Source organism: Ceratotherium simum, chromosome 2, assembly GCF_057802395.1.
Source record: "Ceratotherium simum simum isolate JZ-2026a chromosome 2, ASM5780239v1, whole genome shotgun sequence".
In the NCBI taxonomy this organism is placed as follows: domain Eukaryota; kingdom Metazoa; phylum Chordata; class Mammalia; order Perissodactyla; family Rhinocerotidae; genus Ceratotherium; species Ceratotherium simum.
Window position 1 is genome coordinate 74,414,211 of NC_141901.1, and position 72,089 is coordinate 74,486,299.

General features: G+C 37.8%; 1 protein-coding gene across 2 annotated transcripts; it reads left to right on the top strand.

The window, feature by feature from the left end:
• The first annotated feature begins 20,752 nt into the window (after positions 1-20,752).
• LOC101392488 (guanylate-binding protein 6-like) lies at positions 20,753-48,972 on the top strand. 2 transcript variants are annotated; one of them, XM_087447919.1, is made up of 11 exons: positions 20,753-21,011; positions 34,380-34,593; positions 35,400-35,527; positions 38,068-38,177; positions 38,378-38,574; positions 42,113-42,358; positions 43,058-43,338; positions 44,048-44,260; positions 45,264-45,366; positions 45,690-45,883; positions 46,866-48,972. In XM_087447919.1, the coding sequence occupies exons 2-11, from the start codon at positions 34,404-34,406 to the stop codon at positions 47,091-47,093; spliced, it is 1,890 nt and encodes a 629-aa protein (XP_087304045.1). In that variant the 5' UTR covers positions 20,753-21,011; positions 34,380-34,403; the 3' UTR covers positions 47,094-48,972. The 2 variants fall into 2 exon arrangements, with proteins under 2 accessions (XP_087304045.1, XP_087304039.1); XM_087447913.1 differs by lacking the exon at positions 20,753-21,011 and adding an exon at positions 29,481-29,803.
• Positions 48,973-72,089: the final 23,117 nt, after the last annotated feature.

Here is a 72,089-nt window from a genome sequence, read left to right on the forward strand (position 1 = left end):
GAAATGAAAAAAACACTGAGGGAATCAATAGCAGATTAGATGACGCAGAAGAACAGACCAGTGATCTTGAAGACAGGGTAACGGAAATCACCTATTTGGAACAGCAAAAAGAAAAAAAGAATAAAGAAAATGAGGATATTTTAAGTAATCTCTGGGACAACATCAAGCATACTAACATTCGCCTTATAGGGGTCCAAGAGGGAGAAGAGAGAAAGGGACAGAAAACCTATTTGCAGAAATAATGGCTGAGAACTTCCCTAACCTGACAAAGAAAACAGAAATCCAAGTTCAGGAAACAGAAATCCAAGTTCAGAAATCAAAACAAGATGAGCCCAAAGAGACCCACACTGAGACACATTATAATTAAAATGTCAAAAGTTAAAGAGAGAATCTTAAAAGTAGTAAAAGAGAAACAACTAGTTATGGCAGCCCCCATAAGACTGTCAACTGACTTTTCAGCAGAAACTTTACATGCCGGAAGGGAGTGGCATGACATATTCAAAGTGCTGAAAGGCAAAAAAAAAAAACTTACAACCAATACTCTATCTGGCAAGTTTATCACTCAGCATTGAAGGAGAGATAAACAGTTTCCCGGACAAGCAAAAGCTAAAGGAGTTCATCAACACTAACTGACCTTACAAGAAATGTTAAAGGGGGCGGGCCCTGTGGCATAGTGGTTAAGTGTGCATGGTCCACTGCTGGCAGCCTGGGTTCGGATCCCGTGTGCGCACTGATGCACTGCTTGTCAGGCCATGCTGTGGCTGCATCCCGTATAATGTAGAGGAAGATGAGCACGGATGTTAGCCCAGGGCCAGTCTTCCTCATGGAAAAAAAGAGGAGGATTGGCGTGGATGTTAGCTCAGAGCTGATCTTCCTGACCAAAAAAAAAAAAAAAAAAAAAGAAATGTTAAAGGGACTTCTTTAAACTGAAAAGGCCATAAATAGAAATTATTACAAAAACAACCAGAAAACAATTAACGAAATGGCAATAAGTACATGCTTATTGATAATTATATGTAAATGGAATAAATGTTCCAATCAAAAGACGTAGGGTGGCTGAATGGATAAAAACAAGAACCATACATCTGCTGCCTATAAGAGATTCAGTTCATATCTAAAGACACACACAGACTGAAAGTAAAGGGATGGAAAAAGATATTATTCCATGCAAATGGAAACAAAGAGAAAGCTGGGGAGGCAATACTTATATCAGACAAAATAAACTTTAAAACAAAGACTGTAACAAGAGGTAAAGAAAGGCATTACATATTAATAAAGGTATTGATCCAACTAGAGGATACAACACTTGTAAATATATATGCACCCAACATAGGAGCACCTAAATACATAAAGCAAATATTAACAGACATAGAGGGAGAAATTGACAGTAATAAAATTGTAGTAGGGAACTTGAACACTCCATTTACATCAATGGATAGAATACCCAGACAGAATATCAATAAGGAAACATTGGCCTTAAAAGACACATTAGACCAGATGGACTTAATAGGTATATACAGGGCATCCCATACAAATACAGCAGAATGCACACTTTTTTTCAAGTGCATATGGAACATTCTCCAGGATAGATCACATGTTAGGCCACAAAACATGTCTCAACAATTTAAGAAGATCGAAATCATGTCAAGCATCTTTTCTGACCACAGTGGTATGAGACTAGAAATCAACTACAAGATAAAATGGGAAAACACAAACATGTAGAGTCTAAACAACATGCTACTAAACAACCAGTGGATCATTGAAAATATCAAAGAGGAAATAAAAAAAATGCCTTGAGACAAATGAAAATGAAAACACAACAAAAGTCTACGGGACATGGCAAAAGCAATTCTTAGAGGGAAGTTTACAGTGATACAGGCCTACCTCAGGAAACAAGAAAAAAATCTCAAACAATCTAAACTTATGCCAAAAGGAACTAGAAAAAGAAGAACAAAGAAAACCCAGAATTAGCAGAAGGAAGGAAATAAAAAGTCCAGAGAGGAAATAGATGAAACAGAGACTGGAAAAAAAAAAAACACAATAGAAAAGATCAATGAAACTAGGTGTTGATTCTTTGAAAAGATAGACAAAATTGATAAACCTTTAGCTAGACTCATCAAGAAAAAAAGAGAGAAGGCACAAATAAATAAAATTGGAAACAAAAGAGAAGAAGTTACAATTGACACCACAGAAATGCGAAAGATCATAAGAGATTACTATAAACAATTGTATGCTAACAAGTTGGACAATCCAGAAGAAATGGATAAATTCCTAGAAACATACAACTTCCAAGACTGGATCAGCAAGAAAGAAAATCTGAATAGATCAATTACTAGTATTGAAATTGAATCAGTAATCAAAAAACTCCCCAAAAATATAAGTCCAGGACCAGACAGTTTCACAGGTAAATTCTACCAAATATTTAAAGAAAAGTTATTACTTATCCTTCTCAAACTACTCCAAAAAATTGAAGAGGAAGGAACATTTCCAAACTCATTCTATGCAGCCAGTATTATCAAAACCAAACAACAAAAGAAAATTACAGGCCAATACCCCTGATGAACATGGATGCAAAAATCCTTAACAAAATATTAGCAAACTGAATTTAACAATACAATTCAAAGGATCATACACCATGATCAAGTGGGATTTATCCCAGAGATGCAAGGATGTTTCAATATCTGCAAATCAATCAACATGATACATCACATGAACAAAATAAAGGATAAAAATCATATGATCATCTCAATAGATGCAGAAAAAGCTTTGGCAAAATTCAACATCTGTTTTTTGATAAGAACTCTCAACAAAGTGGGTAGAGAGGAAATATACCTCAACATAATAAAGGCCATATATGACAAACCCACAGCTAACATAGTCAATGGTGAAAAGCTGAAAACATTTCCTCTAAGATCAGGGACAAGGCAAGGATGCCCTGTCCCCTCACTTTTAATGGACATAGTATTGGAAGTCCTAGCCACAGCAATTAGACAAGAAAAAGAAATAAAAGGCATAGAAATTGGAAAGGAGGAAGTCAAACTGTCATTGTTTGCAGATGACATGATACTCTATATAGAAAACACTCAAGACTCCACCAAAAAACCATTAGGACTAATAAACGAATACAGTAAGGATTGCAGGATACAAAATTAATATACAAAAATCTGTTGCATTTCTCTGCACTAATAACAATCTATCAGAAAGACAAATTAAGAAAACAATCCCATTTACAATTACATCAGAAAGAATAAGATATCTAGGAATAAATTTAACCAAGGAGGTGAAAGACCTATACTTTGGAAACTGTAAGACGTTGATGAAAGAAATTGAAGATGACACAAATAAATAGAAAGCAAAACTATGCTCATGGACTGGAAGAATTAATATTGTTAAAATGTCCATAGTACCCAAAGCAATCTACAGATTCAATGCCATCCCTATCAAAATATGAATGGCATTTTTCACAGAACTAGAACAAATAATCCTAAAATTTGTATGGAACCACAAAAAACCCTGAATAGAAAAAGCAATCTTGAGAAAAAAGAACAAAGCTGGAGGTATCATGCTCCCTGATTTCAAGCTATACTACAAAGCTATAGCAATCAAAATAGTGTAGTACTAGCACAAAAACAGACACACAGATCAATGCAATAGAATAGAGAGTCCAGAAATAAATTCAGGCTTATATGGTCAATTATTTTACAACAATGAAGGCAAGAGTATACAATGGGTAAAAACAATGTCTTCAATAAATGGTGTTGGGAAAACTGGACAGTTACATGCAAAAGAATGAAACTGGACCACTTTCTTACACTATATACAAAAATAAACTCAAAATGGATTAAAGACTTAAATGTAAGGCCTGAAACTATAAACCTAGAAGAAAACACAGGCAGTAAACTCTTTGACATTGGTCTTAGCAATATTTTTTTTGGATCTGTTTCCTCAGGCAAGGGCAACAAAAGCAAAAATAAACAAGTGGGACTACATCAAACTAAAAAGCTTTTGCACAGGGAAGCAAACCATCAACAAAATGAAAAGGCAACCTACTGAAGGGGAGAAGATATTTGCAAATGATATATCTGATAAAGAGTTAATATCCAAAATATATAAAAAACTTATACAACTCAATAGCAAAAAACCAAACAACCCATTTAAAAAATGGGCAGAAGATCTGAATAGACATTTTCCCAAAGAAAAGAAACAGAGGGCCAACAGATACATGAAAAAATGCTCAGCATTACTAATCATCAGGAAATGCAAATCAGACCCACAATGAGATATCACCTCACATCCGTCAGAATGGCTAACATCAAAAAGACAACAAATAACAGGTGTTGGTGAGGATGTGGAGAAAAGGGAACCCTTATGCACTCTGTGGGAAAGGAAATTGGTGCAGCCACTATGGAGAATGATATGGAGGTTCCTCAGAAAATTAAAAATAGAACTGCCATAAGAGCCAGCAATTCCACTTTTGAGTATTTACCTGAAGAAAAGAAAAATATTAATTTGAAAAGATAGATGCACCCCTATGTTCATTGCAGTATTATTTGCAATAGCTAAAATATGAAAGCATTGTGTCCATTGATAGATGAATGGGTAAAAAAGATGTGGTATGTATATACAATAGAATATTACTCAGCCATAAAAAAGAATGAAATCTTACTATTTGTGACAACATGGATAGACCTAGAGGGTATTAAGCTAAGTGAAATTAGACAGAGAAAGACAAATACCATATTATTTCTCTTATATGTAGAATCTCAAAAACAAAACAAACAAAATAAAACAAAAACAGACTCATAGTTATAGAGAATAAGCTGCTGGTTGCCAGAGGGGATGGGGGTGAGAGGTTGGGTGAAATAGGTGAGAGGATTCAGAGCTACAAACTTCCAGTTAGAAGATAAATAAATTCTGGGGATTCACCATAGGGAATATACTCAATAATATTGTAACAACTTTGTATACTGACAGAGGATCACTAGACTTATCATGGTGATCATTTCATAATGTATATAACATAATGTATATAACAAGGTAATGTATATAACCTGAAAATAACATAATATTGTATGTCAACTATACTTGAATTAAAAAAACTGATGGTATATTCCATCATTTGGCAAATGCTAACAGGAAAGAGAAGCTTCAATGCTCCAACTAACTCTTTAGCTTCCCCCTTTCCCTTGGAATTTGGCCTAGTAATATCACTCATTACTAGTTTGCCAAAATTTTTTAATTTTTTTAATTGATGTTTTAATAGTTTTTAACATTGTGAAATTTTGGGTTGTACATATTTGTTTGTCCATCACCATATATATGTCTCTCTTCACCCCTCGTGCCCACCCCCCACCCCCATTGCCCCTGGTAACCACAATACAGTTTTCTCTGTCCATGTGTTGGTTTATATTTCACATATGAGTGAGATCACACAGTGTTTGTCTTTCTCTTTCTGGCTTACTTCACCTAACATGATACCCTCCAGGCCCATCCATGTTGTTGCAAATGGGACGATTTTGTCTTTTTTTATGGCTGAGTAGTATTCCATTGTATATATATATACCACATTTTCTTGATCCAATCGTCAGTCGAGGGACACTTAGGTTGCTTCCACTTCTTGGCTATAGTGAATAATGCTGCAATGAACACAGGGGTGCATAAGCCTCTTTGGATTGTTGATTTCAGGTGCATTGGATAGATTCCCAGTAGTGGGATAGCTGGATCATAGGGCATCTCTATTTTTAATTCTTTAGGGAATCTCCATACCGTTTTCTGTAGAGGCTGCACCAGTTTGCATTCCCACCAGCTGTGTATGAGGGTTCCTGTTTCTCCACATCCTCTCCAACATTTGTTGTTTTTTGTCTTGGTGATTATAGCCATTCTAGCAGGCGTGAGGTGGTATCTTAGTGTTGTTTTGATTTGCATTTCCCTGATGATTAGTGATGTTGAACATCCTTTCATGTGCCTATTGGCCATCTGTATATCTTCTTTGGAGAAGTGTCTGTTCATTTCCTCTGCCCATTTTTTGATCAGATTGTTTGTTTTTCTGTTGTTCAGTTGTGTGAGTTCTTTATATATTATGGAGATCAACCCCTTGTCAGATGTATGTTTTGCAAATATTCTCTTCCAGCTGGTGGGTTGTCTGTTCATCTTGATTCTGGTTTCATTTATATTGTAGAAGCTCTTTAATCTGATAAAGTCCCACTTGTTTATTTTTTCTTTAGTTTCCCTAGTCTGGGTAGGCATGTCATCCGAAAAGATTCCTTTATGACCAATGTCAAATAGTATGTTGCCTATATTTTCTTCTATGAGTTTTATAGTTTCAGGTCTCACCTTCAGGTCTTTGATACATTTTGAGTTAATTTTTGTGAATGGTGATAGCAGATAGTCCACTTTCATTCTTTTGCATGTGGCTGTCCAGTTTTCCCAGCACCATTTATTGAAGAGACATTCCTTTCTCCATTGTATGTTCTTAGCTCCTTTGTCGAAAATTAGCTGTCCATATATGTGTGATTTTATTTCTGGGCTTTCAATTCTGTTCCATTGATCTGTGTGTCTGTTTTTGTACCAGTACCATGCTGTTTTGATTACTTTTGCTTTGTAGTATGTTTTTTTTTTGATTTTATTTGTTTATTTATTTTCCCCCCAAAGCCCCAGTAGATAGTTGTATGTCATAGCTGCACGTCCTTCTAGTTGCTGTATGTGGGACGCGGCCTCAGCATGGTCGGAGAAGTGGTGTGTCGGTGCGCACCCAGGATCCGAACCCGGGCCGCCAGCAGCGGAGCGCACGCACTTAACTGCTAAGCCACTGGGCCGGCCCTGTAGTATGTTTTGAAGTCAGGGATTGTGATGCCTCCTGCTTTGTTCTTTTTTCTTAGGATTGCTTTAGCTATTCGGGGTCTTTTGTTGCCCCATATGAGTTTTAGTATTCTTTTTTCTATTTCCGTGAAGAATGTCATTGGGATTCTGATTGGGATTGCATTGAATCTGTAGATTGCTTTAGGTAATATAGACGTTTTGACTATGTTTATTCTTCCAATCCATGTTCATGGGATATCTTTCCATTTCTTTATGTCATCATCGATTTCTTTCAATAATGTCTCGTAGTTTTCATTATATAGGTCTTACACCTCCTTGCTAAGATTTATTCCTAGATATTTTATTCTTTTTAATTCAAGTGTAAATGGTATTATCTTTTTGAGCTCTCTTTCTGTTAGTTTGCTATTAGCATACAGAAATGCAACTGATTTTTGTAGATTGATTTTGTACCCTGAGACTTTGCTGTAGTTGTTGATTATTTCTAATAGTTTTCCAATGGATTCTTTAGGGTTTTCTATATATAAAATCATGTCATCTGCAAATAGTGAGAGTTTCACATCTTTGTTACCTATTTGGATTCCTTTTATTCCTTTTTCTTGCCTAATTGCTCTGGCCAAAACCTCCAGTACTGTGTTGAATAGGAGTGGTGAGAGTGGGCAGCCCTGCATTGTTCCTGTTCTCAGAGGAATGGCTTTCAGTCTTTCCCCGTTGAGTATGATGTTGGCTGTGGGTTTGTCATAAATAGCCTTTATTATGTTGATGTACTTTCCTTCTATTCCCATTTTGTTGAGAGTTTTTATCATAAATGGATGTTGTATCTTGTCAAATGCCTTCTCTGTGTCTATTGAGAAGACCATGTGGTTTTTAGTCTTTGTTTTGTTGATGTGGTGTATCATGTTGATTGATTTGCGGATGTTGAACCATCCCTGTGTCCCTGGTATAAATCCCACTTGATCATGGTGTATGATCTTTCTAATAATGTTTTGTGTATTGTTGAGGCTTTTGCATCTACGTTCATCAGCGATATTGGCCTGTAATTTTCCTTCTTTGTATTGTCTTTGTCTGGCTTTGGTATCAGGGTGATGTTGGCCTTGTGGAATGATTTAGGGAGTGTTCCATCTTCCTCTATTTTTTGGAATAGTTTGAGAAGGATGGGTATTAAATCTTCTTTGAATGTTTGGTAAAATTCACTGGAGAAGCCATCTGGTCCTGGACTTTTATTTTTGGGGAGGTTTTTGATTACTATTTCAATCTCTTTACTTGTGAATGGTCTATTCAGATTCTCTATTTCTTCTTGGTTCAATTTTGGGAGGTTGTATGAGTCTAAGAATTTATCCATTTCTTCTAGATTGTCCAATTTGTTGGCATATAATTTCTCATAGTATTCTCTTATAATCCTCTGTATTTCCGTGGTATCAGTTGTAATTTCTCCTCTTTCATTTCTAATTTTATTTACTTGAGGCTTTTCTCTTTTTTTCTTAGTAAGCCTGGTTAAGGGTTTGTCAATTTTGTTTATCTTCTCAAAGAACAAACTCTTTGTTTCATTAATCCTTTCTACTGTTTTTTTGGTCTCAATTTCATCTATTTCTGCTCTGATTTTTATTATTTCTCTCCTTCTGCTGACTTTGGGCTTTGTTTGTTCTTTTTTTGTCTAGTTCTGTTAGGTGTAATTTGAGGTTGCTTATTTGGGCTTTTTCTTGTTTCTTAAGGTGGGCTTGTGTCGCTATGAGTTTCTCTCTCAGGACTGCTTTTGCTGCATCCCATATGGTTTGGTATGGCATATTTTCATTGTCGTTTGTTTCTATATAGTTTTTGATTTCTCCTTTAATTTCATCAATGATCCATTGGTTGTTCAGTAGCATGTTGTTTAATCTCCACATTTTTGTCACTTTCCCAGTTTTTTTTCATGGTTGATTTCCAGTTTCATAGCATTATGGTCTGAAAAGATGCTTGTTATGATTTCAATCTTCTTAAATTTATTGAGGCTTGCTTTGTTTCCCAACATATGGTCTATCCTTGAGAATGTTCCATGTGTGCTTGAGAAGAATGTGTAGTCAGCTGTTTTTGGATGGAGTGCTCTGTATATGTCTACTAGGTCCATCTCGTCCAGTGTTTCATTTAAGTCTACTATTTCTTTATTGATCTTTTGTCTGGATGATCTATCCATTGATGTAAGTGGGGTATTAAGATTCCCTACTATTATTGTATTGTTGTTAATGTCTCCTTTTAGGTTTGTTCATAGTTGCTTTATGTACATTGGTGCTCCTATGTTGGGTGCATATATATTTATAAGTGATGTCTTCTCGGTGGAGTGTCCCTTTTATCATTATATATTTCCCTTCTTTGTCTCTCTTGACCTGTTTTATCTTGAGGTCTACTTTGTCTGATATGAGTATGGCAACACCTGCTTTCTTTTGTTTGCCATTAGCTTGGAGTACTGTCTTCCGTCCTTTCACTCTGAGCCTGTGCTTGTCTTTAGAGTTGAGATGTGTTTCCTGGAGGCAGCATATTGTTGGGTCTTGCTTTTTAATCCATCCTGCCACTCTGTATCTTTTGATTGGAGAGTTCAATCCCTTTACATTTAGGGTAATTATTGATATATGAGGGCTTAATGTTGCTGTTTTATCACTTATTTTCTGGTTCTTTTGCATTTCCTTTGTTTCTTGTCCCATTTGTTTCGGACTGCCAGTTCAGTTTGGTTGTTCTATCTTATGACTCTTCTAGTTTTCTCTTTGTTTATCATATGTGATTTTGTTTTGATTATTTGTTTAGTGTTTATCTTGAGGTTTGTGTAAAAAATCCTGTGTATGAGATAGTCCAATATCTGATGGCCTCCTATTTCCTTATACTAAGTCAATTCAATCACTTTCCTCTTCCCCTTCTAAGTTGTTCTTGTTATACCTTATTCTATTTTGTGTTGTTGGTGTGTATTTACAGTGATGAAGTTAAATTTATTTTTGGTGAATTCCTTCCTTTGATCTTCGATTTTGGTATTTAAGTGGTTGCTAACCTATTCTGGTAAAGATCTACTATTTTTCTGAGTTTGTCTACCTATTTTTCTCCTTGCTCCAAGCTTTGTATTCCCTTTCTCTTCTTTTTATCAGGCCTGAGGGCCTTCTTGAGTATTTCTTGTAGTGGGGTCTCATGGCCATGAACTTCCTTAGATTTTGTTTATCTGGGAAAGTTACTATTTCTCCATCATATTTGAAGGATAATTTTGCTGGATAGAGTATTCTTGGATGAAAGTTTTTGTCTTTCAGTATTTTGAATATATCATTCCAGTCTCACCTAGTTTGTAAAGTTTCTGTTGAGAAATCTGCTGAGAGCCCAATGGGAGTTCCTTTGTATGTTATTTTTTGTTTTTGTCTAGCTGCCCTTAATATTGTTTCTTTGTCATTGACCTTGGCCAGCCTTACCACTAGATGTCGTGGAGTGGGCCTTTGCCTGTTGATGTATTTGGGTGATCTATTGGCTTCGCTTGCTGGTATTTCCTGCTCCTTCCCCAGATTTGGGAAGTTCTCAGCTATTATTTCCTTGAATAGGCTCTCTGTTCCTCTTTCCCTCTCTTCTCCCTCAGGAATACCTATAATTCTTATGTTACATTTCCGAATAGAGTCAGATATTTCTCGGAGACTTTCTTTACTTCTTTTTAGTTTTAATTCTCTCTCCTCTTCCATCTGGAGCATATCCGTATTCCTATCCTCTATAGTGCTAATTCTTTCCTCCATATTGTCAGCTCTGTTCTTTAAAGATTCCAGATTCTCCTTTATCTCCTCCATTGTGTTCTTCATCTCCATAAGCACTGCTTGGTTTTTCTTTATGATTTCAATCTCTTTTGTGAAGAAACTCCTAATCTCATTGAATTGTTTGTCTGTGTTGTCTCCTATTTCATTGAGTTTTTTTATGATAGCTATTTTGAAATCTCTGTCATTTAGGTTATGGATTTCTGTGTCTTGAGGGTTGGTTTCTGGGTGCTTGTCATTTTCCTTCTGGTCTGGTGATTTCATGTACCTTTGCATTGTGGTTCCTGTATCGGCTTTGTTTTTCCTCATCCTGGAAATATCTGGTTGCAATTTCCAGCCGCCGCCACTGTGTGGGGGTAAAGGGCTGTTTAATTTGAGCCCCCTGCACTCTGCCCCGGCTGTTGGCTGCGATCTGCCGGTCACTTGGTCTGGTCTGGTCAGCTGAGCTGCAGGGTCTGGCTTGCGGGGGGGGGGTCTCTCTTTTGCCCACTGGGTCCCTGGTGTGAGGGGCTTCTCGTTTGCCCCTCATTATCCACTCTCCTGGGGTGCTCAGATGTTGATGGTACCCAGTAGCAGTTCTGAGTTCTCTGTGTGGGAGTTTCCCACTGGCTGAGAGAGCCCAAAGAGCTACAGTTTCCCTGCAGAGGGCCGCCCCCCACCGGGAGCCGCGCGGCTGGGGATTGCTGATCTGATGGGGAGGGAGAGGAGTTCTCCTTATCTCTCCTCACTTCCTCCGGGGGCCCAGCAGGTTCCCCTCTCAGATGTGCGGCAGTGTGGATCTTTCCGATCTTGCTTTTCGCTGTCTAGGATTCTGTTGTTGGTCTGTGATTGTTCTTTTTGTTGTATCTTATCAGGAAAAGAGTTTACAGGAAAGCTCACTCCGCCATGACGCTGACGTCTGCCAAAATTTTTATTGCTTTTATAAAGACTAATATTTTTCTTTTTTTAAAAAATTAGTTTATTGAGGTCATATTGGCTTATAACATTGTGTAATTTCCAGTGTCCCTTATTATTTTTCAGTTTCTGTGTAGACTACATCGTGCTCACTACCAATAGTTTGGTTCTTATCCATTACCATACATATACGCCCCTTTACCCCTTTCATCCTCCCCCACCACTTCCCCTCTGGTAACCACTAATCTGTTCTTATCCATATGTTTTATTTGTTTATTTATTTATTTATTTTTAAAATTTTTATTTATTTCTTTATTTGTGAGGAAGATCAGCCCTGAGCTAACATCCATGCCAATCCTCCTCTTTTTGCTGAGGAAGACCAGCCCTGGGCTAACATCTATTGCCAATCCTCCTCCTTTTTCTCCCCAAAGCCCCAGTAGATAGTTGTATGTCTTAGTTGCACATCCTTCTAGTTGCTGTATGTGGGATGCCACCTCAGCATGGCCGGAGAATTGGTGCATTAGTGCGCGCCTGGGATCTGAACCCAGGCCACCAGTAGCAGAGCGCATGCACCTAACCTGTAAGCCACGGGGCTGGCCCCCATATGTTTGTTTATCTCCCACATATGAGTAAAATCATGCAGTATTTGTTTCTCTCTCTCTGGCTTATTTCATTTAACATCATACCCTCAAGGTCCAGCCATGTTGTTGCAAATGGTACAATTTTGTCTTTATTTACGGCTGAGTAGTATTCCATTGTATATATATACCTCTTCTTTATCCATCCCTCAGTTGATGGGCACATGGGTTGCTTCCACATTTTGACTATTGTGAATAATGCTGCAATGAAATAGGGGTGCATAAATGTCTCTGAATTGTTGATTTCAAGTTCTTTGGATAAACACCCAGTAGCAGGATAGCTGGATCGTATGGTATTTCTATTTTTAATTTTTTGAGAAATATCCATACTGTTTTCCATAGTGACTTTACCAGTTTGCATTCCCACCAACAGTGTATGAGGGTTCCCTTTTCTCCACATCCTTTCCATCATTTGTTGTTTGTTGTCTTGGTAATTATAGCCATTCTGACTTGTGTAAGGTGATATCTCATTTTAGTTTTGATTTGCATTTCCCTAATAATTATTGATGTTGAACTTCTTTTCATGTGTCTGTTGACCATCCATATATCTTCTTGGAAAAACGTCTGTTCATATCCTCTGCCCATTTTTTGATTGGGTTGTCTTTTTTGTTGTTGTTGAGTTGTGTGTGTTCTTTATATTAACCCCTTGTCAGATATACAATGTGCAAATATTTTCTCCCAGTTGGTGAGTTGTCTTTTCATTTTGTTCCTTGTTTCCTTTGCCTTGCAGAAGCTCTTTAATCTGATGTAGTCGCATTTGTTTATTTTTTCTTTTGTTTCCCTTGCCTTAGTAGACATGGTATTTGAAAAGCTGCTGCAAAGACCAATATCAAAGAGTGTACTGCCTATATTTTCTTCTAGGACTTTTATGGTTTCAGGTCTTACAGTCAAGTCTTTAATCCATTTTTTTTTTTTTTTACACAGAATAAATAATTGTTTATTTATTTATTCCAGATCATCACTTTTAATGATTCAATAAATATCCTTTCAGTCATTTATCTACACATATGCAAACTAACACATGGAATATGTATATGAATTTTTTTTTTTTTTTTATTGCAGTAACATTGGTTTATAACATTGCAAAAATTTCAGGTGTACATCATTGTACTTCTATTTCTGCATGGACTTTGAGTTAATTTTTGTGTATGGTGAAAGATAATGGTCTACTTTCATTCTTTTACATTTGGCTGTCCAGTTTTCCCAACACCACTTATTAAAGAGACTTTCCTTTCTCCATTGTACGTTCTTGGCTCCTTTGTTGAAGATTAGCTGACCATAGCTGTGTGGTTTTATTTCTGGGCTTTCAATTCTGTACCCTTGAGCTGTGTGTGTGTTTTTGTGCCACTACATGCTGTTTTGATTACTATAGCTTTGTAGTATATTTTGAAGTCAGGGATTTTGATTCCTCCAGCTTTGTTCTTTTTTCTCAGGGTTGCTTTGGCTATTTGGGGTCTTTTCTTGTTTCATATAAATTTTAGGATTCTTTGTTCTATTTCCATGAAGAATGTCTTTGGGATTCTGATTGGAATTGCACTGAATCTGTAGATTGCTTTAGGTAACATGGACATTTTAACTATGTTTTTTCTTCCAATCCACGAGCATGGAATATCTTTCCATTTCTTTATGTCTTCTTCAATTTCTTTCTTTCCTTCTTTGTGTCATCCTTGTCTGGTTTTGGTATCAGGATAATGTTGGCCTCATAGAATGAGTTAGGAAGCAATCCATCTTCTTCAATTTTTTTGAATAATTTGAGAAGGATAGGTATTAAATCTTCTTTGAAAGTTTGGTAGAATTCTCCAGACAAGCCATCTGGTCCTGAACTTTTTTTGGGGGGAGGTTGCTGATTACTTTTTCAATCTTTTTACTTGTGATTGGTCTACTCAGATTCTTTATTTCTTCTTAATTCAGTTTTGAGAGGTTGTATGAGTCTAAGAATTTATCCATTTCTTCCAGGTTATCCAATTCATGGGTATACAGTTTTTCATAGTGTTCTCATATAATTCTTTGTATTTCTGTGGTATCTGTTGTAAGTTCTCCTCTTTCATTTCTTTTATTTTTTATTGCAGTAATATTGGTTTATAACATTATACAAATTTCAGGTGTACATCATTATATTTTGATTTCTATGTAGATTACATCATGTTCACCACCCAAAGACTAATTACAATCCGTCACCACCCACATGTGCCTAACCTTCTCTTTACCCCCACTCCCTCCCCCCTTCCCCTCTGGTAACCACCAGTCCAATCTCTGTCTCTATGTGATTGTTTGTTGTTTTTATCTTCTACTTCTAAGTGAGATCATATGGTGTTTGACTTTCTTCATCTGACTTATTTTGCTTAGCATAATACCCTCAAATGTCTGGATTTCATTGTTTCTTATGGCTGAATATTATTCTATTGTGTATATATACTACATGTTCTTTATCCATTCGTCCCATGATGGGCACCTAGGTTGCCTCCAAGTCTTGGTTATTGTGAATAACCTGCTGGTGGGAGTGCAAACTGGTGCAGCCACTATGGAAAGCAGTATGGAGATTCCTCAAAAAATTAAGGATAGAACTACCATATGATCCAGCTATTCCACTGCTGGGTATTTATCCAAAGAACTTGAAAACATCAATGCGTAAAGATACATGCACCCCTGTGTTCATTGCAGCATTATTCACAATAGCCAAGACTTGGAAGCAACCTAAGTGCCCATCAAGGGACGAATGGATAAAGAAGATGTGGTATATATACACAATGGAATACTACTCAGCCATAAGAAACGATGAAATCCAGCCATTTGTGACAACATGGGTGGACATTGAGGGTAATACGCAAAGTGAAATGTCAGAGGGAGAAGGTCAAATACTGTATGATTTCCCTCATTAAGTAGTAGATAATAACAACAACAAACAAACACATAGAGATAGAGATCGGATTGCTGGTTACCAGGGGGGAAGGGGGAGGGGGGAGGGCGAAGGGGATAGTTCGGCACAGGTGTGTGGTGATGGGTTGTGATTAGAATTTGGGTGGTGAACATGATGTAATCTATGCAGAAATAGAAGTATAATGATATACAACTGAAATTTATACAATGTTATAAACCAATGTTACTGCAATAAACTAACAATTAAAAAAAAGAAAATACGTTGCTAAGACTGATGTCAAAAAGTGTACTTATGTTTTCTTTTAGAATTTTCATGGTTTCACGTCTTAGAGTCAAGTCTTTAATACATTTTGAGTTACTTTTGTTTATGGTGTAAGATAATGGTCTACTTTGATTCTTTTGCATGTGGCTGTCCAGTTTTCCCAGCACCATTTATTGAAGACACTTTCCTTTATCCATTGTATGCTCTTGTCTCCCTTGTCAAAAATTAACTGTCCATAGATGTGTGGGTTTATTTCTGGGCAGTGATTCTGTTCCATTGGTCTGTGTGTCTGTTTTTGTGCCAGTACTATGCTGTTTTCCTTACTATAGCTTAGTAATATATTTTGAAATCAGGGAGTGTGATACCTCCAGCTTTGTTCTTTTTTCTCAGGATTCCTTTGGCTATTTGGGTCTTTCCTGGTTCCATACAAATTTTAGGGTTTTTTGTTCTATTTCTGTGAAAAATGTTGTTGGAACTTTGATAGGGATTGCATTAAATCTATAGATTGCTTTAGGAAGTATGGACATTTTCACTATCTTAATTACTCCAATCTAAGAGCACAGAATATCTTTCCATTTCTTTGTGTCTTCTTCAATTTCTTTCAACTCTGTTTCACAGTTTTCAGTGTACAGATTTTTCACCTCTTTTGTTAAGTTTATTCCTAGGTATTTTATTCTGCTTGTTACAATAGTAGATAGGATTGTATTCTTAATTTCTCTTTCTGCTACTTCTCTGTTATTGTATAGAAACACAACTGATTTTTGTATGTAGGTCTTGTATCTCACAACTTTGCCATGTGCATTTATTATTTCTAAAAGTTTTTTTGTGGATTCTTTAGGGTTTTCTACATACAAAATCATGTCATCTGCAATAGTGACAGTTCACTTCTTCCTTTCCAATTGGGATCACTTTTGTTTCTTTTTCTTGCCTGATTGCTCCAGCTAGGACTTCCAATACTGTGTTAAACAAGAGTGGTGAAAGTGGCCATCATTGTCTGCTTCCTGTTCTTAGAGGGATAGCTTTCAGTTTTTCACCATTGAGAATGATATTAGCTATGGGCTTGTCATATATGGCTTTTATTGTGTTGAGGTACTTTCCTTCTATGCCCATTTTATACAGAGCTTTTATCATAAATGGATGCTGTATCTTGTCAAATGCCTTCTCTGCATCTTCTGAGATAATAATGTGATTTTTCTTCTTCATCTTATTAATGTGGTGTATCACCTTGATTGATTTGCAGATGTTAGACCATCCCTGCATCCCTGGAATAAATCTGACTTGATCATATTGTATGATCCTTTTAATGTATTGTTGTATTCGATTTGCTAGTATGTGGTTGAGGATTTTTGCATCAATGTTCATCGGTGATATTGGCCTGTAATTTTCCTTTTAGTGTTGTCCTTGTCTGGTTTTGGTATCAGGATAATGTTAGCTTTGTAGAATGAGTTAGAAAGCTTCCCCTTGTCTTCAAATTTTTGGAAGAGTTTGAGAAAGATAGGTATTAAGTCTTCTTTGAATGTTTGGTAGAATTCACGAGGGAAGCCATCTGGTCCTGGACTTTTATTTTTTGGGAGGTTTTTGATTACTATTTTGATCTCCTTACTGGTGATTGGTCTATTCAGATTCTCTATTTCTTCTTGATTCAGTTTTGGAAGATTGCATGATTCTAAGAATCTATCCATTTCTTCTAGATCATCCAATTTGTTGGTGCATAGCTTTTCATAGTGTTCTCTTATAATCTTTTGTATTTCTGAGGTGTCCGTTGTAATTTCTCCTCTTTCATTTCTGATTTGATTTATTTGAGCCTTCTCTCTTTTTTCCTGGTGAGTCTAGCTAAAGCTTCATCAATTTTGTTTTTCTTTTCAAAGAACTAGCTCTTGGTTTCATTGATTTTTTCTACTGTTTTTTTTTTAGTCTCTATCATTTATTTCTGCTCTGATTTTTATTATTTCCCTCCTTCTACTGATTTTGGGCTTTATTGTTTTTTCCTTTTCCTGTTCTTTTAGGTACACTGTTAGATTGTTTATTTGAGATTTTTCTTGTTTGTTGAGGTAGACCTTTATTGTTATAAACTTCTCTCTTAGAACTGCCTTAGCTGTATCCCATAAATTCTGGCATGTCATATTTTCATTTTCCTTTGTCTCTAGGTATGTTTTTTATTTCTCCTTTGATTTCTTCATTGATTCAGTCATTGTTCAGTAGCATTTTGATTAATCTCCACATATGTGTGGCTTTTCTGATTTTCTTCCTATAGTTGATTTCTAGTTTCATATCATTGTGGTCAGAAAAGATGCTTGGTATTATTTCAATCTTCTTATATTTTTGGAGACTTGTTTTGTGGCCTAATATGTGATCAATCCTGGAGAATGTTGCATATGCATTTGAAAAGATTGTGTATTCTTCATTTTTTAGAGGGAACTTCTGTACATATAGACTAAGTTCATCTGGTCTAGTGTGTCATTTAAGGCCAACGTTTCCTTATTGATCTTCTGTTTGGATGATCTATCGATTGGTGTAAGTGGAGTGTTAACGTCCCCTACTATTATTGTGTTACTGTCTTTTTCTCCTTTTATGTCTGTTAAATATTGATTTCTATATTGAGGTGCTCCTCTGTTGGGTGCACAGATATTTACGAGTGTTATATCCTCTTGTTGGATTATTCCCTTCATCATTACTTAGTGCCCCTCTTAGTCTCTTGTTACAGTTTTTGTTTTGAAGTCTATTTTGTCTGACATAAGTATTGCTACCCTAGCTTCTTTTCATTGCCATTTGCATGGAGTATCGTTTTCCATCCTTCACTTTCAGTTTGTGAGAGTCTTTAGGTCTGAAATATCTCTTGTATACAGCATATATATGGGTCTTGTTTTGTTATCCAATCAGCCACTCTATGCCTTTTGATTGGAGCATTTGGTCCATTGACATTTAAAATAGCTATTGATAAGTGTGTACTCATTGCCATTTGTTACTTTTTTTTCTCAGTGTTTTAGTAGATCTTCTCTGTTCCTTTCTTCTTCTCTTGCTCTCTTCCCTTGTAGTTTGATGACTTTCTTTAATATTATGTTTGGGTTTCTTTCTCTTAGTTTTTTGTGTATTTATTATAGGTTTCTGGTTTGTGATTACCATGAGGTTCATATATAATAACCTACATATATAGCAATCTAAATTAAGTTGACGGTCTTTTTAGTTTGACCTCTTTCTAAAAGCTCTACTCTGGGGCCAGCCCCGTGGCATAATGGTTAAGTGCTAGCACTCTGCTGCTGGCAGCCCAGGTTCGGATTCTGGGTGTGCACCGACACACCACTTGTCAGGCCATGCTGTGGCGGCGTCCCATATAAAGTGGAGGAAGATTGGCACGAATGTTAGCTCAGGGTCAGTCTTCCTCAGCAAAAGGAGGAGGATTGGCATGGACGTTAGCTCAGGGCGGATCTTCCTCACACACACACAAAATAAATAAAAAAACAAAATCTCTACTCTTTTACTCCCCTCCTCCCACATTTTATGTTTTTGATATCCTATCTAACCTCATTTTTTTGTTTGTGTATCCATTACCCTCTCATCTGGAAATAGCTAATTTTTTCCTATTTGTGGTCTTTTTCCCCCTTCAATAAGTTCATTTAACATTTCTTGTAGGATTAGTTTCTTGGTGATATACTCCTTTAATTTTTGCTTATCTGGGAATCCATTCTGAATGGTAACCTTGCTGGGTAGAATATTCCTGGTTGCTGTAGGTTTTTTTCCTTTAGCACTTTAAATATATTGTGCTGCTCTCTTCTAGCCCATAGGTTTCTGCTGAAAAGTCAGCTAATAGCCTTATAGGGTTACCTTTGTATGTATCCTCTTTCATTTCTAATTTTATTTATTTGAGCCTTCTCTCTTTTTTTCTTAGTGAGTTGGCTAAGGGTTTGTCAATTTTGTTTATCTTCTCAAAGATCCATTTCTTAGTTTCATTGATTGTTTCTATTTTTTTAGTCTCTATTTCATATTTCTGCTGTAATTGTTTTTATTGATGTCATAATAGTTTTACTATTGTGAAATTTTAGTTGTACATTATTGTTTATCAGTCACCATATAAATGCTCCCCTTCACTCCTTGTGCCCTCTCCCCAACTCCCTTCCCCCTGGTAACCACCAAACTGTTCTCTCTGTCCATGTGTTAGTTTATCTTCCACATATTAGTGAAATCATATGGTGTTTGTCTTTCTCTGTCTGGCTTATTTTGGTTAACATAATACCCCCCAGGTCCATCCATGTCGTTTCAAATGGGACGATTTTGTCTTTTGTATGGCTGAGTAGTATTCCATTATACATATAGAATACATATAGAATACCATGTCTTCTTTATCCAATCATCCATCAATGGACACTTGGGTTGCTTCCAATTCTTGGCTATGGTGAATAATGCTGCAATGAACATAGGGGTGCATAAGCCTCCTTGGATTGTTGATTTCAGGTTCTTCGGGTAAATATCCAGTAGTGGGAGAGCTAGATCATAAGGCATTTCTATTTCTAATTTTTTGAGGAATCCCCATACTGTTTTCCATAGGGGCTCCACCAGTTTGCATTCCCACTTGCAGTGAATGAGTGTTCCCTTGTCTCCACAACCTCTCCAACATTTGCTATTTTTTGTCTTGGTGATTATAGCCATTCTAATGAGTATAAGGTGATATCTTAGTGTAGTTTTGATTTCCATTTCCCTGATGATTAGTGATGTTGAACATCTTTTCATGTGCCTATTGGCCATCTGTATTTCTTTCTTGTAAAAATGCCTGTTCATACCCTCTGCCCATTTTTTTGATCAGGTTGTTTGTTTTTTTGTTGTTCAGTTGTGTGTATTCTTTATATACTATGGAGATTATATATTATGGAGATCCAATCCCTTGTCAGATATATGATTTGCAAATATTTTCTTCCAGCTGGTGGGTTGTCTATTCATTTTGATCCTGGTTTCATTTACTTTGCAGGAGCTCTTTAGTCTGATGCAGTCCCACGTGTTTATTTTTTCTTTTGTTTCCCTTGTCCAAGTAGACATGGAATTCAAAAAGATCCCTCTTTGACCAATGTCAAAGAGTGTTCTGCCTATATTTTTTTCTAGGGGTTTTATAGTTTCAGGTCTTACCTTCAAGTCTTTGATCCATTTTGAGTTAATTTTTGTGTATGGCCAAAAACATGGTCTCCTTTCATTCTTTTATGTGTGGTTGTCCAGTTTTTCCAGCACTATTTATTGAAGAGACTTTCCTTTCTCCCTTGTATGTTCTTAGCTGCTTTATTGAAGATTAGCTGACCATAGATGTGTGGTTTTATTTCTGGGCTTTCAATTCTGTTCCATTGATCTGTGTGTCTTTTTTTTTTTTGTACCAGTACCATGTTGTTATAATTATTATAGTTTTGTAGTATATTTTGAAGTCAGGGATTGTGATGCCTCCAGTTTTGTTCTTTTTTCTCAGGATTGCTTTTGCTATTCAGGGTCTTTCGTTGCCCCATATGAATTTTAGTATTCTTTGTTCTATTTATTTTTATTATTATTATTTTTTGTGGGGAAGCTTAGCCCTGAGCTAGCATCCAATGCCAATCCCCCTCTTTTTGCTGAGGAAGATTCACCCTGGTCTAACATCCATGCCCATCTTCCTCTACTTTATAGGAGATGCCACCACAGCATGGCTGGACAAACTGTGTGTCAATCCGCACCTGGGATCTGAACTTGCAAACCCTGGACCACTGAAATGGAGCACGTGAACTTAATCAATACATCACTGGGCCAGCCCTTCTTTGTTCTATTTCTGTAAGAATGTCATTAGGATTCTGATTGGGATTGCATTGAATCTGTAGATTGCTTTACGTAGTTTGGACATTTAACGATGTTTATTCTTCCAATCCATGTGCATGGGATATCTTTCCATTTCTTTATGTCACCTTCCATTTCTTTCAATAATGTTTTATAGTTGTCATTGTATAGGTCTTTCACCTCCTTGGGTAAATTTATTCATAGATATTTTACTCTCTTTATTGCAATTCTACATGGGATTGTATTCTTGAGTTCTCTCTCTGTTAGTTCGTTGTGAGAGTAAAGAAATGCAACTGATTTTTGTAAGTTGATTTTGTACCCTGTAAATTTGCTGTAGTTGTTGATTATTTCTAATAGTTTTCTGATGGATTCTTTAGGGTTTTTTGTATATAAAATCATGTCGTCTTCAAACAGCAAGAGTTTCACTTATTTGTTGCCTATTTGGATTCCTTTTATTCCTTTTTCTTGCCTAATTGCTCTGGCCAAAACCTCCCGTACTATGTTGAATAAAAGTGGCAAGAGTGGGCACCCTTGTCTTGTTCCTGTTCTCAGAAGATGGCTTTCAGTTTTTCACTGTTGAGTATGACGTTGGCTGTGGGTTTATCATATAATGGCCTTTATTGTGTTGAGGTACTTTCCTTCTATACTCATTTTCTTGAGAGTTTTTATCATAAATGGATGTTGGATCTTGTCAAATGATTTCTCTGCATCTACTGAGATGATTGTGTGGTTTTTATTCCTTGTTTTGTTAATGTGGTGTATCACATTGATTGATTTGTGGATGTCGAACCATCCCTGCGTCCCTGGGATAAATCCCACGTGATCATGGTGCATGATCTTTTTAATGTATTGCTGTATTCAGTGTGCGATATTTTGTTGAGGATTTTTGCATCTATGTTCATCAGCAATATTGTCTTGTAATTTTCCTTCATTGTATTGTCTTTGTCTTGCTTTGGTATCAGGGTAATGTTGGCCTCATAGAACGTGTTAGGAAGTGTTCCATCATCAGGAGGTTGTATGAGTCTAAGAAGTTTTCCACTTCTAGACTGTCCAATTTATTGGCATATAATTTTTCATAGTATTCTCTTATAATTCTTCATATTTCTATGGTATCCATTGTAATTTCTCCTCTTTCATTTCTAATTTTATTTATTAGGGTTCTCTTTTTTTCCTCTTGAGTCTGGCTAAGGGTTTGTCAATTTTGTTTATCTTCTCAGAGAATCAGCTCTTAGTTTCATTGTTCCTTTCTACTGTTGTTTTTTTTTTTTAATTTCAATTTCATTTATTTCTGCTCTTATTTTTGTTATTTCCCTCCATTTGCTGACTCTGGGCTTTGTTCTTCTTTTTCTAATTCTGTTAGGTGTAGTTTAAGATTGTCTATTTGAGATTTTTCTTGTTTGTTAAGATGGGCCTGTATTACTATAAGTTTCCCTTTCACGACTGCTTTTGCTCCATCCCATATGAGTTGGTATGGTGTATTCTCATTTTCATTTGTCTCCAGATATTTTTTGATGTCTCCTTTAATTTCTTCAATGATCCGTTGGTTGTTCAGGAGCATGTTGTTTAATATTCACATCTTTGTCACTTTCCCAGTTTTTTCTTGTAGTTGATTGCTAGTTTTATAGCATTATGGTCAGAAAAGATGCTTGATATGATTTCAATCTTCTTAAATTTATTGAGGCTTGCCTTGTTTCCCAACTGATGGTCTATCCTTGAGAATGTTCCATGTGTGGTTGAGAAGAATGTGTATTCTGCTGTGCTTGGATGGAGTGCTCTCTATATATCTATTAAGTCCATCTTGTCTCATTTTTCATTTAAGTCCGCTATTTTCTTATTCACTTTCTGTGGATAGGATGATCTATCCATTGATGTAAGTGGGATGTTAAAATCCCCTACTGTTATTGTGTTGTTGTTAATATCTCCTTTTTGGTTTGTTAATAGTTGCTTTATGTACTTTGGTGCTCCTACTTTGGGTGCATATTTATTTATAAGTGATATGTCTTCTTGGTGGAGCATCACTTTTATCATTATATATTGTCCCTCTTTGTCTCTCATTACTTATTTTATCTTGAAGTCTACTTTGTGTGATATAAATATGACAACACCTGCTTTCTTTTGTTTGCCATCAGCTTGGAGTATTGTCTTCCATCCTTTCACTCTGATCCTGTGTTTGTCTTTAGAGCTGAGCTGTGTTTCCTGGAGGCAGCATGTTGTTTGGTCTTGTTTTTTATTCCATCCTGCCACTCTATGTGTGTGGAGAATTCAATCCACTTACACTTAGAGTGATTATTAATATATGAGGGCTTAATGTTGCTATTTTATCACTTATTTTCCAGTTCTGTATTTCCTTTGTTTCTTGTCTGGTGTGTTTTGGACTACCAATTCAGTTTGGTAGATCTGTATGATGGTTTCCTTAATTTTCTCTTTATATATCATATGTGTCTCTGTTCTGATTATTTGTTTAGTGGTTACCGTGAAGTTTGTTTAAAAAAACTTATAGATGAGATAGTCCATTTTCTGATGGCCTCTTATTTCCTTAGACTAAGTCGATTCCATCCCTTTCCTCTTCCCCTTCAAATTATTATTGTCACAACTTATTCCATCTTGTGTTGTGAGTTTGTGGTTAAAGTGATGAGGTTATATATATTTTTGGTGTTTTCCTTCCCTTTGTCTTGGATGTTATAATTAAGTGTTTGCTAACCTGTTCTGATAGAGAACTGCAATTTTTCTGATTTTGTCAACCTATTTTTCTCCTTGCTCAAGGCTATATCCCCTTTATCTTTTTTTTCAGGCATGAAGGCCTTCTTGAGCATTTCTTGTAGTCTGGGTCTTGTGGCAATGAACTCTTTAGCTTTTATTTATCTGGGAAACCTGTTATTTCTCCACCAGATCTGAAGGATATTTTTGCTGGATAAAGTATTCTTGGCTGAAAGTTTTTGTCTTTCAGAATTTTGAATATGTCATTCCATTCTCTCCTAGCCTGTAACGTTTCTTCCAAGAAATCCACTGAAAACCTGATAGGGGTTCATTTGTTCGTTGTTTTCTTCTGCCTTGTTGCCCTTTTTTTTCTTTGTCATTGACTTTTGCCAGTTTTACTATTATATGCCTTGGAGAAGGTTTTTTAGTATTGACATAATTAGACATTCTATTAGCCTCATGTATTTGTAAATCTGGTTCCTTCCCTAGGTTGTGGAAGTTCTCAGCTATTATTTCTTTGAGCAAACTCTCTACCCCCTTCTCCCTCTGAAATACCTATAATCCATATGTTGCTTTTCCTAACTGAGTCAGATATTTCTCTAAGAATTCCTTCATTTTTTTAAAGCTTAATTCTCTTTCCTTCTCCACCTGTAGCTTTTCTGTTTTTATCCTCCAAGTCACTAATTCTTTCCTCCATTACATCGGTGTTACTTTTTAAGTATTCTAGATTATTTTTTGTCTCATTAATTGTGTTCTTCATATCCAGAATTTCTGCTTGTTTTTTTTTATAGTTTCAACCTCTGGTGAGATATTTCTTCTTCTCATTAATTTTATTCCTAAGTCACTGAACTGTCTTTCTGAGTTTTCTTCTAACTTGTTGAGTTTCTTTATGACAGATATTTTGAATTCTCTGTCATTTAGATTGTAAATTTCTGTGCCTTCAGGATTGGTTTCTGGAGAATTGTCATTTTCCTTCTGGTCTGAATTGTTGCTGTAGTTTCTCATGATGTTTGATAAACTAATCTTTTGTCAGTGCATTTGTGGTAGTCTTAGGTCACAGATTCCAACTGCTACCACTAGGGGGAAGCAGAAGCTGTGTTTCTGATCCCACCACATCTGCTGAAAGTTGTGTGGGTACTATGGGCACTTGGGCTGGCCAGGAGAGTATCCAGGTGTGTGTATAGATCTGCCACAGCCTCTTAGGGTCACGCTGGGCACTGTGCTTTGTGGGTGGGCTTCCTTGTGGGATCTGAGCCTGGGCCACTCCCTGAGGACACAGTGGCACGATGGCCTCTCTCACTGCTGGGAAAGTGATCACGATCAGGCTAAGGGGTGCTGCTGCCTCTTCCTACAGTTTCCCTGAGCACGTTCACGCTTTCTGGATGCAGTGGCACTATGGGCACTAGCACCAGCCAGGAAATCATTCATGTGCATGCACAGGGCTGCTGGGGAAGGACAGGGGAATGCTCACCTATCTCCACCACTTCCTGGAGGGGCAGTCCATCCATCTTCAGATGTATAGCTGCCTAGGTCTCTCAGGCATCCTGTTGTGCTGTGTGGGTTTCCTCCATTTGTCAATGATTGTCCATTTAGTTGTAGTTCAAAGGGGGAGAGATAAAGGGAACAGCTCACTGTGCTGTGTTGCTGATGTCACTCCATAAACTTTTTCTTAATCCAGAATTTTAAGTTGTCTTCAGGACAAGGCTTTGTCTGAAAAGATTATTCATGTTAGGTCATATTTCCCAATTCCTAGGCTTCAGTTATTTCCAATACTTATTGTCTGCTCATTTTGACTCTTGCCCCTATTCTCAAACCTATTGTAGCAGTGCAGTCATGGTAGACAGTCAGCATACTGCTCTGTCCTACCTCAAGTGTCTTTCTCCTATTCTCTCTCAGGCTTTCTTCAAGCTGTGAATAGAAGCCCACTTTGCACAAGCACAGCATGTAAGTTTAGGGATGTTTAAGAGCCATCTCGTAACTCTCAATCAATGGGAAACATGAGTTGTTGGATCAATCCCCATAGTGCCATTCAGAGGACAATTATGACATGCATTTTAAATAGTTCTTCAGTTCTTCTATTGAGATTGATCTCCAGTTCCCCACAATGGTCACCAGCTCAGTAATTCACTTTTTTGATTTTTCCATTTCCCCTGTTTTACTCTTGCTTTCACCCTTCTCCCTTTGTCTGGCTTCCTGTTACCATTTCTGAAATAAACCGCAAGCATCCAAGTCTCTTTTCCTGGGAGGAAGAACCCAGGTAGAAACACATTCTCTCCATAGGAGCTTAAGACTTTACTACTTCTCTCATCATTTAAATTAACCTTTAAAGAAACTACATTATATCAGCATTTATGTTAAGAAATATATAGGGGCAAAATTATCATTTCATGCATATGATATATTTGTGTATGTGGGTTCATGTGTTATTATGATCAAATTTCTATAAATTCTTTATTGATATAAAGCACTTTTCAGAGGGAAATTCACTCATTCATGTACTACTGGATATATTATGAATTTGACCAGATGGTGGCAGTGTCTACAAGCCTTTATATCTTAGGTATAGCCTTGTGCTGCATTCACAGGAACTATGTTGTTTCTTTTTTTTTTTCTTAATATTTTTTCTCTTTATTTATTTATTTTAATTTTTTGTTTATTGCAGTAACATTGGTTTATAACATTGTATAAATTTCAGGTGTACATCATTATACTTCTATTTCTGCATAGATTACATCATGCTCACCACCCAAATACTACTTACAACCCATCACCACACACGTGCCGAATTATCCCTTTTGCCCTCCTCCCTCCCCCCTTCCCCTCTGGTAACCACCAATCCAATCTCTGTCTTTATGTGTTTGTTTATTGTTGTTATTATCTACTACTTAATGAAGGAAATCATACGGTATTTGACCTTCTCCCTCTGACTTATTTCACTTTGCACAATACACTCAATGTCCATCCATGTTGTCACAAATGGCTGCATTTCATTGTTTCTTATGGCTGAGTAGTATCTCCATACTGTTTTCCATAGTGGCTGCACCAGTTTGCACTCCCACCAGCAGTGTATGAGAGTTCCCTTCTCTCCACATCCTCTCCAACACATGTTGTTTCCTGTCTTGTTAATTATAGCCATTCTGATGGGCGTGAGGTGATATCTCATTGTAGTTTTGATTTGCATTTCCCTGATAGTTAATGATTTTGAACATCTTTTCCTGTGTCTGTTGGCCATCTGTATATCTTCTTTGGAGAAATGTCTGTTCAGGTCTTTTTCCCATTTTTTAATTGGGTTGGTAGTTTTTTTGTTGTTGAGATGCATGAGTTCTTTATATATTTTAGAGATTAACCCCTTATCAGATGTATGGTTTGAAAATATCTTCTCTCAATTGTTAGGTTGTCTTTTCGTTTTGTTGATGGTTTCCTTTGCTGTGCAGAAGCTTTTTAGTTTGATGTAGTCTCATTTGTTTATTTTTTCTATTGTTTCTCTTGCCTGGTCAGACATGGTGCTTGAAAATATGTTGCTAAGACCAATGTGGAAGAGCGTACTGCCTATGTTTTCTTCTAGAAGTTTCATAGTTTCAGGTCTTACATTCAAGTCTTTAATCCATTTGGAGTTAATTTTTGTGTATGGTGGAAGGTAAGGGTCTACTTTCATTTTTTTGCATATGGCTATCCAGTTTTCCCAACACCATTTGTTGAAGAGACTTTCTTTTCTCCATTGTATGTTCTTGGCTCCTTTGTCAAAGATTAGCTGTCCATAGATGTGTGGGTTTATTTCTGGGCTTTTGATTCTATTCCATTGATCTGTGTGTCTGTTTTTGTGCCAGTACCATGCTGTTTTGGTTACTATAGCTTTGTAGTATATTTTGAAATCAGGGAGTGTGATACCTCCAGCTTTGTTCTTTTTTCTCAGGATTCCTTTACCTATTCAGGGTCTTTTGTTGTTCCAAATAAATTTTAGGATTCTTTGTTCTATTTCTGTGAAAAATGTTGTTGGAACTTTGATAGGGATTGCATTGAATCTATAGATTGCTTTAGGAAGTATGGACATCTTAACTATGTTAATTGTTCCAATCCAAGAGCACGGAATATCTTTCCATTTCTTTGTGTCTTCTTCAATTTCTTTCAGCAATATTTTATAGTTTTCCATGTACAGCTCTTTCACCTCTTTGGTTAAGTTTATTCCTAGGTATTTTATTCTTTTTGTTGCAATTGTAAATCGGATGGTATTCTTAATTTCTCTTTCTGCTATTTCGTTGTTAGTGTATAGAAATGCAACTGATTTTTTGTATGTTGATTTTGTATCCTGCAACTTTACCATATTCGTTTATTACTTCTAAAAGTTTTCTGGTGGATTCTTTAGGGTTTTCTATATATAAAATCATATTTTTTCTTAATCTGTGCTTGGGATGGAAAGGCCATGTCTAGCAAATGCAGGAAGAACTACCTGTTAAAGGTCTGTATAAACTTCACCAATGCCCAGCCCACTCAGTCTAGCTGACATCACCTTGACATGTACCAAAATGTTAGGCTTCCTCGCTCACTCATAGAGGCCTGCACACCTGGGTGAATGTCCCCTCCCCCTCAAGCAAACCAGCCTGTTCCTCATTACCACTGACTATATTCCCTCACCACTTATTTCTCTTTGGCCTATCTAGGAGCTACTGGCAGTGCTATGTTGTTGGGAGTTAGACAACTAGTTATGCAGACATGTGGATGCGTGGCCCAGGCACCCCGGCAGGAACTCACTTGGATGATGCTGAGACAGATGGAGTAAACATACTCCTTTTACATATCTCTGCACCACCAAAACAAGGTTTTTTATATACTGTTTGACCCAAATGGCCCTAGAAGCAGACATTGAGATTGATATTCTGGAATTGGACCATTGACCTGTAAGACAATGATACATGGGGTGGTGATAACACCTAGTATGTAGTAGCATCACATTTACCTAAACCAGAGATGAGCAAACTATGGCCCATAGGCTACGTCTGTCCCATTGCCCACTTTTGTAAATAAAGTCTTATTGGAATGCAGCTACAGACGTTGGTTTACCTATTGTTTATGAATGCTCTTGCTGAATAGTTGTGACAGAGACCCCATGGCCTGCAAATCTTGAAATATTTACTATCTGCCCCTTTATGAAAAAGTTTCCATAGACAAGGAGAATGGTGAGGTAACTGGAGAAGTGGAGGAGGAGGGAGGAGAACTCCCTTCATCCTCACACAGTCCAGCTGCCTCAGGCATCTCCCCACTGCACCTCTCATTTTCCTATTATACACTTGCTCCATTTCTTTCCTCACAAACATGCACACCGGGTCACTTTCTTATCCAACTGAATAAACTCCTTTGAAACTGGGCCAGTTGGCTAAATTTCTGAAGAAGGGAAATACCTATGTTAGGAGTTGGTCTGTGTGTTGGAGAAGTAGAAAAATGCTGAGCAAAGTGTCTACCTCTGCATAATGCAATTAATGGTTATTCATTTTTATCTTCACTTTTCTTTGTTTTCTAATTATTTTATTGTAAAAGATAATTGTTTAATTAAATGTATATATATATTAGGGAACATATTTAAAATGTTAAAAGCTCTTCACTATCAAAAGTACTGAGGAATCCTACCAAGAGAAAAATGCTTGAAATATTCTTGGTTTATACAGCTTCTCTTACATTTGTGCCATGAGTTTTCTGGTTTATTGTGTGCCGAGGACACTTCAGCCAACTGGGAGAGATGTATCAAGAAGAGAGGCCACGAAAGCCTTCCAAGATGGGGAGGACAAAGGAAAGTTGGTGGAATGTGCTTCCTACATCGTGGCCGTTGAGTCCTCGTGGACTTTTCTCACTTCCTCTCACCCTGCACCAAACACCGATATTCGTGCTGTAAATGGCTGGTTCAGAATGCCCCTGCTAACTAAAAATACCAGTTACTTTTACTTTCAATTTCAGTTCTATCACACCATGTGCGGTAGAAATGACTAGTATCCTCAGTCTGTTTTAGCTTTTATAAAGGAGGGACAGAGGTGGAAGGAGCAAGTGAGCAAGGGGTGAGAGGCAATTCAGAACTGTCTTGGACCCGTGGTGCCGTGGAACAGGTATGTCCATCTTAATTACATGTAACTTCATCTTCGACTAAACTCTTGATTTTTGATTCAAAGTGACAACCGAGGAATGGGCAGGAAAGGCAGGTTGCCTATTGTCTGGACTGCAGGGGTCCGTGGCTGGCTTTACTTCTGGGGAAGCTAAGCTTCTCCATTTGGACCAGTAGCAGCTGCAAAGTGACAGCCAGACACACCGTGTTTCCCTGGAAGTGCTGCCTCCTGAACCGCAGCTCAGGGCAGCAGCAAGCGGAGTGGAAAAGCCCCCGTGGGAGTCTGCCTGTGGCTAACATTAGAATGCACAGAACAAGACCATCTCCATCAAGGAGCTTACAGGCTATTATAACCTAAAGAGAAAATTTCTTTTTAATCTTTCTATTAGTCATACTTAAGAAAGTCAGAGTGAGAGCTCTGTAAATCTCTACGTAGAAATGAATTTCTTCCCCACATCGCTGATCTTTATTAGTTAAAAATAACTATCTAGTGAAAATTCTCTCTCTGGCCACCCCTCTTGTCTCTTTCATTCCCTCTCTCTCTGTCTTTCTCTCTTCCTGGTGTTTATTGGTTTGTTTTTCATAGAAACATTGGAATCACTTCTACCATTTGTTAAACATATAGAATCTGGGTTTACCAATCCCTTCAGATAATTCTTATGTAGATCAAATTTTGAAAACCAGTCCTGAACAGGATCAAATAGCTACACTTTGTTATTTGAAGCGAAAAGTTCTGTGGCTCATTCATAGCTAAGAAATCACAGATCTGGTATTTATAAAGTTGTTACTGTCACATCTTCCTACAGCTGCCTTTCATCTTCACTCTGAAGAGGGGACTTACAATTCCAGCAGTGATTATAAAGTAGCTGTTAGAGGCTCATGTTTTACTTCCATGTTCTTTTCTTCCCAGACTAAAGAATCAGACGAAAGAAGATGTTGCAGGATCTGTGTGTTTGACTTGCTTACTGTTTTTTTCTGACAAAAATTTTATCTGTAGACCTTGTTTCTTAGTAATCTAAAGTTTACAGATACTGTTGAAATGCATAAACTAATGGATCAATTTGCTCAATGAAATTATTGTAGATTAATCTCCACCTAATTCAACAAACATATACTGAAATTGTATTTTGTGTTGCATGCTATGCTAAGATATAAGCTTATAGTACCTAATTTTATTATCAAAACGTCCTCCAGGCTGCACCTATATTTTTACTCACATTACCCCTATAATCATTTTAAAAACTTAGGTGACACTGCCTGTTTAAGGCCACACAAGTACTAATTGATAGAGCTGGTTTTGTTTTTTTTTTAATGGGAAGTCTATTTTATTTTATTATTATTATTTTTAAATTTAATTACTTTTTGAGGTTAGGGCCTGTATTTTTGACCATATTAGATTCATCTTTTCTTTTTCAATTATTACATTGAGGTCATAATGTTTTATAACATTGTGTAATTTCAGGTGTACATTATTATTTATCAATTTCTGAAAAGATGGCATCATGCTTACCCCCAGTAGTCCAATTTTTACCTGGAAGCATACATATGTGACCCATTACCCCTTTCGCCTACTCCCACGACCCCCTTCTTCTCTGGTAATCACTAATCTGTTCTCTTTATCCACGTGTTTATCTTCTACAAATGAGTGAAATCATCCAGTGTTTGTCATTCTCTGTCTGGCTTATTTCGCTTAACATCATACCCTCAAGGTCCATCCATGTTGTTGCAAATAGCACAGATTTGTCCTTTTTTATGGCCAAGTAGTATTCCATTGTGTATGTATACCACACACTTCTTTATCCATTCATCCATAGAAGGACACTTTGGTTGCTTCCACACCTTGGCTGTTGTGAATAGTGCTGCAATGAACATAGGGGTGCATAAATGTCTTTGAATTGTTGATTTCAAGTTCTTTGGATAAATACCCAGTAGTGGGATAGCTGGATCATATGGTATTTCTATTTTTAATTTTTGAGATGTATCTGTACTGTTTTCCACAGTGGCTGTACCAGTTTGCATCCCCACCAGCAGTGTATGAGGGTTCCCTTTTCTCCACATCTTTTCCAACCTTTGGTATTTTTTTGTTCTGGTAATTACAGCCATTCTGACAGGTATAAGGTGATGTCTCACCGTAGTTTTGATTTGCATTTCCCTAATAATTAGTGATATTTTCTGCCACTTTATTTCCTTCCTTTGAATGAGCCATAATTTATTTTCTTTTTCTTTCCCTGTCCTCTGATTTTTTTATTGTGGTTGAAAATAGGGCATTTATAAAAACAGCCACATTTTCCATTCTTTGCATATTGGTTTTGTGCCAAGGAAGACTTTTACTAATTAGATGGTCCTTGGTTTTGAGAATTGGGGTTAACCTAAGGAGAAACCTCAAAGTCTTTTTAGGTGTTTTCTGAGCATACATCTTCCATGGGACTGTGTGTGGCTTTTTCACTTTTCACATAGACATGCTCTCAGCCTTTGTTTATCTGGGAATGTCTTAATCTATACCTCTTTTTTTTTGTGAGGAAGATTAGCCCTGAGCTAACATCTGTTGCCAATCCTCCTCTTTGTGCTGAGGAAGATTGGCCCTGGGCTAACACCCATGCCCATCTTCCTCTACTTTATATGTAGGATGCCTGTCATTGCATGGCTTGATACGTGGTGGGTGGGCCATGCCTGGAGTCTGAATCTGTGAACCTTGAAGCGGAGCATGCAAACTTAACCACTACACCACCGGGCCGGCCCCAATCTCTACCTCATTTTTGAAGTACAGTTTTGGTGGAAATAGTATTCTATGACATGTTTTTTCCCCACCTTTCAACACGTTAAATATACCATTCCACTGCCTTCTGGCCTCCAAGGTTTTTGCTGGGAAATTGGTGATAATCTTACTGCATGTGATGAGTCACTTCTCTCTTGTTGCTTTCAAGATTCTCTCTTTGTCTTTTGACAGTTTGATACAATATGTCTCAGCATGGGTCTCTATAAATGTATCCTATTAAGAGTTTGTTGAGCTTCTTGCATTTGTTGATTTGTGTCTTTTTTTTTTTTGTGAGGAAGATCAGCCCTGTGCTAACATCAGCCAATCCTCCTCTTTTTTTTTTTTTGCTGAGGAAGACTGGCCCTGGGCTAACATCCATGCCTATCTTCCTCCACTTTGTATGGGACGCTGCCACAGCATGGCTTGCCAAGCGGTGTGTTGGTGCACACCCGGGATTCGAACTGGCGAACCCCAGGCCACTGCAGCGGAGCGCGTGCACTTAACCGGTTGTGCCACCAGGCTGGCCCCTGATTCACGTCTTTTATGACATTATCATTACTTTGGAAATTACAAGGGTTTTAGGAGCTGTATGCCAGCAACAGGGACAAAGACTATATATATATATATATTTTTAACATCACAATATCAAACATCCATAATGTCTTGCTGCAGATGTCTACAAGTCAGTCTCCCTGCAGCTTTACCAAGCAATGCCCACTGCTTTTCCCTGCCCGAGATCCAAATTAGGTAAAACAGAGATCTTTAGGCAGCTCATGACAGGTTAGAACATTGTAAATAATGTCTTCTCTGCTCCATCCAGTTTGAAGGAGGAAATTGGGAACTGGGCTCCTGTATTAGATGGTATATTTTGTGTCTTCACTGGTATTCTGTTGCCCTAGGCATCTGTGGATCCATCTCTCTGTAGTTTTCCTGAGCAATGCCCACTGCTTCTTTCCACCTGATATTCAAGTTATGCCACTACCTCCCCCTTCCCAACTCCTGCCTGAGATCCACGTGAGGTGTGAAGAGGTAGACCCTAGACAGGATAGAATATTGTAAATAAGGTCTGTTCTATTCCCTCTGGGTCAAGGGAGGGAACTGAGAACTGGGTTGCCACCTCATCCAGACAAAGACCACACCACACTGGGGAGTGTGTGGGCCAGGAATAAGCAAAAACACCACAGAATTTCCTACCATTTTGAATGTGGCTTTTTCTTGAATGGGTGTTTGCTTGGTTGCTTTAGACCTCTGAATGTTTTACAGAACTACTATAAGGTTATTCTAGCCAATATTTTGGTTGCTTTTGATGTCTCTTTGGGGAAACAAGAGCTTAGAGCTTTCTAGTCTGCCATTTTGCTAAAATGTCTAGGCTTTTAATCCTGGATCTATGACTTATTCACTCAGCCTCACTTATCTCATTTATCTCATTTGCAAAGTGGGTATAATAATTTCTAACTTGCAGGTTCTTCTAAGTATCAGTGTAGCTGGGAATGTAAGTTATGTATCATGGGGCTTCGTACATTGTAGGCCCTCAGTATATAATAACAATTATTTGAGGTTTTTGTTCTAGTAATTGGACAATTACTTGAAGTAAATAATTCAACAATTATTGAATTAAAACTTTTGAGAATGATAATACTCTATGTTTCATCACTAACATCATCAGAGATTTGGGCGAATGATGGAGGAAGCCCTTTGCATTATGTTAATTCTAGGTTACATTTGGTCTCATAGAAAGTACAGAAGTCTCACCCAGTACTATGTTGATAGCTGCTTTGGGTAACTGCGTCAGAGAATGATTTTGTAATCTTACTTCTACTTGGAGGCTCTTCTAGGTTGGCAGATTGCCATGGCATCTGGACCCAACATGATGGCCCCCATTTGTCTGGTGGAAAACAACAATGAGAAGCTGTCAGTGAACCAGAAAGCTATAGAGATTCTTGAAAAGATTTCTCAACCATTGGTGGTGGTGGCCATTGTAGGACTGTATCGTACGGGTAAATCCTACTTGATGAACCGTCTTGCAGGCCAGAATGATGGTGAGTGTTGTACTGGGTCAGGAGCCAATTGCTTGACTCTAGGTATATCTGTCTTTCTTAATGTTCTTCTCTGGTCCCATGAAGGGAGAATCAAACTCCTCTCAATAAACCAACCGTCTAATTCCAATTCTCACCTCTACATTACTACCTTACTGTAATCTATTACTATATCCTTTGTATTACTCCTGTTAAGGAAAATCTCTCCTACTAATGCTCAGGATCCTACCTTCTTTTACCTGCGGAAGCACTGGGCTCTTGCAATTGCATCTCCTCTTCTCAAAACACATTTTGCTTTTCTATTCTCATGAATGTATAAAATGTTTGAAACTCTATCATAATATTTTCTATTCTCATCAACATATAAAATATTTGAATATCTATCGTCATAAAAATCTTTCCCTGGCTACCCTGCCTCTTTTTTTTTCATTACTGTCTAGAAAAAATATAACTTCAATTTCCTTTTTGCACTTTTCCCTTTCCATGTCTCTCTTCAATCCACTTCTTTCTTTGAACCTCACCATTATTTTGATATGTTCTTGTTATGGTTATTAGTGTCCTATGTTTACTCTTATTCATGGATGCCTCTTAGTCTCCATCTTGAGCCCTTGCTTGGCATTATTCTCACAGTTAACATTCCCTCCTTCCTGAAATAGCTGACACATAAAGTAGGACATTCTTGACAAAATAGAGAAAGCACCAGCTTGTATGCTAGGGTACTTAGATTCCATCAAGTCTGACTTTGTAGCCCTTTGGCTGCTTAGATTATCTGCTGTCACTGTATGTTGCTTTCTCCTGTTCTCTTGCAGGTTTCCCTCTGGGCTCTACTGTGCAGTCTGAAACCAAGGGTATCTGGATGTGGTGTGTGCCTCACCCCTCCAAGCTGAACCACACCCTGGTTCTTCTGGACACTGAGGGCCTGGGGGATGTGGAAAAGGTAAGGCAGAGAGTCACAGACGGATCCTTTTTATTCTAGATTGTCTCCTTATCGCTTCATGATCCTTTGTAATTTAACTCCTGTGATCTGTTTGTAAAAGCTAGAAATTCAACTGTAGGAAATGAGGCAAACTTTGAGGTTTTTGACTCTTACTTCTAGGTAAGATAAGATATCATGACATATAGATAAAATCTTTTGTTTCTTGGCACTGGGTGAATAATTTGATTTATTTTAATAAATAATTATTCAATAGCTGAGTTCCAAGCCTCTGGGCTTAGTACTGTAGATATTAGTGACCAAAGTAAAGGTCCTGCCCTCAAAGAGTCTTCAGTCCAGTTGAGAAGACCATACATATGTAGTCAGGTTTAATGAATTGGGAAAAAAGCAGGTTGCAGAGAGGAAGAAATTGCACTGCACTGCAATCCTTGACTTCTGTCAATTACATGGATGCTCTGTGGCTGGAGCGGCCCATTTGAATTATCCTGAGTTGGGACAAATGTGCTGTTACATCATTGAAAGGCTGCTCTGGAAGCCTTTCTAATTAAGAGGACCGACACCTGAGGGCTGTCTTCCATCCACACTTCCGACAGCTGGGGAAACAAGCCCTTCAGTCTTGAAAGGTGCTCCAGGCAGTACATCACAGTTTCTACCACATACAGTTAAGCATAAGGGTGCCTTGGGAGGAGAGAGGAGAAACATCAACTCCAGCCCGGGGTGAGGAAAGATTTCTAATTCACCTTCTGAGCTACCAGATGATGTGTGTATTTGAGGGTTGGAGTAAACAGTCAGTTTTACATTTCTTTTTTTTTTTTTTATTTGTGTGGAAGATCAGCCTTGCGCTAACATCTGCCAATCCTCCTCTTTTTTCTTTTGCTGAGGAAGGCTGGCCCTGGGCTAACATCCGTGCCCATCTTCCTCCACTTTATATAGGTTGCCACCACAGCATGGCTTGCCAAGCAGTGCGTCGGTGCGCACCTGGGATCCGAACCTGCGCACCCCGGGGCCGCCACAGCTGAGCGCGCGCACTTAACCGCTTGCGCCACCAGCCGGCCCCCAGTTTTACATTTCTTATGCTGAAGTTCATCAACTATCCACAGAGCATTCTGGAAAGCTTTGAGACACCTCTGAATACAGTGGTTCTAGAAAAGCGTGTTTGTCCTAAAACAAACATTTTAAAATGGATTTTTGGTATTTTAGCTTTCTACTAATGGTTGAAATAAATGTACTCTCTTTTTTTGCCTTACTTTGAGACTTATTTGGAAATAGTATCCAAATTTCTGTAGCTCTCCATTTCTGCCCAAATGGTAGTTAGAAATTGTGTTTATTTTTAAAGCCGTATATCGAACAATGATATAGTCTTGTCTAAATAATTTATTGTTTGTCATAAATGCCACTTCTTCTTCTGCTAATTGATTACTTAAAAAAAATTGAGGTTTGGAAAAATAATGAATAGATTATTTTCCCCCCAAACTCCCATTTGGAGTCTTCTAAGCAGAAATCTCAGGTTTTACATTTACTCTAATGAACAACTTTACACACTGTTTATAGTAGAAATAATTTCTGGATTATGCTATTGTTTAGACAATGATGCAATTTGTACAAACAAACTAGTCTGGCCTTTAGGGCTGTTTGTTCATCAGGCTACCCTAGCGCTTACCATTCTGCCTTAACTTCAGCACCTACCCTCTGCTACAGTCAAATCAAATAACTCTATTTTTATTTCAAAGAGTCTGCTGTATGCTACCATCTCTATTTTTGCTTCTGTGGGTCTTTCTACCTGCTAGATCACCTTCATTGCTTCAGGTCCACATTCTACCAATTCTTTAACACTTGACTCAAGACTTCAAGGTGGCTTGCATATCATACGCTTGCTCTCCAACTTTCATAGCTCTGTTCTTCCTTGATAGGCTTCTAAATTTTAATTTAATACTATAACTAAATGTTTCACTGCTTATATACCTTACTAAGATGTAAACTCTTTATAGATAATGTCATCTTTGTTGCAATCATTGTTATAGATGTTTGTCATTGCTTTGAAATAGTCATCTTGAAAGTAACAATTGTAATTTTTAACTTTGCTTTTTTAAATCTAAGAATAGTAGGAAACATTTAGTAGCTTTATATAAACATTTATTGACTGGATATAGTTTGAATACTCAGTTATGCCAACTGTGGTATATTTTATATGGCCTATGATTAATAAATTTGTGTAGAATGAGTAAGTGCCAACACTCATCATTAAATAGCTAATTATACACCAGGTACAGTACTAGTTTCTCTATGTTATTTTATTTCATCCAATTGAGGAAAAAGAAAGGCTTATGAAGATTAGAATCCTTTTATATACAACAAAATCACAATCACAAAAATGTCCTTGTAGTTGTCAAAGCTGATGTCTGTATTTATGTCAGTCTTCAACTTATTTCTTTGCATGGTGAGTATGTTAGGTAAAATAATAAATGAAAAACTGATGGAGTAAGTGTCCGAATGAATCTCTAAAGAATAAACTCCTAAATCTCTTGCTCGAATGTGCTTTCTAGGGCGACCCTAAGAATGACTCGTGGATCTTTGCCCTGGCCGTGCTTCTGTGTAGCAGCTTTGTCTATAACAGCATGAGCACCATCAACCACCAGGCCCTGGAGCAGCTGCAGTATCCTTCCAGGAACTAACCACCCGGTTTCATTGAGTTTTGGGGAATGAAGATGGAGTTGGTTGCTTTTTCCCTGTTACTTAGTTGCATTTGGTGGAGCAGAAGGGACCCAGGGCAAAAGATACTACTCATAATACATTTTTCTTAGAGAAATGTGGGAATTGTAGGTAGGGAGTTTCTTTTCCTTAACTACATCCTAGTTATGTGACGGAGCTCACAGAACTCATCAGGGCAAAGTCCTGCCCAAGACCTGATGAAGTAGAAGATTCCACAGAGTTTGTGAGTTTCTTTCCAGACTTTATCTGGGCTGTTCGGGATTTCACCTTAGAGCTGAAGTTAAATGGTCGCCATATCACAGAAGATGAGTACCTGGAGAATGCCTTGAAGCTGATTCCAGGTATCAGAGCATGGCCTGGGCAGTGGATAGTCCAATAGAGGGTGGGATCTCCTAAACACTGTCTATCATCTTTGGAGTTGCATTTGTAATTGAGACTAGATCAAAATCTGTAGAAATGGTGACTGGAAGGTGGGTTGGAAAGCTCTAGAGACAGAAATTTAAGTTCATTTAAGAAAAGTAGAGCCTAAAGTAGAGTAAGATGATTCAAAATCAATTTATCCTGTATACAATTTGTAACTTAGCATACAGATTACAATGAGTCCTAAAACTTTCTAAAGGCCAGACACTTGTGTTCCCTAATTTGGCTTCTGCTTTTCTGTGTTGAGGAAAACAATGGACCAGATACTTGTTAGATTTGAAATTACAAGGAAAAGCTTATCTAAAGAAAAAATATCTTTCATGCACTTAGATATTATCCTTCTGACATACAGATATAACTATCTAATGTCTGCATGGATATATCATCTACAAAAATGTCTTTGTGTGCTAAATAAACCTGAAGAAGTAAGTCTTTTCAGTCTATGCCTTTGCAATATTTCTGATAATTATTAGAACATCCAGTTTACTTTCAATATCATAGCTTTATCTTAATTCCCACATATTTACCCATGCTCTAATTTCAAAGCGATAAATTATTTTTAAGGGTTACAATTATATGGATGTGTATCTGATGAACCTTGAGAGAAATATCAATTCTGATTTATTAATTCTTGCTTTCATGTTTATATTTATGCTTTCTCAAAACATTTATTGAGAATTTGGCTAGGCAGAAGAGCAATGCTGTCAAATCAAATATAGTCCTTTACCTCAAAGAGTTTATAGATTAGTGGTGACATCCTTTTCTTTTTTTATTGCAGTGACATTGGTTTATAACATTATATAAATTTCAGGTGTACATCATTATACTTCTATTTTTGCATAGGTTACATCATGTTCACCACCCAAATACTAATTATAATCCATCACCACACACATGTGCCTAAGCATCCCTTTCACCCTCCTCCCTACCCCCTTCCCCTCTGGTAACCACCAATCCAATCTCTGTCTTTATGTGTTTGTTTATTGGTGTTTTTATCTTCTACTTATGACTGAGATCATATGGTATTTGATCTTCTTCCTCTGACTTATTTTGTTTAGCATAATACCCTCAATGTCCATTCATGTAGTCACAAACGGCTGGATTTCATCGTTTCTTATGACTGAGTAGTATTGCATTGTGTATATATACCACATCTTCTTTATCCATTCATCCCTTGATGGGCACTTAGATTGCTTTCAAGTCTTGGTTATTGTGAATAATGCTGCAATGAACACAGGGGTGCATATATCTTTATGCATTCGTGTTTTCATGCTCTTTGGATAAATACCCAGCAGTGGAATAGCTGGATGATATGATGGTTCTATCCTTAACTTTTTGAGGAGTCTCCATACTGCTTTCCATAGTGGCTGCACCAGTTTACACTCCCACCAGCAGTGTATAAGAGTTCCCTTCTCTCCACATCCTCTCCAACACTTGTTGTTTCCTGTCTTGTTAATTATAGCCATTCTGAGGGGGCATGAGGTGATATCTCATTGTAGGTTTGATTTGCATTTTCCTGATAGTTAATGTGCCTGTTGGCCATCTCTATATCTTCTTTGGAGAAATGTCTGTTCATGTCTTTTTCCAATGTTTTAATTGGGTTGTTAGTTTTTTTTTTGTTGAGACGTATGAGTTCTTTATGTATTTTGGAGATTAACCCCCATCAGATATATGGTTTGCAAATATCTTGTCCCAATTGTTAGGTGGTCTTTTCATTTTGTTGATGGTTTCCTTTGCTGTGCAGAAGCTTTTTAGTTGGACGTAGTACCATTTGTTTATTTTTCCTGTTGTTTCTCTTGCCCGTCAGACATGGTACTTGAAAATATGTTGCTAAGACCAATGTTGAAGAGAATACTTCCTATATTTTCTTCTCGAAGTTTCATGGTTTCCAGTCTTACATTCAAGTCTTTAATCCATTTTGAGTTAATTTTTGTGTATGGTGTAAGATAATGGTCTACTTTCATTTTTTTGCATGTGGCTGTCCAGTTTTCCCAACATCATTTGTTGAAGAGACTTTCCTTTCTCCATTGTATGCTCTTGGCTCCTTTGTCCAAAATTAGCTGTCCATAGATGTGTGGGTTTATTTCTGGGCTCTTGATTCTATTACATTGATCTCTGTGTCTGTTCATGAGCCAGTACCATGCATTTTGCTTACTATAGCTTTGTAGTATATTTTGAAATCAGGGAATGTGATACCTCCAGCTTAGTTCTTTTTTTTCAGGATTGCTTTCGCTATTTGGAGTCTTTTCTTGTTCCATATAAATTTTAGGATTCTTTGTTCTATTTCTGTGAAAAGTGTTGTTGGAATTTTGATAAGGATTGCATTGAATCTATAGATTGCTTTAGGAAGTATGGGCATCTTAAGTATATTAATTCTTCCAATCCAAGACCATGGAATACCTTTCCATTTCTCTGTGTCTTCTTCAATTTCTTTCAGCAATATTTCATAGTGTTTCATGTATAGATCTTTCACCTCTTTGGTTAAGTTTATTCCTAGGTATTTTATTCTTTTTTTGCACTTGTAAATGGGATTGTATTTTTAATTTCTCTTTCTGCTGCTTTGTTGTTAGTGTATAGAAACACAACTGATTTTTGTATGTTGATTTTGTATCCTGCAACTTTACCATATTCATTTATTATTTCTAAAAGTTTTTTGGTGGATTCTTTAGGGTTTTCTATATATAAATCATGTCATCTGCAAATTTGACAGTTTCACTTCTTCCTTTCCAATTTGGATCCCTTTTATTTCTTTTTCTTGCCTGATTGCTCTGGCTAGGACTTCCAATACTATGTTAAATAGGAGTAATGTCATTGGGCATCCTTCTCTGGTACCTGTTCTTAGAGGGATAGCTTTCAGTTTTTCACCATTGAGGATGATGTTAGCTGTGGGTGTGTCATATATGGCCTTTATTATGTTGAGATACTTTCCTTCTATACAGTGGTGACATCCTAAAATTACATTTTAGTTACATTTACTATTCAGAGATTTTTACTAAAAATAACTAACATTGTACACATTATTGTCAGTATCAAAATAGTTTTCCTTAAATAATCAAGATGTCATTCCTAATATTCCTAATATCATCCATTATCCCTTTTGTGGCTCTTCTTTGTGGACCCACAGGCTAATTTCAACTTGGGATAAAGTAGACTAAAACACTGCACTTAACCTTTCACTCTTTTAGCCATTCTTTCAGTAAACATCTAATAGACAACTATTCTACCGTGTTCAGGTCTGGAGATACCAGCCATTGGTTTCTTTTACTTGGGTCAGATGTCTTCCCAAATTCCTCTCTGGAGTTGTATAAGTTTGATGTGCAAAGAAGTATTGGTTGTCTATGTTAAAGGAGTTATAAGCATAGAAGATGGCAAAGATTAAAAAATTCCTGTCATAAAAACATTTAGCTCCCTTTCCCCCAAACCACTCTTACTGTAATCTCTGTTTTCTTTTTCCTACAGGCTGGAACCCCAAAGCCCGAGAATCCAATCTATCCAGAGAGTGCATCAGGAAATTCTTTCCAAAACGGAAGTGTTTTGTGTTTGACCGGCCAACAAATGACAAAGCACTCCTAGCCAATATTGAGAAAGTGTCAGAAAACCAACTGGATCCTAAATTCCTGGAACAAACAAGCAATTTCTGTTCTTATATCTTCACCTGTGCAAGAACTAAGACCCTCAGAGAGGGAATCATGGTCACTGGGAATCGTGAGTCTCCTTTTCACATTTCTGTGGGGACTAATATATATTGACTTATTATATGATGTATTTTCCAGAATTTTTCTTTGATTCTATGGAATTCTGGGTATAGAGATATTCATACTGCAAGAAAAAAGTGTATATTTTACAGTTATATCACTTTTGGGGGTTTACAAATCCCTCTTCAAGTTGCAAACTTTGTCATTATCTGTGTTCTCCACTGATAATAAAATCACTAACTAGGTATAAATACAGAATATACTCTTTTCTCAGGGGACATCCTATACTATAAGTGTTCTTTGCAAGGAGAATGTGAAAGATATTTTTGGAGTTTAGGGCAGTCCCAAAATAAATATTAGCCCATAAATCCATAAAAATCCATTCAAAGCTTCAGAATTAGGGATAAGTATAAATCTGATTTACTCTGCCTCATCTGTATACCTGTGTAATCTCTTTTGCCTTTAGTTTTTCTTATTGGGAAACTATTTTTTCCAAATACCCCTTTGTATATTAGATGAAGGTAGATTTTTAATTTTTTTAGCGCTGTGATACGATAACCATAAAAATGAAGAGTCAGTAGGAAATTGAAGGTGATAATAGTAGAAAGAGATAGGTGTGTGTGTGTGACTTTAGAAATGTCGTCTTAGAATGTTGATCCTATTGTGTGATAACTTGATACTTATCCCTTCAATTTTGTGGCTTATTCAGGGCTGAGGACTCTGGTGGTGACCTACGTGGATAGCATCAATAGTGGAGCAGTGCCTTGTCTGGAGAACGCAGTGAGAACTCTGGCCCAGCTTGAGAACTCAGCGGCCGTGCAGAAAGCAGCTGACCACTACAGTGAGCAGATGGCCCAGCAAGTGAACTTGCCCACAGACACGCTCCAGGAGTTGCTGGACCTGCACGCAGCCTGTGAGAGAGATGCCATTGCAGTTTTCATGGAGCACTCCTTCAAGGATGAAAACCAGGAGTTCCACAAGAACCTTGTGGTAATTTGTCTCAGTATCTACCCTTTGTGACTGTCCCCCTTGAAAAATGAAGCCTAGAAGTGTCTTTATTGACCCCATGGCTCATCTCTCACTCAAGGATAAAGTAGTCTGGATTCTTGTAAGGGATAGTATCTCAAATGACAACATTTTTTTTTCCTCCCAAACCTTAGGCATTTTGTCTAGAAATCTGTCTAATGCAAGGAAGCAAAATCAGTACAGATCGCTTCCTGATATGAATACTTCTAAGGATTCCAAGCCTACCCAGAACACCCAAAAGTCATTCCTGAGGTGGTCGCTTTTTCTGAGAACAGACTCCTGGTCCTGGGAATTAAAATTTCTCTTATTAGACCCTCAATCCAGGCCGTTTTCAACTTATATTGCTCCTTGTTGTATCAATGTATCACTGAAGTTAGAATCACTGAGGGCTACAGCTGCAGGGACCACAGAGATTAGGTAATGCAACGCCAGCATTTCCTATGCAGGACTTGAGACCCAGGGAAGTTAAGAAGCTTTCCCATAGTGTTACAGAGAGTGTTCAGGGTTGTAAGTAAAGCAGGTCTTGTGATTCTTGTTTTGTTTCATGTCCTTCTCCAACAGAGTGCTTTTCTCATGAGGACCACAGTTAGAACAAACCTTCTTCCAGATTCTTTGGAATTTTATCTCCACTGTTCCTTTCTTCTGGTGACATCCCTCTACATTTCCCTTGCAGGAAATCCTACAGAATAAGAAGGAGGGTTTCTTGAGGCGGAATGAAGAGGCATCTGTTAAATACTGCCAGGCTAAACTTGATGAGCTTTCAAAGGCCCTAATGGAAAGCATTTCATCAGGAACTTTCTCTGTTCCTGGAGGACACAAGCTCTATGTAGAAACAAAGGAAAGGATTGAACAGGACTATCAGCAAGTGCCCAGGAAAGGAGTGAAGGTGAGGAAGAAGGGGAGCATGGGGAGCCTGCAGAACAGAGTCAAAGGGGTCTCCTGACAATCAGAGCACAGCACCAGTTGTGGGGAACAAGAGAGCATGGGGATATTGTGACAGCTTTAGCTTTTAAGGTCTGCTATTTGATATTTGTTCCTGAGGAGAGTAGAAATGTCCATTCCCCCACAATGAGTCCATTCCCCCAAAATCCACAAGAAACAAAACGGAAATTTTTAATTTCTTCATCCAATGACATGACATTCAATGTGCTAAGTGCTGATGATTTACGTGTTAATGTCAGAGTCTTTGCACTCAAGGCTGATCAAAAGTGAGAAAGTCAAATACATAGACAATTGCATACAGAGTGATAACACTTATGAACCTGAAAAAATAGGCTACATAGGTGGTAGTAACATGTAATAATAATAAAAAAAATGATAATAATGCAACTAATATGTATTGAACTGTTATTGCATGTAGGCACAGTATAAGCTCTTTCCCTAGACTTCTTAATTTAATCTTTCAAATAGCATTAAGAAGAATCTACACTTATTGTCAGCATTCTACAGATCTGAACTGAGAGGCACAGAAAGATTAAAATAACTTGCCTAAATTTATAGCCAGCAAGTGGCAGAGGAGAGCAGCAGCACAGATTAAAGTTACCATTTCGCATTGGGAAGGCAAAAGTCACCCATTCATTCAAAAGTCACCCTTTTCATTGGGAAGGCAAATATATAAAAGCACCAGAGACTGTGGGTTTGTAGAACTGAACATAGTTCTGACTGGCTGGAACCAGAGTGGGTAGAAGGAAGCAGCACTGGGAGGGAGACTGGAGGGAGACAGGAAGTAGGAGACGTGGAGTCAATTCACTCTATGGAGCTTGGACTCTGTGGGGGGATCCACTGTAGAATTTAAAGCATGAAGCAAAAATTACATGGACATACTTGTTTTTGCAGCACTGATCTCCTCAGTGGAAATCTAAGTTCTTTGCCTTTTCTTGGTTCCTCAGGCGAACGAGGTCCTCCAGAGCTTCCTGCAGTCGCAGGTGGCAATAGAGAACTCCATCTTGCAGGCAGATAAAGCCCTCACTGAAGGAGAGAAGGCTGCAGCAGGTACGGGGCAGGGCTCAGCTCACAACGGGGCCAGTGGATTCCTGCGGTGTCCTTTGACAGGTGTGAGAGCAAAACCTTCCTGAAACAGGGAGCTTCCTCTCCTTCTGTGGAACAAACTGCTAAATCTGAAAACAATAAGGAGAGTTGTGGTTGTACAGGGTGCTTCCCATCTCAGCCTGAAATGTGGTTTTGATGGTGTGGACATGGGGAAATTCAGAGATTTCCCATCTCCCTTTTCAAATTTTGTTTTGTCTCTGAGCTAAGGAGTATAGATGTCAGTCCTCACTCAATTTTCTTCCTTCTCTAAAACTTTCCCGGGGCAGTGGAGCAGGCCAAGAAGGAGGCAGCTGAGAAGGAACAGGAGCTGCTAAGACAGAAACTACAGGAGCAGGAGCAGCAGATGGAGGCGCAAAAGAGGAGTCTCCAGGAAAACATAGCTCAATTGGAAAAGAAGCTGGTGTGGGAAAGAGAAATCCTAATGAGACAGTATAATATGATGCTGGAGCATAAACTGAAGGTAAGTCTGGCTGTGGCCTCAGTGGTGCTCGAAGGTCATCGCCCTGGTACCTCAGGAAGAGATGGGTGCAGGTCACAGCAAGATGCGGAAGGAAGCATCGTTGCCATTTACTGCTTGTGCTTTATTAAAATCCTGAATCCCTTGAATCCTTTTTTTTATTTTTTAAAGCAGCCTTTGAATTCTATATTTTACATGGACTCTAGAGAGTTCTGGATGAGTATGGCCCCTCCAAGCCCTTGGAGAATATAAATGGGGTTTGAGCTGCTGTTTGGGGGGTTGTAAAGTAACCTCATGAGGCCAGATTAAACAGATATTCCAACCACGTGTATTTAATAGGAGCAGCGACTGGTGTGCTTTACCAAGACCATTGCCAATTATCAGGAACCCTACTACCCACAGACCCTGAGGTAGATCTTTGCTGACATAAAACTATCAGAAATGTTCATACTTAAAACACAGGGAAGTGACAGCTTCTAAACTTGCTGCATTGTCTCCAGGTGTAGATAGTCTACCCACTTTATCATATGGCATCGGAGGAATTCTGTCAGTATCCATCTGAACATGTTTATACAGATTTGTAGAACAGCTTATAAGTTCCCATTATGTCTACAATTTGGATGACTGTACCATCCCAAGTGGATCTGAGAATTAGTGCAATCTGACCAACGCTACCTGTTAATTGGCAGTTTTTGACTAGACTGTATTACATTTGTCCTCACGTCAGGCTCAGCATCCCAGCAAAACCCTAACGGTATGTGAATATTAGTAAGGCTTTAAACTATGCTTCCTCTCAATGTTGAGGTCTAAGCCAGGAGATAATTCCTTGTTTCACAGTTCTTCTTTCGTGATTGAGTAACAGAGGGCAATTTTAGGATAAAACAAAGATAGTTTGACAAAGTTCTTAAATACCAATGTAATTCTTGAAAAATGTGGACTTTAAAAGTTTTACTTTCCTCCTCACTTTTTTTTTTTTTTTTTTCAGGTCCAAAGAGATCTCCTTAATGAAGGATTTAGGAAGAAAGCTGAAGAGATGAGCGCAGAGATAGATTGCTTGAAAAATGTGATTGATACTGCTAAAAGTGATAATACTGCCTGGATTGCAGCAATCTTGGGCAAATTTGGCAATGAGATCATTTCACTATCTTCTGCTCCTGCCAAACTTCTTGGTAATCTTTTGAAAGTCACGAGCTTACTATTTACAAAGAATTAGCCCAGGGGGCCAGCCCGGTGGTGCAAGCGGTTAAGTGCGCGCGCTCTGCTGTGGCGGCCCAGGGTTCCCCAGTTCGGATCCCCGGGCGCACATCGACGCACTGCTTGGCAAGCCACGCTGTGGCGGCATCCCATGTAAAGTGGAGGAAGATGGGCATGGATGTTAGCCCAGGGCCAATCTTCCTCAGCAAAAAGAGGAGGATTGGTGGATGTTAGCTCAGGGCCCATCTTCCTCACACACACACACACACACACACACACAAATAAAAAGAATTAGCTTTCCTTTTAAAGAAATTATAGAATGTGGATATATGCTCTGCCCTATTTTGATTGTATGCTTTTCACTTTCTTTCAGCAAAGTTTTAAACATAAAAAGTGGGGCTGGCCTGGTGGCATAGTGGTTAAGTTCACACGCTCCACTTTGGTGGCCCAGGGTTTGAGGGTTCAAATCACAGGCACAGACCTATGCACCGCTTGTCAAGCCATGTGTGGTGGCATCTCATATACAAAATAGAGGAAGTTTGGCACAGATATTAGCTCAGGGCTAATCTTCTTCAGGAAAAAGGGGACTGGCAACACATGTTATCTCAGAGCCAATCTTCCTCACCAAAAAAAAAAAAAAGAAAGAAAGAAGGAAAAATATTAAAAAAAAAGTGGCTATTAGAGGATATCAATGCCTGTCCTGCATTAGATAGAGGCAATGCATGTATGCTTTGATATAGCAGGTTCACTTTTGGAAATATACATGTGCAAAATCATATGTATATAAGAAGTTCATTGAGGCATCACTTTAAATGACAAAAGATTGGAAAGTACTTAAATATCCATTCGTATAAATTGGTGATATGAATTTAACTTATCCATATACTGGAAAACTATGTAGCCAGCAAATAAATTACCAGTGGGGCTCCATTTTACGAACTTAGAACAATCTTGAAATTATATTTTAAAGTGGAAACAATGAGGTACAAAAGAGTGTGTATAAGGTGTTCACCATAAAAAAATGTAATTATTATGTGCAATCTTACATGTACACACATAGAATATGTCTGGAATGATCCATTAGATGCTAGTAACATTGCTTTTTCAGGGGAGAACTGAGTAGCATCAGGGGTGGTAGGGACACATGCTTTCCATTATATACTCTATCTTTTGAATTTTATAAAAAAAGCTTGTATTACCATTTCATAAATAAATAACAAAGACAATGTAAAGTATAATACTAATAATGATAATAATAAAAGGAATGTGATATTGACTATTAGATGATGACATTGCTCATTGCTTCTAGAAATGACATCAGCTTGGTTAATGAGGGGTCTAAGGCTAATTTCAGAGTACTAGAAAGCATAAAATTTGCATCCCAATCTTGTTTTCATTTTGGCCTTGATTTGTAATCACTTACATTTGCTTCAAAACTAAGATATAAACTTTCCCGTTGCCCTTTGAAATCACAGCTGGAGGAGCCTCTACTTCCTGTCTTTGAATTACACTTTTAAGGTGTTAGAACCAAATTACCACACATTAAGAATATGCACTAGTGAGAGAGATCCCATCATCCTGAAAAGTGCAGTGGTGGCCTCTCTGCTGTAGGCAAGAGTGGAAGGGACAATGTGCCACTGCAGAACTAGACAACCTGATAGTGTTGTGGATGATAAGTCCTGACACATGGAGGCCGGGTGTTGGCACTTAAATATCAGAAGCCCAGTACATACAATGATAGTAAAGAGCATCATGTTTTGTCTTAGTCAGCTCAGGCTGCTGTAACAAATTACCATAGACTGGGTGGCTTAGACAACAAATGTTTATTTCTCCCAGTTCTGGAGGCTATAAGTTCAAGATCAGCGTGCCATCATTGTTGGATTCTTGATAACGGCCCTGTTCCTGATTTACAGATGGCTGCTTTCTTACTGCGTCCTCACATGGTAAAGAGAGAGAAAGAGAGAAAGCATGCTTGAGAGAGCTCTCCTGACTCTTTGTTATAAGGTCATTAATCCAATTCATGAGGGCCCCATCCTCGTTACCTAATTACCTCCCAAAAGCCCCACTTCCAAATACTACCACATTGGGACATTGAAGGTTAGGGTTCCATCAAATGAATTTTGAGGTATACAAACATTTAGTTAATAACACGGTTGGAGTGGCAGCCAGCTGGGCCTGATCAGAAAGAATTCTGAAGATAACGAATAGAACAGGGCATCTCTAGGTTCAAAAATGATGGGGAGAAAACAAATGGAATCAAGGATGTTTATCAGGAGGCTGAGAGGTAGCCCTGATAAAATGTCACAATCCCTAGCCCCAATCTGAGCCAATTTCAGACCATGAACCTATCAGCTGGAGGGGAGGCAGGATCCCAAGGCAAAGGACCCTGCAACTCTGGGACAAGGATAAATGATAATGACTCTCTCAGTCCTCCTCCTAAAGGACCTCTGGCCATTTACTTGATACCTGTGTACTGAGGAATGGGAATGCTCCAACATTTCAAGGACTCGTGGAATCAGAATCCAAGTTGGCAGTGATACCAGATACAGGAAGGACTTCTTAGTCTCCCTGTAAAACTAGGGGCACACGGCATCTAAGTAATAAATGCAGTCCTGGCCGAAGTGCAACTAATTGGAGTCTAGTATTTGTTTTCAACTAGAAGCAAAGTTCACTGAGGATAGGGACCAGTACATATTCTTCTGTACATCTCCTCAGAGTATGTTTAGGCAGAGAATGTACTAAATTAGCATCTGCTGGAAAAACAAAAGGTTGACACATGTGTGATTGTTTTTAATTGCCATAATTCTACAAATACTCCAATGGTCTCAGGTAATAGATAGTTTGGATTTTTGACACCAGATTAAGGACTTTAAGGTGATTTAAAGGCTAGCAGCCTGAAAGAAGCTTTCTGGTGAAGTCTCCTCTCTGTGACCTCATTTATCAGTCTCCATGCCTCTGTGAGGATGTTAACACATCTGCACTGGAGATTTTAAATTGCTCCATCCAGCTGTGGCTTCAAGTGTTCAGAAGGAAGAATGGCTTTGCCTTTTCTTTTTTTTTTTTTGCCTGAGGAAGATTGGCCCTGAGCTAACGTCTTTGCCTGTCTTCCTCTATTTTGTATGTGGGATTCCACCACAGCATGGTTTGATGAGTGGTGCTTAGGTCCATGCCGGGAATCCAAACCTGCACACCCTGGGCCGTCAAAGCAGAGCCTGTGAACTTAACCACTATGCCACTGGGATGACCACCCCGCCGCCCACCCCCCTATTTTTTTTTTTAAGGAGTGAAGATTTTTTTTTTCTTGCAATATCACACCCAGGATATTGACATTGATACAGCCAAGATACAGAACAATTACATCACCACAGGGATTTCTCTTTTTGCCTTTTATGGGCACACCCACGTCCTCCACTCCCTCCTACACCCCTTCCCATAACTCCTAGAAACCAATGACCTCTTCTCCATTTCTATGCTTTCATCATCTCAAGAACGTTATATAAATTGAATCATACAGTATACATACATATATACAGTATATGATATGTATATAATACGTATATACATATCTTACAGTATACATACATACATATAACCATTTGGGATTGTTTTTTTTGTTCACTCAGCATAATTTCCTCAAGGTCCATCCAAGTTGTTGTGTGTATCAGTAGTTCTTCCCTTGTTATTGCTGAGTGATATTTCATGGTATGGATGTATCACAGTTTGTTGAACCATTCATCTGTTGAAGGACATCTAGAGTGTTTCCAGTTTTTGGTTATCACTAAAAATGTTTCTATGAACAATCGTGTATGAGTGTTTGTGGGAACATGTTTTCATTTCCCTGGGATAACTGCCCAAGAGTACAATTGCTGGGTCACCTGGTAGTTGCATGTTTAGTTTTATAAGAGACTGCCAAACTGTTTTCTAGAGAGCAATGTATGAGTGATTCAGTTTCTCACAATCCTGTCAGCATTTGGTGTCATTATTTTTTATTTTTAGCTGTTCTAAGAGGTGGGTATTGATATCTCACCATGGTCTTAACTTGTATCTTTCATGGCTAGTGATGTTGGGCATCTTTCAGGCGCTCTTTTGTGGAACATGTGGTTGCAAATATTTTCTCCCAGTCTGTAGCTTGTCTGTTCATCCTTTTCGCAGGATCTTTTGCAGATCAAGTTTTAAATTTTTAAAAAATTTTTTTATTGAGGTCGTATTAGCTTATAATATTGTGTAAATTTCAGGTGTACATTATTATATATAGGTTTCTGTATAGACTGCATCACGTTCACCACCAATAGTCTGGTTTTTATCTGTCACCATACGTATATGCCCCTTTACCCCTTTGCCTTCCTCGAGCCCCTTCCCCTCTGGTAACCACTAATCTGTTCTCCTTATCCATGTGTTTGTTTATCTTCCACATGAGTGAAATAACACGGTATTTTGTCTTTCTGTGTCTGGCTTATTTCACTTAGCATAATAACCACAAAAATCCATCCATTTTGTCACAAATGGTATGATTTTGTCTTTTTTTATGGATGAGTATATTCCATTGTATATATATACCACATCTTCTTTTTCCATTCATTCATTGATGGGCACTTGGGTTGCTTCCACCTCTTGGCTATCGTGAAGAATGCTGCAATGAACATAGGGGTGCATAACTCTCCTCGAATTGTAGATTTCAAGTTCTTTGTATAAATACCCAGTAGTGGGATGGCTGGATTATATGGTATTTCTATTTTTAATATTTTGAGAAATCTGCCTACTGTTATGCGTAGTGGCTGCAACAGTTTGCATTCCCACCAGCAGTGTATGAAGGTTCCTTTTCGCCACATCCTCTCCAACATCTGTTATTTCTTGTCTTGTTAATTATAGCCAAGGTGAGGCAAGGTGACATCTCATTGTAGTTTTGACTTGCTTTTCCCTAATACTTAGTGATGTTGAACATATTTTCATGTGCCTGTTGGCCATCTGTATATCTTCTTGGAAAAATGTGTGTTCATGTCCTCTGCCCATTTTTGGATTGGGTTGTTTGTTTTTTTGTTATTGAGTTGTATGAGTTCTTTATATATTCTGGAAATTAACCACTTATAGGATATATGATTTGCAAATATTTTCTCCCAGTTGGTGGGTTATCTTTTCATTTGTTCATGGTTTCCTTTACCTTGCAGAAGCTTTTTTTGTCTGATGTAGTCCCATTTGTTTATTGTTTCTTTTGTTTTCCTTGCCTGAGTAGATATGGTATTTGAAAAGATACTGCTAAGACTGATGTCAAAGAGTGTACTGCCTATATTTTCTTCTAGGATTTTTATGGTTTCAGGTCTTACATTCAAGTCATTAATCCATTTTGAGTTAATTTTTGTGTATGGTGCAAGATAATGGTCTACTTTCATTCTCTTGCATGTGGCTGTCCAGTTTTCCCAACACCATTTGTTGAAGAGACTTTCTCCATTGTATGTTTCTCCATTGTATATTTTCTCCATTGACTTGGATCCTTCGTCAAAGATTAGCTGTTTACAAATGTGTGGTTTTATTTCTGGTTTTTCAATTCTGTTCCATTGATCTATATGTCTTTTTTCCTGCCAATGCCATGCTGTTTTGATGACTATAGCTTTGTAGTATATTTTTAAGTCAGGGATTGTGATGCCTCCAGCAGTGTTCTTTTTTCTCAGGATTGCTTTGGCCATTCGGTGTCTTTTGTTCCATATAAATTTTAGGATTCTTTGTTCTATTTCCATCAACGATGTCATGGGATTCTGACTGGGATTGTATTGAATCTGTAGATTGCTTTAGGTAATATGGACATTTTTAACTATGTTTATTCTCTCTATTCATGTGTATAGAATATCGTTATGTATCTTTATGTCTTCTTTGATTTCTTTCAATAATGTCTTATAGTTTTCAATGTACAGGTCTTCACTGCCTTGGTTAAATTTATTCCTAGATATTTTATTCTTTTTGTTGCCATTGCAAATGGGATTGTATTCTTGACTTCTCTTTCTGCTAGCTCATTATTAGTGTATAGAAATGCAACCAAGTTTTCTAAGTTTGTTATGTACCCTGCAACTTTGCTGTAGTTGGTGATTATTTCTAATAGTTTTCTGGTGGATTTTTTTAGGGTTTTCTCTATATAGACTCATGTCGTCTGCAAACAGTGGGAGTTTTACTTCTTCCTTTCCAATTTGGATCTCTTTTATTTCTTTTTCTTGACTAATTGCTCTGGCTAAAACTTTCAGTATTATATTGAATAAGAGTGGCAGGAGTGAGCATCCTTGTGTTGTTCCTGTTCTCAGAGGAATGGCTTTCAGTTTTTCACCACTGAGTATGATGTTGGCTGTGGGTTTGTCATATATGGTCTTTACTATGTTGAGGTACTTTCCTTCTATACCCATTTTATTGGGAGTTTTAATCATAAATGGATGTTGGATCTTGTCAAATGTTTTCTCTGCCTCTACTGAAATGATCATGTTTTATTTTTATTTATTTCTCATTTTGTTAATGTGGTGTATCACACTGATTGATTTGCGGATGTTGAACTATCCCTGTGCCCCTCATATAAATCCCACTTGATCATTGTGTATGATCATTTTAATGTATTGTTGTATTCAATTTGCTAATATTTTGTTGAGGATTTTTGCGTCTATGTTCATCAATGATATTGGCCTGTAATTTTCCTTCTTTGTGTTGTCCTGGTATCAGGGTAATGTTGGCCTCATCATTAGAAGTTAGGCAGCATCCTATCTGCTTCAATATTTTGGAATAATCTGAAAAGGATAGGTACTAAATCTTCTTTGAATATTTGGTAGAATTCTCCAGAGAAGCCACCTGGTCCTGAACTTTTGTTTTGGGGAGGTTTTTGATTACTTTTTCAATCTCTTTACTTTTGACTGATCTATTCAGATTCTTTATTTCTTCTTGATTCAGTTTTGGGAGGTTGTATGATTCTAAGAATTTATCCATTTTTTCTAGGTTATCCAGTTTGTTGGCATATAGCTTCTCATAGTATTCTCTTATGTCCTTTGTTTTCTTCTGGTATCCGTTCTAATTTCCCCTCTTTCATCTAATTTTATTTATTTGAGTCTTCTCTCTTTTTTTCTTAGTGAGTCTGGCTAAGGATTTGTCAGTTTTCTTTATTTTCTCAGAGAACCAGCTCTTAGTTTCATTGATCCTTTCTATTGCTTTTTTAGTCTCTATTTCATTTATTTCTGCTCTGATTTTTATTATTTCCCTCCTTCTACTGACTTTGGGCTTTGTTTCTTCTTCTTTTTCTAGTTCTTTTAGGTGTAGTTGAAGATTACTTATTTGAGATTTTTATTGTTTGTTGAGGTAGGCCTGTATTACTATAAATTTCCCTCTTAGAACTGCTTTTGCTACATCCCAGAAGAGTTGGTATGTTGTATTTTCATTTTCATTTGTCTCCAGGTATTTTTTGATTTCTCCTTTGATTTCTTCATTGATCCAATAGTTGTCAGTAGCATGTTGTTTAATCTCCACATATCTGTGACTTTCCCAGCTTTTTTCTTGTAGTTGATTTGTAGTTTCATAGCATTGTGGTCAGAAAAGATGCTTGATATGATTCCAATCTTCTTAAATTTATTGAGGCTTGCCTTGTTTCCCAACATATGGTTTATCTTTGAGAAAGTCCCATGTGGACTTGAGAAGAATGTGTATTCTACTGTTTTTGGATGTAATGTTCTACATCTATCTATTAAGTCCATCTGGTCAACTGTTTCCTTGCTGACTTTTTGTCTGGGTGATCTATCCATTGACGTAAGTGAGGTGTTGTGGTACCCTACTGTTGTATGCTGTCAATTTCTCACTTTAGTTCTATTAATAGTTGCTTTCTATACTTTAGTCCTCCTGTGCTAGGTGCATAAATGTTATGTTTTCTCATAGTGTACCTTTTGTCATTGTATACTGCCCATCTTTGTCTCTCATTATCTTTTTTATCTCGAAGTCTGCTTTGTCTAATGTAAGTAGGGCTATACCCACTTTCCTTTGCTTGCCACTTGCTTGGAGTATCATCTTCCATCCTTTCACTCTGAGTCTATGTTTGTCTTTAGAGCTGAGATGTGTCTCCTGGATACAGCATATTGTTGGGTCTTTTTTTTTGTGAGGAAGATCAGCCCAGAGCTAACATCTGTCACCAATCCTCTTCTTTTTGCTGAGGAAGATTGGTCCCTGGGCTAACATCCGTGCCCATCTTCTTCTACTTTATATGGGACGCTGCCACAGCATGACTTGACAAGCAGTGCATCAGTGTGCACCCGGGATCCGAACCTGGGAACCCCAGGCCGCCAAAGCAGAGTGAGTGCACTTAACTGCTACGCCACTGGGCCATTGGATCTTTTTTTAAAAATTCATCCACCCACTCTGTTTCTTTTGATTGGTAAATTCAATCCATTTACATTTAGAGTGATTATTGATATTTGAGGGCTTAATATTGCCATTTTATCTTTTATTTTCTGCTTGTTCTATGTTTCCATTGTTTCTTTTCCCTTATATTACTGACCGCCATTTCACTTTGGTGGTTTTCTCGTTATTTATTATTTGTGACTCTGCTCCGCTTTTTTGCATTGTAGTTACCGTGAGGTCTGTGTAAAAAATCTTGTGGATGTGATAGTCCATTTTCTGATAGCCTCTTATCTCCATTAGCCTAAGCAGGTTCCATCCCTATCCCATTCCTCTTCTAAGTGTTTGTTGTCACAAATTATTCTTTTTTGTGTTGTGAGTTTGTGACTAAATTGAAGTGTTTATAGTTATTTTTGGTGCTTTCTTTCTTTTTCTCTTTTATTTTATAATTATGTGTTAGCTAACCTATGCTGATATGGAGCTGCAATATTCTGATTTTGTCTGTCTATTTATGTCTTTGCTCAAAGCTTTGTAGACCTTTGCCTTTTTGTTTCATGTAGGAGGGCTCCCTTCATCATTTCTTGTAAGGCAGGTCTAGTGGCAATGAACTCTCTCAGCTTTTGTTTATCTGGGAGATGTTTTATTTCTCTGTTATATCTGAAGTAGAATTTCATTAGATAGAATATTCTTGGCCGGTTGTTTTTGTCTTTCAGTATTTTGAATATTTCATTCCATTCTCTCCTAGCCTGTAAGATTTTTGCTGAGAAATCCTCTGAAAGCCTGATGGGGGTTCCTTTGTAGGTTATTCTCTTCTCTTTTGCTGACCTTAATATTTTTTCGTCATTGACTTTTTTTTTTTTGTGAGGAAGGTCAGCTCTGAGCTAACATCCAATATCAATCCTCCTCTTTTTTTGCCAAGGAAGATTGGGCCTGGGCTAACATCCGAGCCCATATTCCTTTACTTTATATGGGACACTGCCACAGCATGGCTTGACAAGCGGTGTGTCGGTGTGCACCCCAGATCCTAACCTGCGAACGCTGGGCCACTGCAGCAGAGTGCAGGCACTTAACTGCTGTGCCACCAGGCTGGCCCCCTGTCATTCACTTTTGATAATATTATCTGACTTTGAGAAGGTATTTTTACATTGGTGTAATTAGGAGTTCTATTGGCTTCATGAACTTGTATGTCCAGTTCCTTCGCCTGGTTTGGGAAGTTCTCAGCTATTATTTCTTTGTATAAGCTCTCCGCTCCTTTCCCCTTCTCTTCTCCCTCTGAGATACTTATAATTTTGAGGTTATTTTTCCTAATTGAGTCAGATATTTCTTGAAGAATTTCTTCATTTTAAAAAAATCTTAGTTCTTTCTCCTCCTCCACCTGCAGCATTTCTTGGTTTCTATGTTTGAGCTCACTAATTCTCTCCTCCATAAGGTCTACTCTGTTTTTTATGCTTTCTACATTTATTTTTTATCTCATTAATTGTGTTCTTCATGTCCAGAATTTCTATTTGGTTTTTTTTTTTAGAGCTTCAATCTCTTTGGTGAAGTATTCTTTCTGTTCATTAATTTTTTTCATTAGCTCATTGAACTGTCTTTCTGTGTTTTCTTGTAACTCATTGAGTTTCTTTATATAGCTGTTTTGAATTCTCTGTCAGTTAGGTTATAGTCTTCTTTGACTTCAGATTTGATTTCTTGAGAGGTGTCGTTTTCCTTCTGTTCTGCTGTGTTACTGTAGTTCTTCATGGTGTTTGGTGAATTGATACTCTCCTGGCACATTTGTGGTAGTAATCACCTTCTGTTATTTGGGTACAGCTTTGGTTACTTTGGTTCTGGTCACCTGGGTCTTGTATTCTTCCACTGGCTCTCCATGGTCTCAGATGCTGCTGTCCCATGCACCACCTGTACTGTTGTTCCCGAGTTGTCTTGGGGTATTGATTGTACCACTGCCAGGGATGCTGGGTTCATACATGTCACTGTCAGTGGTGGGGCCTGGGGACCTGGGGACTTGTATCTAGCCTAGCTACTGGTGGAGCTGGTGTCAGAGTTGTCACCACTGGGGGCTGTGTCACTGGTTCTGCTGTGGTTCCTGTTGCTTCTGATTGCAGATTCCCCCTGACACCATTGGGTGGGGGCGGGGGCTGTTTTTTCTGTTCCTGACCCCTTGGCTCATGATTGTGCCAGTCAGCCACTCTGTGTTCACGTGGGTCAGGCTGCAGCTACTCAGCAAGGTGAGTTTGCATGGTCTGGACCACTGCATTTGTCAGGTAGTTCATGCTTGCGTGGGCAGGGCTGTTGCTCAGGCAGGACACCTTTCTGTGGGCTGATCTGCCACCACTTCATGGGGAGCATTGTTGTGGGTGGAGTCACCATGGCATGGTGGGTGCTCTCAAGGGCTGGGCTACTGCTGCTCCACAAGTATTGACTCACAGGTTGGGCTAACCTTGCCTCCACTCACAGTCACATTGGCTGCTGTGTGAGGATCTGTGACCTGGATTGCCAAAGCCAGGGAAGGGTAGAGGGATGCTCCTCTATTTCCACTGCTTCCTGGGGGTCCAGTGCACCCACCTTCAGATGTATAGCTGGATGGATCTCTCAGGTATCCTGCTGTGAAGGGAATCCTCTGTTGGTTAAGGGATGTCCATTTAGTTGTAACTTAGAGGGGAGAGACAAAGGGAAAAACTCACTCTGTCATGATGCCGATATCACTCCTTGAAGATGTTTAATAGAGGATTTTTTTCTCCTGTAACCATGAGGAGTGTCATGAAGTAAATGGAAATGGAGTTTCATTTTTTCATGTACTTTAGGTAGAACTCATAAAATTAATCGACATTCTGAGAATTCAAAATTTCTTGAAGCATGCAAAGGATTATCTCTTTCTTCTCTTTATAAAAGTTATTTTATTGAGGTCATATTGGCTTATAACATTGTATAAATTTCAGGTGTACATTATTATATTTCAGTTTCTGTATACACTACATTGTATTCCCACCAATTGTCTAGTTTTTATCTGTCACCCCCTTACCCCTTTTTCCCTACCCCACCCCCTTCCCTTCTGGTAAGCACTAATCTGTTCTCCTTATCCATGTGTTTGTTTATCTTCCAAATCATACGGTGTTTGTCTTTTTCTGTCTGACTTATTTCGTTTAACATAATACCCTCAAGGTCCATCCATGTTGTCACAAGTGGCACAATTTTGTGTTTCTTTAGTGGTTGAATAGTATTCCATTGTATATATAAAGCACATCTTCTTTATCCATTCATTCACTGATGGGCACTTGAGTTGCTTCCACATATTGACTGTTGTGGATAATGCTATGAGGAACATAGGGATGCATATGTCTCCTTGAATTCTTGATTTCATTCTCTTTGGATAAATACTCAGTAGTGGGATAACTGGACGATATGGTAGTTCTAGTCTTAATTTTTTGAGGACTCTCCATACTGTTTTCCATAGTGGCTGCACCAATTTACATTCTCATAAGAAGTGTATGAGGGTTTCCTTTTCTCCACATCCTTTCCAACACTTGTTATTTCTTGTCTTGTTAATTATTGCCATTCTGACAGATGTGAGGTGATATCTCATTTGAGCTTTGATTTGCATTTCCCTAATAATTAGTGATGTTGAACATTTTTTCACGTGCCTGTTGGCCATCTGTATATCTTCTTTGGAAAAATGTCTGTTTATATACTCTGCCCATTTTTTGATCAGGTTGTTTGTTTTTTTGTTGTTGGGTTGTATGTGTTCTTTATATGTTTTTGAAATTAACCCCACATCAGATATAGGATTTGCAAATATTTTCTCCCTGTTGGTGAGTTGTCTTTTCATTTTGTTGATTGTTTGGCTTTATCTTTGTATGAAAGAAACAATACAGTAATAAATATGTGGCCAATAAATGGTAAAGTTTAATGGAAAAGCAAGCTATTGTGTAGAGATATCTGTTCCCATTGAGAGCTTATATCCAGCAGATATTCTAATCCCTTAGATTAGAGATACTCTGAATTGAGAACAAAAAGAAAAAGGCTTGACTTTTTTAGCTTCCACATTTAATTGATTACTAGTCTTTCTCTGTCTGACTTATCTCACTTAGCGTAATATGCTCAAGGTCCATCAATGTTGAGAATGGCAGAATATTTTCCTTTCTTATGGTTCAATAATAATCCATTGTGTATATATACCATATCTTTTCTACCCATTCATCTATTGATGGGCATTTAGATTGTTTTCATATCTTGGCTGTTATGAATAATGCTTCAGTAAACATGCAAGTACCTATATCTCTTCAAAATACTGTTTCATTTCCTTTTGATAAAAAAATAAATAAAACCAACATGTGTTCACAATTTAAAAGAAAGAAAAAGACTTTCAAAAGTAGTTATTTTATTCATGCATCTTTTCTAATACTCATTAAGGAAAACTTTAGTTTCAATTATTTGCACTGTTTGCTAACTTCTTATACTCTAACAGTCATTCTGGATTCTGTGAAGACAGGAAAGCGAAGATCTTGTCTTCATGCAGCTCACACTCTGTAGTGACCTTAAGCAACATTATTTAGATTGTAATAAATGCTGTGAATATATATATTTTTCTTTTCTAGATAGTGATTAAGACTCAGAGTAGAAATCAACAGTCCTTCTTTAAGTCTAGCTTCAATCTAATTCTAACTGCCTGGAAATATAATTGCTTATTTCTTGAGGCAATATTCATTATTGATTCCTAAGGACCAAATATGATAACATTAAAGCATAATAAAACTCAGGGTGCATGGTGATTTAAAGAATGAATAAATAAATGTTTGGATGAATGAATAAGTGTAACATTTGTTTATCATTTCAAGGGATAATAAATATCTCTACTCTTACTCATAATCAAAAAAGTAAAGACATTTGCTGAGAATGTTCTATTCTTAGATCTGATGAAACCAAAACACAAACAAGATCCCAAGTAGAAGGATTACGTGAATAGATTGATGTAAGGCTTTCGGTAGCTGGATTAGGGGAAGCAAGTACAATGTGCAGGCTCTCTCATAGAACAGGGCTTGGGCTTTGTAACCCTGAACCCCAAAGTCCCAGAGTAAAAAAGCTTTCTGACCTTAAGTAAATAGTCAAAGAGATTTTCCATGTTAGGTCTGAGTGATTGTCAGATCTAAATCAGACCTACATAAACTTGTTAAAAATGAGCTCATGAGTTATTCTTAGCCCTTTTTCTCATAGAAACTTTTCTTGTCTCTCTAATACCAGTATCTGGAGTTGACACCATTGCTGGTCTTTGCCTGTTTGCTCTGAGAACTCTTCTGCTTCTTTCTTGCTGCTCTCTATTGCAGTGGAAATGGCATCCACAACATCATATCCCATTTCTCCTTTCTGTTGGCCTTCTGCTGTGTTCAGCCAATGTATGAGGCACTGGATGAAGATTGTGAGTGGGGAGGAAAGGACAATTTTGGGTTTCCCCCACTCTTTGTGGGGAGTAAAGGACCATTTGGGGTTACCCCACTCAGGTGGTATCTGGGGGCAAGTTCATCTCCTCCTTTGCTTTAACTCCCACAATAGACCCTGTGTGGTATCAACTTCTGCAATGAAGTCCAGGCCTCTGGACCTTGTCACTTGTTTCTTCAGCCTTAGATTGCTGCTTCTTCAAGTAGTTACTTAGCCCTGGTTTGCTTTATGAGCTCCTGCTTTTCGGCTCAGTTCCTCTGTACAAATAGATTATTTTTTTAAACAAGTAAAAGTGGTTTCTGCTTCCATGACTGATATATCACCTCTGGAATGTTCTTCCTAGTATCTCTTTTCTTGGAAGTGTGACTTGCCTACTCAACATTGTTATTTGATGGAATCCTTCTAAGTTCGGACAATATGATCCTATTCCTTGACCACTTTTTTGTGCCACTTCTCCCATGCTGGATTATATATGGTACTCACTCTTGGCCCGGTTGATCAGTCCAAAAGAAGTCCCTGATCATGAATTAATGGATCCCTCCCCTGATATATTTTGACTAAGAGAGGCCCCAATCTCTCTTTGTCCCTATTGACTATATATTAACATATAAAACGCAGAATCTATCAAGTTCTATTTTCCTTCCACTTAAAATACTTAAAAACTGTTTTCTCTATAGTGAAATATACACAACATAAAATTTACCTTTTAACTATTTTAAGCATACAATTCAGTGGAATTAAGTGTGTTCACATTGTTGTGCAATCATCATCACTATCCATCTCCAGCAATTTTTCATCATCCCCAAATGAAACTCTGAATCCATTAAACAATAAGTCCCCATCTCCCTCTCCCCAGACTGCTGGTAATCGTGAGTCAACTTTCTGTTTATATGAATTTAACTACTCTGGAAAGCTCATATAAATGGCAGTATACAGTATTTGTCATTTTGTGACTGGTTTATTTCACTTAGCGTAATGTCCTCAGCTTTGTAGTGAACACAGTGAAATGTGTAGTACACATTGTAACATGTGTCAGAATTTCCTTCCTTTTTAAGGCTGATGATTAATTCCGTTGCATATACATACTGCATTTTATTTATCCATTCATCTATTGATGGATAATACGGTTGTTTCCACTTTTTGGCTATTGTGCATAATGCTAAGAACATTGGTGTAAAATTATATGCTCGAGTTCCTGCTATCAATTCTTTTGGATATATAACTATATAACTTGCTGGATTGAATCATAATTTTATGTTTAATTTTCTGAGGAATTGCCCATACTGTTTTCCACAGCAGCTGTAGAATTGTACATTCCCATGTAGCAACGTACAAGAGTTCAAATTTATCCACATCCTTACCAAAACTTGTTTTCTGTTTTTTTTTTTTAACAGTAGCTATCTCCGTGATTGTGAAAGGTATCTTATAATGATTTTGATTTGCATTTCCCTAATGATTAATGATGTTGAGCTTCTTTTCATGTGCTTATTGGTCATTTGTATATCATATTTGGAGAAAGTCTAATTAAGTCCTTGCCCGTTTTTAAACTTTTTTTTTTTTTGTGAGGAAGATTAGCCCTGAGCTAACATCTGTTGCCAATCCTCCTCTTTTTGCTGAGGAAGATTGGCCCTGGGTTAACATTCATGCCCATCTTTCTCTCCTTTGTGTGTGGGATGCCTGCCACGGCATGGCTTGACAAATGGTGTGTAGGTCCGTGCCTGGGGTCTGAACCTGGGAATCCCAGGCCACCAAAGCAGACAGCATGAACTTAACCACTACACCAATGGTCTGGCCCCTAAACTGGGTTGTTTTATTTGTTATTGTTGAGTTGTAGGAATTCTTTATATATTCTGAATATTAATCTCTTATTAAGTACATGATTTGCAAATATATATTCTGCCATTCTGTGAGTTGCCTTTTATCCTCTTGATAGTGTCCTTTGATGCACAAAAGTTTTTAATTTTGATGAAGTCTAATTTATCTATTTTTCCATTTGTCACCCATACCTTTGGTGTCATATCCAAGAAATCATTGCCAAATCCAATATAATGAATCTTTCCTCCTATATTTTTTCCTAACAGTTTTTGGTCTCAAGTTTAGATCTTTGGGGCATTTTGAGTTAATTTTTGAATATGGTGAAAGGTAAAGGTACAACTTGATTCTTTTGCATGTGAATATCCAGTTTTCCCTGTACCATTTGTTGAAAAGACTGTGCTTTCCCCATTGAATGGTGTTGGCATCCTTGTCAAAAATCATTTGACCATATATGGGAAGGTTTATTTCTGGACTCTCTATTCTATCCTAGTGGTCTATATGTCTGTCTTTATGAGAGTACCACACTGTTTTGATTACTGTAGCTTTGTAGTAAGTTTTGAAATCAGGAAATGTGGTATCTACAACTGTTCTTTTTCAAGATTTTTGTGTATTTGGGATCCCTTGAAATTCCATATGAATTTTATGACGAGTTTTTCTATTTCTGCAAAAAACATTATTGGGATTTTGTTAGGGACTATATCAAATCGGTAGATTGTTTTGGGTAGTATTGACTTCTTAACAATATTAAACATTCCAATTTATGAACACAGATGTCTTTTCCTTTATATATGTCTTCTTTAATTCTTTCAGCAATGTTTGTAGTTTTCAGTGTATGCATGTTTCACCTCTTGGTTAAGTTTATTTCTAAGTATTTTATTATTTTTGATGCTATTGTAAATGAGATTGATTTCTTAATTTCCTTTTCAGATTGTCATGTTAGTGTACAGAAATGCAGCATAATTTTGAATGTTGATGTTGTATTCTGCAACTTTGCTGATTTTTTTTGTTCGAATAGTATTTTTGTGTGTGTGTGAAATCCTAGGGGTTTCTGCATATAAGATCATGTCATCTGTGAACACAGAGAATTTTACTTCTTCCTTTTTAATTTTGAATCTTTGAATTTCTTTTTCTTGCCTTATTGCACTGGCTAGAACTTCCACTACTATATTAAATAGAGGTGGCAAAAGTGGGAATTCTTGTCTTGTTCTTCATCTTAGGGGAAAAACTTACAGTCTTTCACTGTTGAACTTGATGTAGCTGTGGATTTTTCATACATGGCCTTTATGATCTTGAGAGAGTTTTCTTCTCTTCCACCTTTGTTGAGTGTTTTTTATAGAAAGAGTGTTAAATTTTGGCAAAGGTTTTTTTGTGCATCAATTGAATAATCATGGTTTTTTTCTTTTATTCTGTTAATGTGGTATATTACATTGATTGATGTTTGTATTTTTAACCAATAGGATATAATTGACGTTTATAAATACTTCACCAAAAACAGCAGAATATACATTCTTCTTAAGCTCACATGCAACATTCACCAAGAGAGACCACATTGTGGGCCACAGACCACACCTTAACAAATTGAAAAAATTATCAGTTTTATGGTGTATGTCTCAGACCACAATGAAATTAAACTGGAAACTAATAACAGAAAGATAGCTGGAAAATCCTAAAATACCTAGGTATTAAATAACACACTTCTACATTACACATAGGTCAAACAAGTATCTAGAGAAATTAAAAATATATTTTAAATAAAGTGGAATTGAAAATACAACTTACTGAAATTTGTGAAATGCAGTGAAAATTGTTGAAGGAGTCATGTAAGATTTTCTTTTGCTTTGATATGTAATCTTACAGAGACTGTGAACTAAATTTTGGGAGAGGGACTAAGGAGACACCAAGTGGCTGTCTGGGTGTTTGTATAGCTCATCTGAGTTAATGAAATATCTACTCTGTTTCCAATTAGTCTTTTCAGCCTCAGGCAGTTGCTTTTGGGGGTCCTTGAGTTCCTCAAGGGCCCACAATGAGGGGAGGGAGGCCCAAGCTTGAGTGCCTGTAGAGATTTGAGGGGCTGGAGTGGGAAAGGAAAAGTCTGACAAGGGTAGATTGAGGGATGGAGTATGTAGGAGTCTTGAAGGAGGACATTTAATAGATCTCAGTCTTGGGATAGCCAATACCCCTTTCCATTTGGCTTTTTAACAGCCAGAATGGAAGTGTTGCATGGGCTGAAGTAGGAACCAAGCTTCCTTTATCTAGTAATCTTTGAATTATTGGCCAGAGTCCCTCAGGTCCCTCTGGTTTTAAAATTACATTGGAGAATCTTGGGGACAGTCATGGATAGATCTACCTCTACCTAATATGGTGTTCTATTATGGGATTCTGCACACCATAAATGTCTGATCTCAGTGGAATTCCTTGCCCACAAAGAAGAATTCTGTCTACTAATTGGCTTAAGTCCTCAGTGAGATGGGTACTAGGTTGAAGAGAATTTAAGGAATCCAGACAAAGCCATGAGGGGACACAGTTGTGAGGGAGATAAATAGGGGACTTGTGAAAGGATTCCTTCAGGGCCACGTGAATTTTAATACCCCAATTCATGAAGTTATTGGGGTAGTTGGGCTATGAAGGATATTGTGCTGAGCCTTAAGGAATCCTGTAGAGATATTGAGGGACTGGGAGGTAAATTATGAGACAAATTGTCATAGCCCACCACTGGCAATGTTTGGTGACTCTGAGGAAGGAGGTGAAAAATGATGGTTAAGGGTAGAATTTGTCACCCCAATATCAACGAGCACTGTGATAAGGTGCCCTTTAACTCACAAGGATAGTATCACCTTGTGAATTTAGTCAGAACAAAGAACATGGAATGTCTGCTTCCTCAGAGCTAGTATTCTAGCTCTAATACTAATAGAAGTTAGTAATACTAACTTCCTAGAGTTAGTATTCCTACTGTGAAGATGGTATTTGGGTCTTTTCCCTTTTTTTGAGGGCTGGACATTCCCAAACCAAATGGCCCTTTTCTTTACAATACTGGCAAGTATCCTTGTCAATGGAAGCACATATTTTTGGGTCCTGTCCTTTTTAAGTTTTTCTGATAGTTTTAATTGTAAAGCCATGAGCTTGGGTTGTGTATTTTCTATTTCCTTAGAAATGCTACCCTCATAATGTGGGGCTAATGGCTGAAATTCAGGCATCTCAGATTTTTACCAATATATATATTTTTTGTAGTATTATGAAGCTCAAGTCTTAGACCATTCAAAAAGCTTGTGCCTGGATCAAAGGCTGTTCGGTAAAATCCAAACATTAAGTGTTCCTTCCAAGTAGATTCTAATTGGTGGTGATAATTTGTCTCAATTTCATCCTTCAGTTGTTTACAATTTTGTATATGTATATGACCAATCAATTTTAATAGGATAAACCTCAGAATGGCTTCAAATAGTTTTTGGTTAATTCATTTACTCTCTGACTGGACTCAGCAGAGGTTTGAGATCCCTTAAGGGCTTCCAAGATGGTAATCAATTTAGCTTTCTTAAACCAAGGAGAGGCATCTCTGGGTCCCACAAAAGTGGATGGGTTGGTATAAGGTGAGGAATCTCAGGAAGTAAGTACCCTAGACTTCCTGAATTTTTCAATAAATTTCTATCTTTCCTTTTGGGAATTAGGGAAATCTTTAGTCTTGGAGTTTGAACCAAGAACAAGGTTTAAACGTTACTTCCTCAATTTGGTCTTGGTTGGAAGCACATGGTGGGAGTGGCTTGAGCATCATCTACAGAAGGCGGAGATCTGACAAATTTAGTCATCAAGAAAAGCTGAAGAGTAAGAGAGCATTCTGAGAGGGGAAGGAAAGGGAGAGTGGCGAGGGGAGTATGGAGGCACAGTAGGATGGGTTGTAGGAGATTGTGTTTCGGGAGGGCCAAGAGGGGACTCAGGGTCTGAATCAGTGATCTTGGAACCCTTTTTCCATGGCCCCTCTCAGATGAGACTAGTCAGCAGAGATTCAAGAAGGTGAGTTTTCAGTCAACTGAGAAGCTCCCATGTCCTAAATCATTGGTAACAAACAAAGAAGTCTGAGATTCTAACCCAGTTTCAATGGTATAGTGGGACTCTTAGAATCAAAATCTGTCTATATTGTGCTTTAACAAACTATCATCTGGAGCACTGGATCAGGAGTCAAACTCACCAATGGATCCCCTGTCCATCAGTCAGGAATGGAGGCAAAAGCTTCACATGAGTGCATTTGGAGTCCTGGGTGAAAGTTCTGGGGGTACAATGATGATTCTGATCTTAGGAGTGTTGCAACAGCAGACTGTAAAAGAAACATTATTCTGACATTTTTTAAAATGGTGAGAAAGACTTTATTCAATACTATTGCAATAGGGGTCAAGACTATAGCAGTAGAGGAGAAAGATTGAGCTCAATTCTAAATATAGCAAAGCCAGCCAGAAACACATAGCTGACAAGCAGAGTGAGAGGGTCAGTGGGTGGAAAATTACTATGAGATGAGGGTAGGGAGATTCTTGTTAAACTGGCTTGATAGGATTCTTGCTAAAGAAAGGCCGAGGACTTAGATATTAAGAGTCTTAGCCAGTTTGGGCTGCTATAACAAAAATGCCATAGACTGGGTGGCTTAAACAATAGAAATTTATTTGTCATGGTTCTTGAGGCTGGGAAGTCCAAGGCGGAAGTAGAATCTGTGTCTGTGAGACACTGCCTCCTGGTTTCCAGGTTCATGTTTCCTCCCTGTATGCTCACATGGCAGAGAGCAGAGAGAGATCTTATGTCTCATCCTTGTTTTATAAGGGCATTAATTTCATTCATGAAGATTACACGGTGAACATGATGTAGTCCATGCAGAAATAGAAGTACAATGATGTACACCTGAAATTTTTACAATGTTATAAACCAATGTTACTGCAATAAACAAAAAATTAAAAAAAAAAAAAAAAAGATTACACGCTCATGACCTAATTACCTCCCAAAGGCTCTATCTCCAAATACCATAGCATTGGGGATTTAGATTTCAACATATGAATTTAGGAAGGACACAAACATTCAGCCCATAGCATTCCACCCCTAGCCCCCCAAAATTCAAGTCCTTCTCAAATGCAAAATACATTTATTCCAACCACCTCAGAAGTCTTAACTCATTCTAGCATCAACTCGGAAGTCTAAAGTCCAATGTCTCATTGAAATATCATCTAACTTGGATATGGGTGAGACTTGAGGTAAGATTCATCCTGAGGCAAAATTCTTCTCCAGCTGTGAACCTGTGAAACCAGACAAGTTAATATGCTTCCAAAATACAATGGTGGGGCAGGGATAGACAGGACAAGGATAGACATTCCATTCCAAAAGGGAGAAATAGGAAAGAAGAAAGCTGTGATGTGTCCCAACCGAGTCTAAAACCTAGCAAGCCAAACTCTATGTGATTCTAAAACTCAAGAATAATCCTCTTTGGCTCAATGATCAACATTCTAGACCCATTGAGGCAGTGATCCTGCCCAGGACACTGAGGCATCAGTCTTGCCTCTGCAACTCTGTCTGGTGGAGCTGTATGGCTGAGGCTCTGTCTGGCAAGGGTCATGTTCCTGTGGCTCTGTGGGATGAGTGTCATTCCCCAGCAGATTTTCTACTGAGCCTTGTTTCTACCCTTTGAAACCAAGGTGGAGGCAGCTCTGCCTTCCAGGTCTGTGCACTCTGGGCTTGTGGTGAAAGTGGCAGCCCTGATGATCTCTGAATTGCATTTGGGCTCCTTCTTCTCTCTTCTTAAAGAATAGCACACATTAGTAGTAGTAGTAGAATAGCTCTATGGTCTAGTTCTGTTGGGTCTAAGAAGTCCAGCAGTCTTCTTTCATATCATCCTACTTTCTCTGTTTTCTTTAGTTCCAGCTGGCAGTGTTTCTGCTAGTGTAATTCTTGCTTTTTGTTGAGATGCCTGATTAAATTCATGGTTCACACTCACACTGATCTCCTTAGCAAATGGTCCGTCTGCCACCACACCCTTACTGTTGTCTTCTGAACACATTCTCTTATTATTTGTAATATAGACAGCCTGAGAATATTTGAAATCTGGTTTTCCAAAAGTTCTGGTTCCTTTTTGCTTAACAATTAGATCTTCAATTACTTTCCTCTCACATATTACTTTAAGCAGTTAGAAGGAACCAAGCTGCTCCTTCAATACTTTTCTTAGACATCTCCTCAGCTTAATATTCAATTTCATCTACCTTCTACAAAATACTAGGACATGAACACAATTCAGCTGGATTCTTTGTCACTTTATAAAAAGGATCATCTTTCCTGCAATTTCCAATAGCACGTTCCTCATTTCTGTCTGAGTTCTCACCATAATCACCTTTCTAGTACTTTCATGGCAATATTGACATTTTCTAGCATGCACTTCAAAACTTTTCTAGCCTCTATCCATTACCCAGTTCCAAAGCTGCTTCCACATTTTTAGGTATTTGTTAAGGTGGCAACTTACCTCATGATGCCAAATTCGGTCTTGGGAGGACACAAACATTCAGTCCATAGCATTAAGAGTGGGTGATGAAGAGTTTGACCAGATATCAAGGAAGGGGGAATCTCAATAAAGTAACTTAGCAGAATTCTTATTAAAATTGGGCTAGGCAAGCCAAAGACAGGGTCTGAGGTCAAAGCCTAATTGAAAAGATAAGAGAGCTCAGAGGAGCCTCACTAAAGTTTGATGAAGGTGGGAATTTTTGTCATTGGGGGAGGGACTATGTGGGAACTCTCCGTACTTTTCACTCAACTTTGCTGTAAACCCAAAATTGCTCTAAAAAATAAAATCTATTAATTAAAATACATGGGCAAATGTCTTAATCAGATATTCCACAAAAGAAGACATGAGAATGGCTAATAAGAACATGAAAAAATATTCAACATATTTATTCAAATTAAACCCCAGTGAGCCAGCACTATATACCCATCAGAATGGCTAAAACTGAAAAGATTGCCAAGTGTTGATGAGGTTGTGGAGCAGCTAGAATTGTCATATATTGTTGATGGGAGTGTAATATTGTACATCTACTTGCAAAAAGTTATGGCAGTTTCTATTAAACTAAACATACACACCCAGAAATTCTCTTCATAGACATTTATCCAAGAGGAATAAAAACCTATATTCACAAAAAATTGTAAGGAAATAACTTATTTTAAATTGGGACTGGACAAGACAACTAATATGTATTTGGAAGAACCCAGCAAAATCCTCATTAGGACTCAAAGAATCCCATAAAATATTGATATTGGAAAAAAATGCAGCTTAGAGCTAAAAATAACTAAGTACACAATACAAAAATGCACCATGAATCCACAGAGCAAAAACAAAAGAGAGCAGGTAGAGATCTTCAAAGTGTTTAGTCATAAAATTATCAAGAGTATATTAAAATTACTTAAGTTCTCTATGTTTAAAGAAATAAAAGACAACTTTGAAAATATCTGCAGGAAATGGTAAACTACAAGATTACACATGTTTAAAAATGACCCTAAAGAACTTCTAAAAATGAAAATTCAAATAATTAAATGAAAAGCTTGAAGGATAGGTTTAGATTTAGACCCAAATGAAGAAAAATTGATTGAGCTGGAATATATATCAGAAAAAGTAATTTAGAGTGTAAGACAGGTTGGTAATAGGGAGGATAGAGCAAGGTGGTCTAACCAACATGTAATCAGAAGCACCAGCTGAGGAAAGAGAAAGGGGACAGAGGCAATATTTGAAGATATAATGTCAGAGAATTCTCCAGAACTATAAAAATCATCCATGTGCAAATGTAAGATTGAATCAAAGTAGAAAAAAATAGTAAATCTAAATCTGGGCAATCAGAGTAAAATTACAGTATAGAAATAAGAATGTCTTAAAAACATCTACAGGGCCGGCCCCTTGGTGTGGCAGTTAAGTGTGTGCGCTCTGCTGCTGGCGGCCCAGGGTCTGATCCCGGGCACACACCGACGCACTGCTGTCAGGCCATGCTGTGGCGGCGTCCCATATAAAGTGGAGGAAGATGGGCACAGATGTTAGCCCAGGGTCAGTCTTCCTCAGCAAAAAGAGGAGGATTGGCATGGATGTTAGCGCAGGGCTGATCTTCCTCACCAAAAAAAAAAAAAAAAAAAAAATCTACAGAGGAAGAACATATGTACTTTAAACCAAGGCAGAGTGAAAGCTGACTTCTCAGTAGCATCAATGGAAGTCAGATGATAGTGCAAGAGTGAAAGTGCAAGGTAGAGAAAAAATAATTGTCACCTTAGAAGTATGCAGAAAAAAATAATGTTGAGCCAAAGAAACCATCAAAAAACAAAACATCCTGTATAATTCAATTTATAGAAAGACCCAAAACAGAAAATAATAATCTATGGTGTTAGAAATCAGATAAAAGTTTCTGTATTAGTTATCTATTACTGCATAACAGAGTTCCCCAAAATAAGATTTATCATCCCAGAGTTTCTGTAGTCCAGGATTCTAGGTGGTTTAGCTGGGACATCTGCTTCAACGTCTCTCACAGGCTGCAATCTGGGTGCTGACTAGGACTGTTGTCATCTCCAGGCTCAATTGCGGAAGGAGCTACTTCCCAACCCAAGCTCATTCAAGTGGTTGTTGGTAAGATTCATTTTACCATGAGTCGTTGGACTGAAGGCCTCAATTCCTTGCTGGCTTTTGCCTGGAGACCAACCTAAATTCCTTGCCATTTGGGCCTCTCCTCCATGGCAACTTACTTCATCACAGTGAACAAGTCAAGAAGGCAAGAGAGAGAGTAATAGCAATATGGAAATCAATCTCTTATAACCTAACCACAGAAGTGACATTCAATCACTTTTAGATATTCTATTTGTTAAAAGCAAGTTGCTAAATTAAGCCCAAATTCAGGAAGAGAGGATTACATAAAGGTCAGAATACTAGGAGGCAGGGATCATTGCCAAAAGCTGATTACCAGTTTTCTTGTGGGAGAAGGGAAGTAGTTGAAATTTGGAAGGTACTATGACAAAGCTTCTTGGGGTATTTGGTAATAATCTATTGCTTGACTTTGTTTATGGTAGAAGAGTATACCTACTTTTTGAAAATCATCTACTGTAAGAGTGTAATTTGGTTATTTTCCATTATGTATGTAATTTATGAATTAATTTTTTCCATAAAAATAGAAGATTATTAGGCTTGGAGTAGAATTTAGAAAGGCAAGGGTGAATACACTTGGTGACTTTGAAGTCTCGTATCAAAACATGAAAACAATACTTTCACAAAATATGGAATAAATTGGAGCTCCTGTTGAGGGACTAGCCCTGCAAGAAAAGATCCTGTTCTGGAATTTGCTGAGTTTGTGGGATGAGGGCCTGACTCTTTAGAAACAAAAGGAGCCCATATATCACACTATTGATTACAGAGCACACTGTTAGTATAGGATAATCAACAGAA

Excerpts from the sequence above, each read along its gene's own strand:
- LOC101392488 (XM_087447919.1), top strand. The coding sequence starts at position 34,404 with ATGGCATCTGGACCCAACATGATGGCCCCCATTTGTCTGGTGGAAAAC. Across the intron at positions 34,594-35,399 it reads TCTTGCAGGCCAGAATGATG|GTTTCCCTCTGGGCTCTACT; the intron begins GTGAGTGTTGTA and ends GTTCTCTTGCAG. Across the intron at positions 44,261-45,263 it reads TGCCCAGGAAAGGAGTGAAG|GCGAACGAGGTCCTCCAGAG; the intron begins GTGAGGAAGAAG and ends TTGGTTCCTCAG.